Source organism: Gymnoscopelus microlampas (genome assembly GCF_963454915.1).
Source record: "Gymnoscopelus microlampas genome assembly, chromosome: 7".
Taxonomy (NCBI): Eukaryota; Metazoa; Chordata; class Actinopteri; order Myctophiformes; family Myctophidae; genus Gymnoscopelus; species Gymnoscopelus microlampas.
In genome coordinates, this window is record NC_139944.1 from 8,360,740 (window position 1) to 8,432,828 (window position 72,089).

At 41.8% G+C, this 72,089-nt stretch overlaps 4 protein-coding genes across 6 annotated transcripts; all 4 read right to left on the reverse strand.

Moving 5' to 3' along the window:
• Nucleotides 1–796: 796 nt before the first annotated feature.
• Nucleotides 797–28,428, reverse strand: rbm6 (RNA binding motif protein 6). 3 transcript variants are annotated; one of them, XM_084063542.1, is made up of 24 exons: nucleotides 28,345–28,428; nucleotides 25,901–25,969; nucleotides 24,186–25,698; nucleotides 23,970–24,059; nucleotides 23,772–23,841; nucleotides 22,399–22,472; nucleotides 19,659–19,733; nucleotides 18,850–19,168; nucleotides 17,838–17,995; nucleotides 17,652–17,752; nucleotides 17,488–17,557; nucleotides 17,199–17,373; nucleotides 16,597–16,655; nucleotides 15,613–15,736; nucleotides 15,231–15,328; nucleotides 14,587–14,830; nucleotides 12,866–13,065; nucleotides 12,087–12,233; nucleotides 11,575–11,637; nucleotides 10,487–10,711; nucleotides 4,572–4,646; nucleotides 4,361–4,470; nucleotides 3,412–3,463; nucleotides 797–2,790 (listed from the first exon to the last, which is right to left on the reverse strand). In XM_084063542.1, exons 2-24 carry the CDS (start codon nucleotides 25,945–25,947, stop codon nucleotides 2,698–2,700), a joined length of 4,182 nt encoding a protein of 1,393 aa, XP_083919668.1. In that variant the 5' UTR covers nucleotides 25,948–25,969; nucleotides 28,345–28,428; the 3' UTR covers nucleotides 797–2,697. The 3 variants fall into 3 exon arrangements, with proteins under 3 accessions (XP_083919668.1, XP_083919669.1, XP_083919667.1); XM_084063543.1 differs by having other exon boundaries at nucleotides 12,866–13,062; nucleotides 17,199–17,376; XM_084063541.1 differs by having other exon boundaries at nucleotides 17,199–17,376.
• Nucleotides 28,429–41,009: 12,581 nt separating this feature from the next.
• On the reverse strand, nucleotides 41,010–53,696 carry camkva (CaM kinase-like vesicle-associated a; the record flags this gene model as incomplete). The annotated part of the gene is made up of 10 exons (XM_084061668.1): nucleotides 53,598–53,696; nucleotides 51,012–51,143; nucleotides 48,492–48,566; nucleotides 46,388–46,526; nucleotides 45,826–45,946; nucleotides 45,166–45,241; nucleotides 44,412–44,548; nucleotides 42,144–42,222; nucleotides 41,755–41,842; nucleotides 41,010–41,246 (listed from the first exon to the last, which is right to left on the reverse strand). Exons 1-10 carry the CDS (start codon nucleotides 53,687–53,689, stop codon nucleotides 41,010–41,012), a joined length of 1,176 nt encoding a protein of 391 aa, XP_083917794.1. The 5' UTR covers nucleotides 53,690–53,696.
• Nucleotides 53,697–59,034: 5,338 nt separating this feature from the next.
• On the reverse strand, nucleotides 59,035–61,521 carry LOC311048411 (nibrin-like; the record flags this gene model as incomplete). The annotated part of the gene is made up of 1 exon (XM_084061669.1): nucleotides 59,035–61,521. One exon carries the CDS (start codon nucleotides 61,519–61,521, stop codon nucleotides 59,035–59,037), a length of 2,487 nt encoding a protein of 828 aa, XP_083917795.1.
• Nucleotides 61,522–63,224: 1,703 nt separating this feature from the next.
• LOC311048412 (beta-1,3-galactosyl-O-glycosyl-glycoprotein beta-1,6-N-acetylglucosaminyltransferase 3-like) lies at nucleotides 63,225–64,373 on the reverse strand (the record flags this gene model as incomplete). Its single annotated transcript, XM_084061670.1, has 1 exon — nucleotides 63,225–64,373. One exon carries the CDS (start codon nucleotides 64,371–64,373, stop codon nucleotides 63,225–63,227), a length of 1,149 nt encoding a protein of 382 aa, XP_083917796.1.
• Nucleotides 64,374–72,089: the final 7,716 nt, after the last annotated feature.

Genomic DNA, 72,089 nt, shown 5'->3' on the forward strand with positions numbered 1-72,089 from the left:
TCCCTGAAGCAGCGGTGCGGTTCCCAATCTTTTTTTTCCTTGGAGCCCCCCCCATCTTACATCTGACAAAAGCCGAGATCCCCCACACATGCACACACTTGTGTTTTTCTAACACGTTAACCACTTTCGCCTTAAATACTTCTCATACAAAGAAAAGTGGAAATAGCTACAATATCTACAAGCTCGTACATTGCCATTTTGGAAAATGGCTTTCCGAACTAGTTCGGGCAGTCAGGCGGACATCTGGGGGTGCAGGAGCGTCCAAAAAAAAGCTCTGAATTAAGTCAAAATGCTGTTATCTCCGTTCATAGAAAAAGTTTGACCTTGATCTTTAGATGCCCCCCGAAGGGAGCCTGCCCTAGACCCCAGTTTGGGAAACACTGCCCTGAAGGATTGCTGCCGTTTGGGATAGGAGTGTAGATCTTGTTACCGTGCTCTCAGAGAACTGTGTCAGAGACAACTCTGCTAATCCCCCTACTTACAACATAAAAACACATGTGCCAGTGTAAGGATCTCATCTGGGCCTTCAATCTGACCACACCATGCTTCAAAATCAACTCAAGTTCGCCTGAGGGGATTTTAATTACTTTTACAGTTAGAATTCAAAGAAGATTTGCAGTGTTTGAAACGTAGACAATGCATGACTCACATTGGCAAGAAGATCATCCGTTACCGACAATGTTTTTGTTTTGTTTCATCTTTGGAGACTTGTCATTACTTGCCATATAATGTAATTGATTTTGACAAATAGCCAAAAACAAACAACAAAATTGTTCATTGACAGAAAAGATACAGGTCGGCAGATTCAGTGTGTATTTCTATCACTTCTTTATTGTCATTAACTAGGAGGTCACAACATCTCATGTTTTTTTTTCAGGTATATGAACATAAAAAGGATCTTGCTGCCACCCAGTGGCGATAAGAAGAAACTGCACAGAGGGACTTCCCTGTAAAGACAGCGACTTGAGCACTCATAACACAGAGCATTGTGTTAATCCTAGCAAAAAGGGTTTGGAAAAACAAGACCATGCCATGTTATGCAAGTCCACTATGAATCGCTTCTTTGTACATAAACATGGGTACATACATATAATACCGACTCCAACCAATACGAACCTAATAGTCCACGTAAAAAAACTCCCGTGTTAAAACAAATTTAAACCAAGCAATACAAAAAAACTAAACAAAACAAAAAACGTCTTCACAACAGGTTTGGACACTTATCACAACACTGTACATCGGTCAAACATAATAGTAGGAGCAGAAAAATAAACTGTTTAGAGTTGAGGAACCATCGACACAACCGTAAAACACAGCGATGACGACGCTCTAGACCAGTGGTTCACAATACTGTTCCGTGCCAAGGATCCCCAAACAGCCATAGCCTCTGGCTGTGGCCACTATATTGCTACATGGCCTTTTAAAAACCCCCAGAAAATAGCAGATCTAAACACTGCAACATGTTGTGAGCTTTTAGACCTGCTATTTTTGCAGATTTCTTTCTAGTTCAAACCTTTTCATTTCAAGGACCCTCAATTTAGTTTGCATTAGGCCACGGACCCCCATAACTCTGAGTGTACAAATGGGACCGGGTCCATTCGTACACTCAAGAGTTACAGACCTGTAGGGGTCCATTTGGTTCGTAATCATCAAGTCATTTAGGACCCCCTGGAACCCCCTCAAGGACCCCTGGAGACGCCACTTTGAGAACCACTGCTCTAGACGAGCCCTCGCAGCTCCACTGCAGGTGAGAAACGAGGCCTTTTGGCTCATCGCATTATTCTGTTAACATCAGTTCAAAACAAGTACATGAACGGGCCAGAAGGCAGAGAGGCAGTAAACACAGTCAGGTGTGTGTGTGTGTGTGTGTGTGTGTGTGTGTGTGTGTGTGTGTGTGTGTGTGTGTGTGTGTGTGAGAGGGGTAACCGCAAGCCAACTTAGAGGCTACCCCAACCTCTAAGTTACAATTCCTTCCACTGACAGACAATAAGAGTGGATTTTTCGGCTTTACAGAGACAAAGAGGATAACCCAAGCTGTCCGTAGAGGTGCAATATTGATGAGTTTATCATTGTTTAATACAACCAGATTGGACTTTTCTGTCTGTCTCACGGACAGCGCTGTCAACAGAGGGAATAGCAACTTAAGAGGTTGGGATGGGATAGCCTCCTACGTTGCTAGCGGCTTTGTGAGGGGATTTGGAGGGGCTTTCTCACGCCAAGGCAGGTAGCTCATTCCGATTAACTCAGTGATTCTCAACCTACGGGCTAAACAACCACTGCTGGGCCGCGAGGGTATTGCAAGTGGGCCCCCGAATAAATGGCAAAAGACTATGATTTGATAACGATGATACAACATTAATATAATAAAAATATATGTAAAACAAATGACATGGCATTCTTTTTCCTTTAAAACCGTGAACCGTGAGTTTTCTTTGTGATAGAGATGGTGTTAGTTCAACTGATCCAAGCTGGAACACAATCGATTGATCGTTAAATTGAACGTGGTCTGAAAATGCACGCGGCCCACCCATCTGACCGATTAACACGGCAGCCGAAAGGGGTCAGGGTGGGTGGACCGAACATGCTTTTTGACAAGGTTGAGAACCACTGGATTAACTCTTCACAGAGACAAAGGGGCGACACTATAGCCACTGCCTCACATGGTGAAGGGGGGGTGGGGACGGGGACGGGGACAGGTCACTCCAGCTCCTTAAACCTTGCAAACATGGCTTTTCGAACTGCTTGCTTGTAAGTGGCATGGTCCCAAACGACAGGCTCTTTCTTTTTCCTCTGTGGGGGAGAGAGAGGAAATGCAGAGAGAGAGAAAGCAGCTTTTAATATATGAATCCATAAAGACTGGGAACGCATCCATGTCATTTTTTCAAGATTTCTTTGGCTATTCAAAAATAGCAGATCTACAAGCTCATAGCGCGGCACCAGGGGGGTCCATGGAACAAAACATTTTGAGATGGGGGTCCGCGGCCAAATACATATCTAAAAATGTTCTAAATCCTAACATAATGTTATATCAGTGGTGCTCCAACTTTTCCTTGTCAAGGACCTACAAAATGATATGTATTTGGCCACGGACGCCCATCTCAAAATATGTTGTTCCAGGGAATCCCCAGAAGCACAGATCGGAGTTAAAAAATGTTCGCTTTAAAACACACACACACACACACACACACACACACACACACACACACACACGTATATATTCAAAGATTTGCGCACATTTTCCACAATCTTTGAAATTATTGCAGATCTACAAGCTCCGCTATGAGCTTGTAGATCTGCTATTTTTGAATAGTCAAATAAATCTAAAATGAGACAGATCCGTTCCCGGATTGAATGGGTTAACAATACTTGGAAATGTACGGGGCATTCTGCAGTCAAACGTTTCACACCTACCTCCACAGGTTCGGCACCCAGACCAGGCCTCTCGCTGCCCTTGAAGCTATCCCTGAGTGTGGACAAAAAGAATGTTATGCAAAGATTTAATGACGATGGGCTAACTATACACTCATCGACAGTGGTTGCTGGTTAAGAGCAGAACATGTTAAAGCAATGATTTTGAACCTTTTTTAATTTCAAGGTTCCCCAGTTTAATATGCATTAGGCTTGTTGTTAGGCTTAATTGTGATACCATTTTTTTTTTTCAATCTCTGGGACCCCCAATCTAAACGTAAAAAAAAAAAAAAAGTCTGTTCATTTAACTGTGCATACAAATTGAATGGATCCATTTGTACACACTCACATATTGACATTCTTACAGATCCATAAGGGTCCCTTTGGACCTCTTGTGGTCCATAGCCCTGACGTTGAGAAACAGTGTTTTAAAGGATAGAACCAGCACACTGAGCTAGGGTTGGCATTCGGAACGAGACCCGACATTGAGGAATCGGAACCGGTTCCATCACATTTGGACTGGTTTATCACACCGTCAGAGCTGGTATGTGGACTTCATGTCTGCTATACAATTAAGGACCACCATAACTTTGAGAGCTAACTTTCTCTGCTTTCTTGTTTTTCTCTGTGTTTTTGGCGAGAACAAGCTATATTTAACAGCCAATAACTAAAGAACGGAGGGTTGCGGTGAAACGTTTTTTTTCTCCGATGGAAGCAGAGACACTGTGTCGATCGTCCTGGAGGGAAATATTCTGTGGCTCTTGAAAGGCTAGTAAAAATGCTCAAAAACTGTTGGCAAATGCTGGCAAGGGCTGATTTATTTACTCCGGCAGTCAATGAGTTAAGAGGGTATCGTTAAGGAACCGGCATTGTTCAAATCCTTAAGGATCACAACCCAAGTTGAGACTTTCATTTCATTTCATTTTGGGGGAGGGGTGGTGGGGGCACCTACTTGGAGCTTCCAGCCCAGGTGTTATGGTGATGCTGCTGTTGCTGATGATGGTGTTTCCTTTTCTTCTGCTCTGGAGGAGGATTGACGGGCCCGGCATCCTTGGCGATCAGCTACAGAAGATGTTTTACAAACGTCAGTGAATCAATGAACGTGATGCATGCCTCTCATCAAGCATTCAGGGGCGTGAGAGCGATTCTTTATCGTCACTTACTTCTTTTTCCTGGTTCTCTAAAGCCTCCAGTTCCTTCTTGGAGCGTTTGATCTTGAGGTGGATCTCCATGTTTTGCTGTAAGACGGACACAGCAGTGAGATGTGAATTCATACAGCCCATAGCCGTCTCTAGTGGGTAAAAAACCTTTTCCCAACTAGTTGTAGTTAGGGATGGGACGATGTGAAAATCATATGAAAATTACATGTCACGATTGTGGAAGGCTCTATTCACAGCAGCCATATTGTGAAGACATTCACAGGTGTTACCAATGATACTAATGAAGGCTCTGTTCCATTCTGGTCAAACAGAGTCAGGGTGCTGATATTGTGCATGTTGGCTCACTAGAAACACTCTGCTACACCAATGGGTCTACAGTTGGGGTCCAGGGACCCTCATGGGCTTCCAAATGGCCCCTTACAGGTGTGTAACTCTGAGAGTGTACAAATGGAACCAAATGGACCCGTAAGGGTCCATTTTGTTCCATTTGTACACTCTCAGAGTTATGGGGCTCGTGGAAACCACTGTGCTACACTAAATGGAACAGAGCCTTCATTAGTATCATTGGTAACACCTGGGAAGGAAGTGATAATATGGCTGCTGTGCATAGAGCCCATTTTATTGTGATAATTGAAATATGCTTAAAACTGAAAATGCTACTTTTGTTAACCACTTGAACCCTTCAAGCATCCCTATTCTGGGGGGAACGTTTGTGAGCTTGTAGATCGGCTATTTTTGGAGAGACAGCGAGATCCAAATGTGGCGTTGGCGGGCGCCGCGGCGGTTGTGGCGTTCGCCGCGAGCGCCGCGGCGGTTGTGGCGGACGCCGCGAGCGCCGCGGCGGTTGTGGCGCTCGCCGCGAGCGCCGCGGCGGTTGTGGCGCTCGCCGCGAGCGCCGCGGCGGTTGTGGCGCTCGCCAACCGCCACGAGCGCCGCGGCGGTTGTGGCGAACGCCACGACCGCCGTGAAAACCGCCCCAAGCGCCGCGAGCGCCACGTAGGGTCCGCCATCCGATCCATCGACCATATCTGCGCTCTTCTGGCGCAGCCCCCCCCCCCCACCTGCGTGCCCCCCCCGCCCAAGGGGTGGATAGTAATAATTGTATATTTTGCGCATTTGATCCAGAGCAGTTGAGATTTGATTCGGCCATATCTTTCTGAATGTAACTTGTATTTTTATAATTGTATTTTTCATATGATCTGTAAAGTTTATATTTTCATTTGCTACCAGGCATGAATTCATTATAATTTATTATATATATTTTTCCTTATTTTCTTTCTTTATTTACACGTGCGTAATAAACGAAGCATTTGAGATTTCATCCGCCCAGATCTTTCTGAATTTTACTTGAATTATTATAATTTTAATGTTTATATGATCCGTAAATTTTATATTTTCATGTGGTATCAGGCATGAATTTATTTTAATTTATTTTATTATTTTATTTCATTTATTTACATGCGCGCAATTACACACGCATCTAACTATTGGACTCAGCTCTGGGGACACGGTGCGGCTGCAGAGTTCACCTTGAAATTTGTCATTACAATTTTACTGTAGCCTAATCCACAAAAGTGTGACTGACTGTTAATTCCTTGAGTCAATACATTGTGTTTTTATCACCGGTGCCAGTATTATTATTATTATTGTTAATAGACCTTGCAACATAGAGCAACTTAAGTGCTTGCAGAACTTAATAATATAAGCACACTTATTCTCCAGGCAGACAGACAGAAACAGTCTGTCTGTCTGTCTGTCTGTCGGTATATATACGTGCATAAATTAAGCTTGGGTCATTGGTCAATGAACCTGGTGTGTCGGTCAGAAAATAACTGATCTATAAACTCACAACTCATCGCATCCTCATTCATTTCACTGGTCAAATGCAACAGACAGACAGCCAGCCAGACAGCCAGCCAGACAGACAGACAGACAGACCGATCCAGGCCGTGACACCAAAAATAGCCGATCAACAAGCTGCAGCGCGATAGATAGATAGATAGATAGATAGATAGATAGATAGATAGATAGATAATATAAATATATTATACTGTAGGCTACACGGTTATAACCAAAGATAATTATGATAGGCTATATTATTATATTAGGCTATTAACATTATGCAAGCTAATTATATTTACCATGGTTACGTCAATAAGAAGACAGACAGATCTGTCTGTCTGTCTGTCTGTCTGTCTGTCTGTCTGTCTGTCTGTCTGTCTGTCTGGACGGACGGACGGACGGACTTACGGACAGATTGATAAGTAGACTTGATTATAGCCAATATATTATTTTATTTTCATTTACACATGCGCCTTTTCATCCAAATTGTGTGTTATATTATTTACTTGTAGCATGGTTAATTAATAGTCCCTGTTTGCATAGCCCCCAAATCGGGCTCCCCAAGTTTTGCTCGCTGTGTGAACTGTTCAAAGACGCAACAACAAGCTCCATACTAGCACTCGGTGGTACTGGTGCGTCTCTGACCGTGTCTGTCTGTCTGTCTGTCTGTCTGTCTGTCTGTCTGTCTGTCTGTCTGTCTGTCTGGCTGTCTGTCTGTTGCATTTGACCAGTGAAATGAATGAGGATGCGATGAGTTGTGAGTTTATAGATCAGTTATTTTCTGACCGACACACCAGGTTCATTGACCAATGACCAGTGATGTTGCTAGGTTTTCAATGTAATGGGTCCTGGGATGCAAGGGTGGTCTTTTAGATGGGTCCCAGGGACATTTTATGGGTCCCCAATTACACGTCCCCCCCCCTATCGTTTTCTTTGATCTCCAATCTCCATATCTTCTATGGGTGTGTGACTGTGTACATTATATCCTGATGCAGTGGATCTCAACCTTTTCAGGCAGCGACCCCCCAAAATAATCATATTTTAACTGGGGACCCCCCACCCTGAGGAATTAGGAGTTGAGGCACTTAATTTAGTTTGATTCAGTTCCACAGATACATATTGTGAAAATAGCAGATCTAGATCAGTGCGACCCGTTCCTGCTTTTCAAGACCGATACCGATATATATACATATATTAAAAAATCATAAATATATTTTTTCAAATGTATATGATTCTGTAGTATTAGCACACCTTATGGTAAGAAATACTAGTAGTGGGCAACAGGTGGATTTAACATACCTTTGACCAATAGAATACATTTAATCATAGAACCTTTTAATCATTATTATTATTTTATTTTGTATTATTTATGAATGTAGAATTTATTTTTACTATTTATTGTGTAGACTGAAAACACTGGCTTACAGTGGAAGTATTGGCAAATAAATTAATAGGAATTCAAGAAATAATGAAGACAAATACTGACAATGCCTATGAACATTGGCTTGCAGTTATTGCACATAGTCAACATGCAATAATACTATTAGGCTTGTCATTGAGAAAGGAAAATAAAGTTGTCTTTTTGAGGAGAAGTGGAACCTTATAAGTCACTTTAAGTTTAGCATGAGGGAGAGGGTCTACCCTCTTCAGGGAATTAATTGTTATGATATCTCTAAGCTACAGAAAACATCCAGTTGCCTATTAAACATACACAAGACACAGACGATAGACAACCGGTTACTTACAGCTGCCATTAATTAGTGCTTTTGTTTGCCTTTGTGGTCAAATCAGGGTCAAATGCATAGGATCAACGAGCCATCGTTAACCTGCTAATGTTACACAGCTGATTGGCAACATGCATTAATCCACCACATACATCACTCTGATCTCCAAGCAAGTGGGAGAACACTCTAAAATCGGGGATTTTACTTTGGCTGGTCAATTTAAGATGACAACAGCAACAGAGATTAGTAGTAGACCTGTATGTATGATGATCAGTTATTATTCCAGACAGTGGTCTATCCAAGACGTTTTAACACGTTTAAGAGCAGGTCCTCATGCCGTCTCTCTCTCTCTCTGTGTGTGAGTAGCGTAGACTAACAGCGAGGGGCTGTGCTGCTGCTTCTGCCACACAACGCCGTTTAACCGAGTTATACTTCTCCAGTACAACGGTGTCTAACCGGAGAGTTATACTTCTCCACCAACGGTGCCTAACCGAGAGAGTCCATGTAGATCACAGCTGACAAATATTATATATTATCGGAGCTAATCGGAGCTGCGTCCCATGGACGCACTAGAGTTGTCATGAATGCGTCCTTTCGCAATATGGTGCGTCAGCGACGCAGGACGCAGGCCTACGAGCATCTCTGAATGACCCAAGCTTAATTTATGCACGTATATATACCGACAGACAGACAGACAGACAGACAGACAGACAGACAGACAGACAGACGGACTGTTTCTGTCGTCTGTCTGGAGAATAAGTGTGCTTAAGTTCTGCAAGCACTTAAGTTGCTCTATGTTGCAAGGTCTATTAACAATAATAATAATAATACTGGCACCGGTGATAAAAACACAATGTATTGACTCAAGGAATTAACAGTCAGTCACACTTTTGTGGATTAGGCTACAGTAAAATTGTAATGACAAATTTCAAGGTGAACTCTGCAGCCGCACCGTGTCCCCAGAGCTGAGTCCAATAGTTAGATGCGTGTGTAATTGCGCGCATGTAAATAAATGAAATAAAATAATAAAATAAATTAAAATAAATTCATGCCTGATACCACATGAAAATATAAAATTTACGGATCATATAAACATTAAAATTATAATAATTCAAGTAAAATTCAGAAAGATCTGGGCGGATGAAATCTCAAATGCTTCGTTCATTACGCACGTGTAAATAAAGAAAGAAAATAAGGAAAAATATATATAATAAATTATAATGAATTCATGCCTGGTAGCAAATGAAAATATAAACTTTACAGATCATATGAAAAATACAATTATAAAAATACAAGTTACATTCAGAAAGATATGGCCGAATCAAATCTCAACTGCTCTGCATCAAATGCGCAAAATATATACAATTATTACTATCCACCCGTTGGGCGGGGGGGCGTCCCGGGGGGGCGTCCCGGGGGGGGGTCCCGGGGGGGGGGGGAGGGGGGCACGCAGGTGGGGGGGACATGTGGGGGGGGGGGGCTGCGCCAGAAGAGCGCAGATATGGTCGATGGATCGGATGGCGGACCCTACGTGGCGCTCGCGGCGCTTGGGGCGGTTTTCACGGCGGTCGTGGCGTTCGCCACAACCGCCGCGGCGCTCGCGGCGAGCGCCACAACCGCCGCGGCGCCCGCCAACGCCACATTTTGGAAGATCTGGCGGACGAGGCGGTTATGGCTGAAAATCTGACGGACGCGGCGCCGGCGGCGGAGGCGGCGGTTATCGCGGAAGATCTGGCGGACGCGGCGGAGGCGGCGGTTATGGCGGAGGATCTGGCGGACGCGGCGGTTGCCACGGCGGTTGTGGCGGCCGCCACGACGGCCGCCACCCGCCGTGGCGGTCGTGACGGCGGTTGTGGCGGCCGCCACGACGGCCGCCACCCGCCGTGGCGGTCGTGGCGGACGCGGCGGCCGCCGCGGCGCACGCCACTGCCACATTTGGATCTCGCCCCTCCTGTATTTTTGGCTTATCGATTTGTCTATAGTGAAATAAGAGCGTACCAAATGCAAAGGTCCGTTACAAGTATAGAGGGTTTAAAATGGTACTGAAATTGCAGCTCAACAAAAGCCAATTCCTCCTAGTCTAGTGTATGACGGAGGACAATTTCACGATATAGTAAAATCTCTGCAATACAATTATTGTTAGCGTTTTTAATCACGATAACGATTATCGTCCCATCCATAGTTGTAGTGGCACTCCGTTTGTTTTTGTCTCTACCATATAACCGGTCATTTTTATTTACTATATGTATCCAAATTAATGTTGCATGCCCAAAACACAATTCAACTGTTAACCGCAACTATTTGTGTGACAGTTAATCGTCATGTACAATGTCATGATCGGGACAGCCCTACCTTATGCAGGTCGGAGAGCTGCTGGTGGCGGATGAGCGCGTCCTTATTGGGGAACTGCCGTCGACACAGCAGGCAGGCCATCTTCTTCCAGTCTGTCAGCTTGTCGTCCTTGTCGTCCGATTTGTTCTTGGAGGCCTTCGGCGCCTCCTGCTTCTCCTCCTCCACTTCCTCATCGCTGCCGGCGCCGTAGTCTGAAGCCAGCAGACCCAGAGAGCCCATAGGACGCTGGGGAGGAAGGCACGGCACACCTTCAACTTACGATCTCCTCATTGGAATTGATCGGTATAACCATTTAAGCCATGTTGTAAATGTTATATGCTCGTTTTGATGTTGTTTTGATTGCACTATATGTATGATGACTTATCTTGTTTTGCCCTGGTTAATTTAAGGATAAATACATACATTTTAAAAAGTGATTTAAGGGGTAAGGTTTCACTTTAACTCATTCAGTGCCATTGGCGCTTTTGACGTTTTTTTTTCCTTAATGGTGCAACGTGCCAATTCTTTTTTTTTTGAGAAAAACGTTCAGAACCCAATATATCATGATCCGAAGATTTGCTGCTCCATTCACTTCTTGGTTAACTTATTACTTAGAAAGGCTGTATCTCGGCTCCTGTGTATTTTTTTTTTACTATGTATTTTTGGTCCAGACATGCTATTTTCAAAGGCAGACAACAAATGTCAACAAGGTCGCGATGACCTCGTTGACATTTGTGAAACCACACAATATAACCCTCAGTGATTAGCAACCATCAGGGGATCAATCATACTGGAGATAAATATTCTAACATATATATTCTATAAAATTGGATTTCATGTGACCATTATACGACGTCATCTACGATGTAAGTCACCTATGGCATATCTATGACGTATAACAAAACATTAGCCACATTTTAAAGTAGCCTCTCCGACCTACATTAGCCCGATTAGACTTTCATGAATAAATAAAAGTTAAATACTTCTGCGGCCTAACGGCTGCGTGCATATAAAGTTTGGTGTTCGGGGATCGGAGAGATGGAGCTGTTCTTTTTTTTTTAGACCGCTTTTACGTGATCTCTGTTTATGTGATGCAATGTGATTGTCACCTTTCCCTTCTCATCTTTCTTAGGAGGAGCAAGGGGCTTCTTGAAGAGATCATCTCCAGCACCCTGTAGAGGGGGACACAAATAGAGGATTACGCAAATACTAAATATTGTACTTGGTGGCTGATCTTTAGGACTGACTACACTGTTATTGAATGATCTGTTCAGATTTGTGCATACGGACATCATCAATTTATCCGTGTCGGTTGCTTTGGTAACAAAGTAATGACAAAGGTGTAATACTTCATTTACAATCTTTGTACAAAGATGACGCTCCCCAAAAATAGTAGACTTACAAGCTCACAATGCGTTGTTTGTTGTGAGCTTGTAGATCGGGTATTTTTGGAGAGTGGGGGTGCCGGTGGGGGCTACTCACTGGCAGGTGAGTCGGTAGGATACAACAGCAGAGATAACACAAAAATGTGTGCGGGGAGGAATTCATTGGCATAACGACTGAATTGGGGGGGAAAAGGGTAAACGACATTTGGACATGGAAGAAGACAGCATCCCCTCACCGCCTTGGCAAAGATGGCGAACCCTGCATCAGCTGCCTTGGAGCTCTTCTTGTCTTCTTGTCCAGGCTTCAGGACGGGGGACGGGGAGCGGACGGCGTCCTTCTGACGGTTCTGGATCTTTGCCCAGCGTTCCATGTCTTTCATGATCTAAAGACAGTCAAACAATGCTCAGTCACCACCCGCTATTGAGTATACAGTATTACTGTACTGTATATTTCAATGAAGGGCCCCTATATTATCATTTATACTTTTTCACAGCACCTAAAATTATCCCACCACTTTAGACTGATTGGAGACTCCTCAAGCCGTGGTATAAACAGGATAATGCACTGTGGTCAGTATGAAAAAATAGGCAAAACCGAGTGCCGCGCTATGAGCTTGTAGATCTGCCATTTTTTGAAAAATCATGAAAATGTGTGCACATTTTTTAATATATATTTATATAACATTTGTAACTCAAATCTTTGCTTCTGGGGATTCTACAAATGTTGCTATTCATGTCAAGGACCCCCAAAATTCTATGTATTTGGCCAGGGACCCCCCATCTCAAAATATTTTATTCTAGGGACCACCCAGAAGCAAAGATTTAAAAATGTCCCTTTAAAAAAATATATATATATGTATTCAATGATTTGCACAAATTGTATCAAAAATAGCAGGTCTGTGAGCTCATAGCGTGGCACTTGGTAGATCTGCTATTTTTGAATAGCCAAAGAAATCTAAAAAAAATTACACAGATGCGTTCCCGGTCTTCATGGGTTAAGTGTTCAATGGGCTACCTTAACAGCAGCAAGACTTCTGGGCTTTTCCTCTTTGTTGTCCTTTTTGGGAGAGTCCTCGTCCTCTCTCCTCTCAGCGGTAAGCGTGGAGGCCAGGGCAGACTCTGGCGTGGGGTTGCTAGGGGCAGCAGCAGTAGAAGCAGCAGCAGCAGCAGCAGCAGCATCTGGGGCCGGCGGCTGGCCTTCAGGAGCGACGGCTGCTGTAATCGCGAACATTTCTTTCAATATTAATTGGCATAATCGCAAAATAACTGCGATTAATGATTGAATTGTTTTTGGCACTGAACGTTGGAACACATAAATCTAAATTTCCGTTTGCCTTTTAGGGTTTGTAAACACAAATTTCACTAGGCCAGGGGTCTTCAACAGGGGGTCCGGGGGACCCCTAGGGGGTCCTCAGAGTTACTACAGGGGGTCCGCCAAATCTTTGTGAGATATGATTTTTTTTTTTTTACCTTAACCACTTCAACCCTAGCATCCCTTTTCTGAGGAGAACTTTAGCCAAACATAGCAGATCTACAAGCTCACAACGCCTCGTGCTGCGAGGCGTTGTGAGCTTGTAGATCTGCTATTTTTTGGCAAAGAGGTGTATAGGTGTAGAGGGAAAAAAGAACAGTAAAAGAAAAACGAGTTTAATCTGAAACACAATTGTAGGCCTACACCATATAGAGGGGGTCCCTGCTTCATCTCTGTCTCAGCTAGGGGGTCCTTGGGCTGAAAACGTTGAAGACCCCTGCACTAGGCAGATATGACAAATAACTTAAATATACAAAATAGGCTATATTTAATAATATAGCCCACAATGCATCGGGATGCGATGCGCCGTGTGCTTGTAGATCTGCCATTTCTGAAAATATTTGGAAATCTATACATTTTTCAATAGATTAATTCATATACAGGTGAATGGAAAAAAAATATGCAAACAGAACTGTGATTATCTCGAATAATAGGCTCTATGCACAGCAGCCATATTGGAAAGAAATTGGGCCTCTTCTTACTTCCTTCACAGGTCTTACCAATGATGCTAATTAAGGCTCTGTTCCATTCTGGTCATGGGTGCTGATATTGTGCATGTTGGCTCACTAGAAACACTCCATTTTGGTTTCCAAATGGCCCCTTATGGTGGGTGTGTAACTCTGAGAGTGTACAAATGGAACCAAATGGACCCGTAAGGGTCCATTTGGGGGGGATTGGGAGTCCTTGAAAATAAGACAACCACTATGCCACAATGGTAGCCTCGCATGGCCAGACAATATCACACAACACACTGCGTGGATATTAGTCTGGTCCCTATCAACGATAGATTTTTTTCCAAGGGGCGGTTACAAAAAGATCCAAACGGACTCTATTGGTTAGACTTAAACCAATCAGAGCAGTGCTTCCTTGTACGAACCAATCAGAGCAGTGCTTCCTTGTTAATAAGCCCGCCCACATTTGAATACTGGGCCCTGGTTGGTCCCGCACAACATCTGCGGGAGAGAAATAAATTCTCTATGGAGGGGGGCCAGACCTAATCTGCCGAGGGCTAAAGTGCATGCAATTTTGCAAAGGCAGATTATTCTGGAACCAGGCTACCACAATGGAACAGAGCCTTAATTAGTATCATTGGTAACACCTGTGAAGGAAGTAAGGAAGGGGCCCAATTCATTCCCAATATGGCTGCTGTGCATAGAACCTATTGCGATCTGACGATTATTGTGTAATAACTGTGCCAAGCCTACCGGTAAGGGGAGGTAAAGTGGCGGTGGTCTGGAGTGATGGCGTGGGGTCTGTGGGCTTCTTCATCTCCAGAGGAGCGTCCGCGGCAGGGTTGGCCAGAATGGCCTGGACCTCAGCGCTCATGGCCAGCGGCTGCTGCTGGGTCGTCGTGGTCTCCGTTGTTGAGCCACCGCTTGGTACGGGGATGTAGGTCTTGGTCATTCCGTCCCAGTACAGGTACTCCTGAGTCTGGGAGTTGTAGAAATACTACACGTGCACACACACAAAACAAAAGTGAGTGAACCGAGTCGGGCTGCAACTAGCCATCGATTACTTCATCAAATAATCGAGAAGCTTGTTTTTTGATAAAAAAAAAATCCTAATTTATATTATAATCTACTTATTTGATTAGTCCAATTAGCCACTTAAGCCCTCGTTGTTTCTTCTTCATCAATTACCATCATTTTAACTTTTGTCATCATAATTAGTTTTTAATCTTTGCGTCATTGTAAATGAGGGTCACCCATAATAATTTCGCCACGGATCTTAAGTAAAGGTTGAAAGGAAATAATTAACTGTTGCACCCCTGGAGCGGAGTAATGCAGAAGAGCAAAATGGACGCTGTGTGTGAATATGGTCAGTGTAACCGGTTGTGCGATATTCTCACCCTAGAGTTGGGGTCGTAATACAGAGTGGTCTGGGGGTCGTAGAAGAAGCCGGAGGTACCGTCATAGAGGTAGCCCGACATGTCTGGAGTCTCAGAGCCTATGGAGGGACAAACAAATATGTGTATACAGTACAAATATCAAAAGCACGAATGGCTTTGCAGCAGCATAGCTCATTGTAAAAACTATGTGGAAAAACAGCAGTGCACTCTTTCATTTCCAAAAGCCGTTCTTTTTTTAAATGACAGACATATCCGTCAATGGCGGTGAATGTGTTAAGTACAAGTTCACCGAGCTGAGGTCATGTGGTCCTTTAAGTTACAAGCTGCTGTCGCACACCGAAATAGCAGAACGACAAGCTGGAGTGCCTCAGTTGTCTCGTACCATAGATGTAACCCTCCGTTCCGTGTCCCGCGGATGTCAGCCCGGCTGTTTCTCCAGACATAGGGGGCGGCATAACCTGATGGTAGGACGGGTCCACAGCGGGGCTCTCTCCGTACACAACACCCTAAAATGAATGGCAGGGGAGACGTCATGTTAAAGGGATAGTTCACCCCCAAAATGCCTTTTTTTCTATCGATTACACACCCCATGGAGACTTGAATTCATGGAGATGATTTTGTTTTTGTCGCATTCCTAAGCCAATAATTTGATGACCGGCGGAAAGATGCTAATGTCTCCAGTAGGAGACTCGAAGTTGACTCTTTGTGTCTCCTACCGGACACGGCTGGATCAATGAATAACACACACTCACACTCACACTCAATGAATTCAAGGCTTCATGGGGTGTGTACTGTGTAGTTGAAAGAAAATATGTACTTTTTTGGGTGAACCATCCCTTTAATCACAGGAATTAAAGCAAAATAAAATCTCACAACTGAAAGATTTTGTATGGCCAAGTCCTAATGTGATGTAATATGACTTGTGAATCCGTGTGAAAGGAACCCCCACACTAGCACCGTTTCCTAAACAATGTTTCCTAAACAATTAATTAACACAAAGATTTTGTTATGTTTTAGTCATTTGTTCCTGCTGTTCTACATACTGCCATACAACCAGGTGAAGAAATCACAGATTGAGGCTTTTAACCTTTGCTTTTATGAAATATCCGACACCATTTGGGTTTTATGGAAGATGCTTCTGAACATATTGCTAGTTTGACCACTTCAAATGCTCTAATCTTAAAATGATAACCAGATAATCTTAAAATATTAACCGAAACAATATTTTCGATTTTTGACCAACATGCTTCTATAGAAGACTGGAATCAGAATGAATTAAATCAGTCATGGCAACTGAGAGCTTTAATCCATGTAATCAACTATAGCAGGGCAGACACTGGTTAGTTTTTGCATTGAGAGCACCCACCTGGGTATAGCTGGGGCCTGGTAATAGAGGTGGGTTCATACTTCCAGCCATTGGATCACCTGGGGAAACACATGACTCATTAGGACATTTATCTACTAAAGGACAGGTTTACACCAATTTGTCTGAAGCCCATGCTTATTATTATTTCATCTACTAGTTACAGGGAATCGGCACTTTACATTATTTCCACTTTGAGTGGATACGTAAGTCTAGTTTTACATCGTTGTTAAAGAATCTGTGTCAGTCATAGCAATGCCAATGCAAGGTTTCCAACTTTCAGGGATTGGTTGGGAGGGCGTTATGGCTGCACCGATACTGTATTCAATATGTACCAGGTAATTTGTACCAGTTAGGATACAAAGATTGGAACATGTATAAAAATGGACAACTAAAATCACATCAAAGTGAATTGAGGTAACAATTCCAAAATGTAAAACCATTTGAAATTCATATTTCACACTTTCTAACACGTTATTACTTTATAACTAAATCAATCTCACCTTAGTAAACACTTGCATTATGACTAGGCTGGTGTAACCAGCATTCATCTGTGTATATTTTAATATGGAGGCTAAGATATTCCATGTTTGAGGAAATCTGACCTGGCATGCCAGCTGGTGGATGACCTTGCATGCCAACTGGTGGATGACCTTGCATGCCAGCTGGTGGGTGACCTTGCATGCCAGCTGGTGGAAGACCTTGCATGCCAGCTGGTGGATGAACTGCTTGCTGCAGATGTTGTGAATACTGCAGAGAGAGATCGGGAGGAATCTGTGGCTGCTGAAACCACAAAACAAAAAAAGTGTGTTGTATTTCAGAGTACTACAATGCTGTCACATCTTTTTCAGTTGATTTAATTACAAAGCAGGGGCAGAATGGCCGCAGACCTACCTCCATCATATTGGCGTCTGGTGGGTACCCCAGAAGAGACGTGAATGGTTTATCCGATTCCCTCTTGATACTTGGATAAGACAGGAAAAACATCACTCGTGAATGACTGGGGATTTACATTACTAGAAATTATTTCACAAAATTATTCTAAGCTGAATACTCACTTTTGGTTCTTTAGTGGTTTGGCAACTTCAGCGTAAACTCTGACACCGTCGATGCTGAGGGGCCGTGGTTTGGTGAGCAGCTCGACCAGACGCACCACTTGCTACAAAACAATATAAATAACAAATTAGCTTTATTTGTTAGTCCTTTTGAATAGCAGCGTTAAGAGTGTTGTTGTGATGCAATACCTCGTGGGAGTCCATGTCTACGAAGCAGAAGCATTTGGCGCCGGGTGTCTTGCCCTTGACCAGACGAACGTTCCTCTCGTCCAGATATGCGAAGGGGTCCAGGGCTTTTAGGATGGTCTCCACTGTGGTGGTGGGCTTCACGTTCTTTAGTATCATTGCTGTTAAGTAATGAAGGAAAAGGTGACTTAAGCCCACTTGCCTCAATTACAGCTCATGCCACCAAAACATAAGTGGATACCAGTCCCTATTTTGGGCATGTCGTTATAGGCAAACATCCTCAAAAATAGCCTAGGCCCATTATGCCTCATATACAGTATACAGGTCATATGCCAGTGTTGCGCAGTGAAAATAGTAGATCTACAACAGATTGATTGATTGAAAATAGCCAACCTACTGGAGCTCTGGAGTCACCAAATACATCAATAGTTATAACTTGTGGTTTAACATGTTAACTCATTCACTGCCAGAATTATTCTGGCTGCGTTTGAACACTGCCATATTTTTCATTGAAAAAAAAAAGTACTCAGGAGCCGAGATACAGAATTTTTAAGTTTTAAGTTAACAAGGAAGTGGATGGGAGTCTATATCTTCGAAAAATCATATCTCCTTGGTCTTTGGGTCAAAAAAAAAAAAAAAAAATCTAAAAAAAAAAAAAAAAAAAAAAAATATTTTTAATTTTTTAAATTTTTTAAAAAGTCGTTTTAGTCGTTCTTGGCAGGCATGGCTTATGGACAGAAGTCGTTTTAGTCGTTCTAGGCAGTATATGAGTTAACAAAACAAATGAAAAAATAGACAATCTCTACAAGCTCAACGCGTCGAGAGCTTGTGGATCAGCTATTTTTGAAAATGTTTATCTATAAATGACATACCAAAATAGGGATATTTCTTAAGTTTTCACCTATAATGACATGCCCAACACAGGGACATTATCAAATGTATTCAACAATGATGCCAGCAATATGCCCAAAATAGGGATGCCAGGTCGAAAGTGGCTTAAGTAAATGAAACTCACTCTTGCTCTCTTTGAAGATGGGGTCACCGTGGGGGGGTGGGCCGTGAGGGGGTGGGCCGTGGCGCGGCGGGTTGCGGCCGGCCCAGGACTCGGCCTGCAGCTCGGCCTCTTGCTGCTTGAGCTGCTGGTCCACCTGCTGCTGCCAGGCCTCGGGGGTCAGGTCGCAGTTCCTCTGCCACTGGGCCAGAGGCTCCAGCAGCTCTTTGGCCTGCTGGGAGGAGCCATTCACGTTGTTCTTTGAACTGTCCAAGAGCTCACCTGGACTGGGCAACAGGGCCTCTTGTACTTGGGGTATTGTAGGTCTTTTGGGAAGGGACTCCTAAATGATAAAAAGGACGAGACCTGATATTCATGACATACAGTAAAACAGTGATTCTCAAACATTTTCGTGTCAAGGGGTCCCCAAATTGATATGTATTTGGCTGCAAACCCCCATCCATCTGAAAAGATTTTGTGCCAGGGACACCCATAAAAGATTATTATTTTTTTGTTTGTTTTTTTATTATTTGTTTTAACTATTCCACTTTTTTTTTCCTTTTGCAGATTTTCACTATAATTATTTTTTTAAATAGCCAATATACAAGATTTTGTCATTTAAAAAAATACATTTTGAACATTGCCGATCTACAAGTTCACAACGCACCACAATGCGACGAGTCAAAATAGGGTTTAAGTGGTAAAATAGTTCCTCATTTTGATGGGGACCCCCTCAAGGACCCCTAAGGGTCCCTGCTGGACCCCACTTTGCGAACCACTGCAGTGAAAAGGATGAATACAAACGATGGTATGGATAAAGCTGTGTCACTCACATGCAGATCTCTCTCACTCTTGTCTAGCTGGACGTATTTCATGGAGGCCGTTTTAGCACCAACCTTGAGGGAGCCCTGAAAGTAAAAACAGGCACCGTCAGTACATCGACCGGCAGCACAACTGACTGACATCTATATAAACACGTCAAATGACTCCCAACATGCACTGTGGCAGGTACGGCCTTCTACCTCAGTGTTGAGGGTGACAAAGGATAGCCAGGTGTGTGTGTGCACTGTGCACAAAAAAGGACAGATCCCGCGCGGATCTACTACAGTAAGATCCTTGCAAGGAAATGAAATATTACGCATCTCTGATAACGAGGAAATGGTAACCAAAATGACATCTTGCCATTACGAATTAAAACTAAATTCAACCGTCGATCAGGACTGCAAACCGGAACAAGCCACGTGCAACGGTGGTAATGTTGAGAAATCTAAACTACATCTTATGCCAAAGCATAACGAGTTGATTCAAAGACGAGTAAATGTTAATATACTTGGCAGACAAAGTGACAAATTCACATTGTGTGACTAAGATTGTCAATGTCAAAGATTACCAAAAAAACTAAACAAAAAAGAAAACCTCCACAGCACTTGTTTTCATACGTCAGTTTGTTTGCAAGAAGCCACTGTGGGGGGGGGGGGAGGGGACAGATCCAGCCATCTATAAATGTATTTGGAAATTAGCACAAAAATCACCCACAAAAACGATCCCTATAACTTACCACCTAAATGGCTTTTAATCCAATATTGTAATGTTTTAAATAAAACAAAATTACACAGCTGTTGGTGGCATCTTAATATTTATGTTGAGCTATCAGTTTGCAGAGTATAGACCATCAATGGTATCATTTGCAGTGAACCTCTCTAGTCTCTACCAATGGAAACCGCAGTGCTAAATAAATCACAGCATCTGCACAGTCATCAAAACCCGAGGTCATCCCAATGAACATCTGATAGACTACTCCCCAAATAAAAATAAAAATATATATGCCCAGCGCAGAGTTCCTCCTGGCCCGTAGCCGAGTGGGTAGAGAGAGGTCGTCTGCAAATCGGAAAGTCACCGGTTCACCCACCCAGTGTGTCGAAGTGTCCCTGAGCAACATAGTTAAGCCCTAACTGCTCCTCGGGTGACATATTAATGACAGCCACTGCTCCTAATAGTTAGGGTGGGTAAATGCAGAGGACACATTTCACGTACTGTATGTGCAAAAACAACTTAATCGAAGAGCGCTTCCATTATATCAAGATGAAAACTTCAGAAGTCAGAAACTTACACAAAGCATGCCATTGAAAGCTGAAGATCTTGTGACACCATAGCCCACTTAGTCGAGATTACTACCCAGAGGGTATATATTGTTCAAGAAGAAGGTCACAGACCAATGAAAAAGGGCGTGAATAGGCCAAGAATGTTTCCAGATAAGGACTGGAGCAGAACATTGAAGACCAAACCTCTCTGAAGACTTGAGGCTTGAGGATGTGAAATGAAGATAAATAGAACCAAACTTCTATCAACCACAACCTATCGACTGAAGTACTACATAAGCAAGTGTTTGACTTCTCGTACTATCAAAATGGTTATCTCAGCTCGTAATGTAAATGAACCAAACACGTTTGCGCTTTAAACCTAAAATGCGCATGCAACAGCGAGAAGGCACCAGAGACTAAAGTATTGCAATTTGCAGGTATTCCGAAGACACAGAACTTCTTCAAAGCCTGTGGCCACAGAAAAAAACAGGGTGGCAAAATCTTCCCATGCGGCGCAGAGTTAAAAATGCTGCAATACCCTCTTGTCCTCTACAGAACAAACACCAAGTCACCAAGTCAACACATGAAAAGTGTCTGGAATTACCTTTTTGTTATAATACACCGTCAGTGAGACAAAGTGACCAACTTCTGAGCAGGAGGTGAGGATGTAATATAGTGTGTCCTTTTCTGATTAAATTATTCTGAATTCTGCTTCATTACAAAAGGTTACAGGCTAGACATAAAGGTGCAAAGGTGTCTTCCAGGGTAAAAGTAAAACATTGTATCTTTAAACCTCATCTTAGATGCTACCCAAGTAACATGAAGTACTATCCTGGATTACTGCTTAAGTAACTGAATTACTTTTGTAAATGACGGTGTGCCAACTGTTTACTTTCAAAATACTGCGGTCGTGAATGTGATAATCTCCACCCCCATGGTTAATGCAGGCCCAGTAAACATAATCTTAGGCTTGGGCGGTACAGTATACCAGGGTAATACGGAATCCCCACGGTATAATTTTCAATACCATCAAAAATACAGACACTCCTATGCCATATGTAACTTTATCTTAAGATGGCTTCTTTCAGCTACAAAGCAGCTTATTAGCCACATGATTTGATTAAACTGCCAGTCTGTCACCACCACCCGCACATCTCCGTTCAGCCCCACTGATGTGTTGGCAAGCCTCGTCTAAGAAGGCATATTAAACACAACATTGTAGATTAGACAATGTCATACATTCTACGACGACTTCTATCACTAGCAGCTCAGCATTTGTGCTTTTATTTAACACAAATACCGCCATAAACCGTATACCTGGTGAAGTATCGGGATGGTATGTAGGTATGAAAAGACAGATACCGCCCAAGCCTAATTAACCACTTCGCCCCCAAACCCCACATCTCCCTCCCGCTTCCTCTGAAAAGCCCTGTCAACCCCCGTAAATCCTGGTGGGAGAGACAGCCTTCGTAGAGTGACGAGAATGGGCCACCTTGTTCGACTCCATGAAGTGGACTGCATCATCGAGGTTTAAAAACTCCACATAGGCCGTATCGTAGCTGTAACCTGGGGACAGCATTTGAAATACAGATGGGTTTTTGTTAGTCAATGCCAGTAAGGACAGTCACCCAGTAAAAAAAAATAAACATAAAAAAAACAGTAGTTCGTGAACACATCGATGTAACAGTCAGCATTTCTGTAGTGTCAAAATGTACACCTTTTGACACGCATACCTTTTCTATAACAACGCACATGGTACATTTCATACTCATTTCTTCTCCTGCCTTCAGTATATTGACATTTGTTTTACAGGATGTGTTAAAGCTATGTCTTTAAAAGGACGATATTCCAGACCGACATAAAGGCTGCGTTAGCACAACATGCGGGCTGCATATGGAGACATTTATTACTGCCTGATATTCAAACTGAATGGCCATTTCTTTACCACTCCAGTATTCAGTCTGAAATTGCTTTCTCGTTAGCCGTTTTCTGTGTCTTTTTTTCTCCTTTTCTTTTCTTTGGGGGGAAGGGGGGGGGGTGGTTCAGTTGTGATCGACATATATGGACGCCCTGTAGCCAGCCCTAGCAGCCAGTCAGTGTACAGCATCAACCTAAGTCCCAACGGCAAAAGTACTGATTGGCTTGATGTTTCTCCAACCTGGAAGAAGCCGTAGACAAGGGACACACCAGACCTCTGAATCGCATGACACAATTTGAAAACTAGGCGGGATGAGCAAAGGTACGTATAGAATAGGGATTCAGGGGTCTGGAAACAGGTAGACTTAGGCCCCAAAAACATCTATACAATTAATTTGCAGAAGAGTAGAAAACTCAATTAATGTTAAATGAACAGATTAATCAAATACTTATGGCCTCTGGAATGTTTGATGTGGTCATAATTTCGACAAAAGGGCTTGTCTTCATATTGACGTGTGTACCATCAATCCATCAGCGACATGAACAACTTGAGTTCTAAGCACAGCACTAACAAAACCATCTCTGTTCCAGGCATGTTGTCGATGAGGTCACACTAAAACAAAAGAGAATGGGCTATACACCTCTTAAGGACCCCACAAGTGAGTCACTTGTCACAGAACATTTGTGACTGTCAACAAAAATATAACTCTCCAAGGCAGATATGTTAAGGAAATCCTCTTGGACTGTTGATAACGTCCCTAGATCGTCAGAACACAGAAAATTCTCTCTTACAGCGTGATTTCATCAAGACCCAGAAAACCAAAGGCAACAAAGAAGCTTGAGAAGAGAAGAGTGCGGAGTTTCGAATGTCGTAATAGCGAAATATATCGTAGGGTATAAGGGCGATCGATTGCCCTAAACAGTTCCGCAAAGCAACTTGTTTCTCACCTGGCACAACACTTTTTATTTTCATCCCCTGCATTGGAACGCCATCACGAACAGCAAAGGCACCAAGAATCTGGTGAAGAGAAGAAAAAAGAAAGAAAGAAAAATATAAGACTCATGCCAGCTTCAACAAAACTCCTCATTCAAATCAAGACGTTGATTTGATTAAAACAGGAATTCTTACTCATTCTTCATTCTTACCTGCTCCATTGTAGCAGTCTTTGGAATGCCAATTATGGATATTGTATTGGAAACTTTGTCCTCCACCGATGCACTCCTGTAATCTTGATCCTTTCATGGACATATGTAATCAAATAACAGTTATCAAGCATGAAAGGTTCACAAGAGGTTCCTAAGAGATGTCTTAACAACTTTCATAAAAAAAAATATATATAATAAATAAATAAAGGCACTTACCTGAGAACCAGAATCACTAAATTTCGGTGGTGGGAAAGGCTTTGATTCTTTCAGAACTTTCTCCGGTGCTTGAAATGTTTCATGCTTGTAATCAAAAGCTCTCACAGACCCCGTTCTATAATCAATGTCTCTGTAGTCCTGGTCTCTCCCTTCTGCAGCGCTGCCACTTTGGAACTCAGGTTCAGCCCCCATCTTAGGCCTAACAGGTCGCTGATCACACAGTATAGCCTTCAACCCTTTGAAGCCTTCACTTGGAGGGCCCTGAATTTTCTCATTCTTATCTTGATGGTAAGGAGGCCTTCCGTCGCAATTCGCTGCATTTTGAATCTGCTTGGGATCCAGATCTCCACGCCAAAGCTTACTGTCAGGCGCTCTGCCGAGCAAACCAGGATGACCCATTTCCGGGAATGGCAGGTCAAGGGGAGCTTTGAGGCCAGCTGATGGCAGGTCCCTGCCAGGAAACTGATCATGGGGGAAGCCTGCATCTTTCCCAGGGAACTGAGTAGGCGGCCTTTCCCTGTCACTGAATGGTGGCGGGGCTCCGAGAATACTCTCTCTGCCAAAACCTGGAGGTGCGTTTTGGTCCATCATACCTTTAAACACATCTGTCAAGGGGGGTTTCTCCTTGCGACGGTTCTTCCATTCCTCTGCGAGAGTCATCTCTTCACCACTTCTGTAGTGGTCGATTGGGGGGCTATCTGTTGAATTCAGGAATTCTCTGTCTCGGTGTGCGCCTTCGGCACCCCTGAGGTCTGGTCTGTTCGGACCACCGGCATCTGGAGGCATGCCTGACCTTCCCCTTTCCCCCGGGGCACGATCATTGTTTCCGAACCTTATGGGAGACCGGTCCCTACCTCTGAATTCAGGTCCAGGGCGATTTCTGAAGTCCATGTCGGAATCAAATCCTCCTCTTGCATTAAACGGTGGCCCCCCTCTTCTGTCAAAGTCTATCATCCTCCTATCACGTGAAGGCGTGTCCATATCACAGCCATCAATGTCATCCCTGCCCATTGGGGGCCTATCACGCATGTCCCTAAACCCGTCATTTCTTCCCATTGGTTCCAGGGGAAATCCTCTCCTCCCATCCATTGTTGATTGATTGTTGAAGCCTGGCATATCGTAGCGAATCATCTCTCTGTCTCTCATGTCCATTAACCTGTTCATTGGCTCCCTCTGTGGCATACCTCTCTCTTCTGTGTCTGCTGAGTTCCGGCCAGGTCCCATGAAGCCAGGTGCAGTCATCAGCTTGTCTCTGATTGACATTTCATATTGCCTCCTAAGACTCAAGTCTCGCTCTCCATCAGGTCTGAAGAAATCCCTGTTTTGATCTCTCCCTCGCATATCCCGCTCCATCCGTTCCATGTCACGTCCTCTCATGGGGGGACCGTCGCCCCTCCTCATGTCCATAGGTGGTAGATCTAGAGGCCGGGGACCCATGTTCATCCCATCTCTACCTCTAAAATCAGGCATGGGACCATCGCGGCCTGCAAACATCTCTCCACGCTGGTCACCACTAGAACAAACATTTATACTTTGAAGTTAAGCTTTGGCAAAGAAACACAGACCACGAAATACGCAAAATAATCAAGCATTGAACTCAAGTGTAATTACATAAGTAATCATCACAGTTACTATGAACAAATAAAGGTACTTAAGTGTTGCGTTCAGCAACGTAACATGAATCACCATCGGTAGGTACAATTCTGTCTGCTTACCGAAAGGGTGGCCCCCCTCGCGGTCCTTGTCCAGGTCCCTCCCACATTTTCCTCCAGAACGTGTCTTATCTGGTGGCAAAGAGTAATTCAGAAGCATGTCCCGGTTTTAAGGCATAAATGTCTATTTACCAAACCTGAACAGAAAGCTAAAATATGGCCTTTTGACCAAGAAATAGCCATTAACTCCATAATAGAAAAGAATACAATAATTTAAACTGAACATAAATATGTGTTGCTGAACATACAGTATGACATATGACTTGTCTTCAAATATAGATGGTAGTGTATATTGGTCTGTCATTAAATGTTTATGAATTGAGTACAAAGGACTATAATGGAAACAAGCCATAGGCTTTCTTGGGTTTAACATCCTCTTAGTAGACCTTGTATTGAACTGTACTTTCCTAACTGTGCTTTTTGTTTTTGCAAACTGCTAATACAGTATTCAATCAATCAATCATGGGCTATAATTCAGCATTACCAGGTGCACCTAGTTACATAATTAGGCTAGATTTTTCAAGCATAAAAGAAAACGCGAAAATAGTTTATCTACAACAGTGGTTCTCAAAATGGAATGCAGGACTCTCAGGGTTCCTTGAAGGGGTTCTAGATGGACCCTTATAGGTCTGTTACTCTGACAGTGTACAAATGGAACGGGTCCATTTGGTTCCATTTGTACACGGTCAGAGTTAAAGGGCGTCCTTGAATTTCAAAAGTTTGAGAAGCACTGATCTACAAGCTCACACAGCTATTTTAACCACAAGTATCATTGCAGTACGAAGCATAAAACGGATACAGGATAGTGTAGGATAGGTGCATGGGCACCAGGGACATCTGGGCACCTCGATGTAAAATTGGCTATTTTGTCCAAAAACGCAAAACAATAAAATATGATCTTCAGTAATGTTAAGTATACATGATGTGAACATGCATGGTACATCATTAGCTGTAGAATACAACTCTCGTAGACGTATTTATGATTCTGACGTTTTCAATCTACGAGAGTTGTAGGGTTCACCCCCATGGACACAAGGACTTTCAGCACTATACCCCGTAGACACTCCAAACATGGACAAATTGAAAATAAAGGTGCTTACCCCCACACCCCAAATGTTAACTCTCGCTACGGGGTAGTAGTTTAATGTAATAATCAATATATTTCAATAAAGAAGTGTTTTAATGCCGTATGTGGCCGAACGCCATTTTTTCACCCTCGTTTACTTCCTGTTTACATTGAGTGTAATTCCGGGTTTCACCAGATGGGCGCGTCACTACCGCCCATTGGGAACTTCCGACAGAATCGGCCACAGACGGCATTAAAACACTTCTTTATTGAAATATATGGATTCTACGAGGGTTATATTCTACAGCTACCTCAAAATGACTGGATAATGGATATACAGGTTTTGTAGCAATTGTAGAAATATTAGACCTTAGTTTGTAGTATGTTTAAGCATGTTCTAATCAAAACATTTTCCAAATATTTGATTTAACATTTTGGACAATGTAAAACCAATTTTACATGGGAGGTGCCCAGATGTCCCTACTAGTGCCCACCTATCCTGCAACCATTTCGGAACCCTGTATACCTTTTTTATATTTACCAAAACAAAAGAAGGCATAGGGTTCCAAAAGGGGCTTATGCCCTATAAGTGCTACAAGAAGCTATTGTTAGAGAGCTTATAAATCTATTCCTTTTGACAAGCTGCGACACCGTGGTACTACGGGTTCTAAATGAGGCTTTAACAACCCATTAAGACCTGAAGAAGCATCTGTGTCACTTTATATTTCTTTGGCTATTCAAAAATAGCAGATCTACAAGCTCATAGAGCGGCACCGAAGGAAAGGAAAACGACTTTATGTTCAAACAAGGTCTAAGGCTGAGCATAAATAAAAACTTCTGGAAACATCAGTACGCTTCACCATTCTCTGGCTTGGGTTCGCTACAGTAAGTACATCTGCTATTTTTGAAAAATCTTGGAAAAAAAATTCGATTTTTTTCCAAAAAACTGTTAGGATTTAGAAAACATTTTTTAAGAATCGCCTCAGGTCTTTAAGGGTTAAACACTGCAGGCTAACGTTAGCCTCACAGCTCACAGCCCACCCACCGGCCTATTGATCATGGGCAAAAATCCGTCCACATGCCGGGTGGATCGTGGGCAATGATCGTCCAATCCAGTCTAATTTAGTAATAATACTATAATATCAATATATATAACATGATAATGATATCATAATCTAGGCAATTGAAGAAGGGAAAAAAGGTGACGCGCTTCTCATAGCCACATTAGCACAGTAGCTATAAAGCTATGCTGGAGAAAGAGGTTTAACATTATCTTGGACTGGATTGCATTAAAGTACTAATAATCATAATCATCATCTCATATCATCTTTTTTTTAACAAGCTGGAAAACAGTGCGATGTGTATATATTGAAATACCGACCTTTAAATATTTATAGTCCACTATGGAGGATGAAGGGATTTCAGTCTTAACAGGATACGATACTGTCTGTCTGTATGTCTCCAGAGTTGCCAGGTTTTGCGAGAGAAATAAGCAAGCAACCAGGTCCATGAAAGCAAGCCCAAAATGATCGGCCATTTGAAAATAGCAGATCTACAAGATCTGCTATTTTCAACGCGTGCTTGTATATTGGCTATTTAAAAGATAAATAAATAAAAACCTTGAAGACATTTTGAAAAAATTTAAATATTTTTGAAACATTCTAACAACACAAATCTGATATGCGGGGCTTCCTGGCACAAAACATTTTCAGATGGGGGTTACAGTGGGACAAATGCATACATATTCATTTGGGGGACGGTTCCATGAATATTTGAGAACCACTGTTTAAAATAATTAAAGCATTGTGAAGCAAGCCCACATAAGCAAAGCAACTACACTTTAAAAAAAACAAGTCCAAAAACCCGCAAACACCAATAATATTTACAAGCAACTTTACAGAAAAACTAGCTCAAAGTCGCTTACAATAAGCGGACATGGCAACATTGTCTGTCTCCTAAAGTGCGGAGCAAGCGGAGCCGGAAACAAAGATGGAGGCAAAATCTGAGCTGTGTTTTTATTTTTTTTATTTTTTTATTTGCTTTATTGTACCCGATTTTACGTACAAAAGTTACAAACAGACAAAACAGACATAATCCATTGGTTAACCTGGGGTCACTATTTGGGGTAAATATAAAATCTATCTCAGAGTCCGGCAATTAAAATGACCTTGAGGATGGAACAGGACCTTTATGGAAACAAGCTTGGGTTTATCCTTTTAGCATCCTTTTGTATGAAACTGTGAACTGTCAGTACCTCTGTGCTTTTTTTGCAAACTGTATTCAATCAATCAATCAATCAATCAATCAATCAAAAGTCGGCCTCACGTCACAAATGTAACATCCTTGCATGTTCAATCCGCACCAAACTTGCCACACACTGTTCAGGGGTCTGCCATGACAATATCACACCAGAGGCCAAGTTAGGGGTCCCAAGGGGCCACGGGCACAACGTTGCTCCAATTCTCACCAAACATGGCACAAATGCTGTTCAGGGATCTGACATGACAACAGTCACACACAAAAAATAAGTAATAATTTGCAAACATATGTGGCACTAAAGCACTGTTACAGCAGTCTAACATTTCAAATAACTCGGTGACCATGCTGTGATCAGCGCAATATAGGACTGTATAACTGTATAGTAACATTATAATAAAGATGACATTTAAAATGTTACAATGCCAGAGTTTGTTAAATGCAGCATGGTAACTGTAACAGGGATACAATTTATAATCCCTTTAGGCTATTGATTTGTCGATTATTGATTATGCATTTAGTATTCATCTTGCTTCAGTTATATTAGACTGTATGCTGATTTGTCTGAATGTAATGTACCAAGAGAAGTAAATTAGTCTGATAATATGTCTTATGAGTTTAGCACACCCTCTGTGTACTTATTAAGCAGCAGGCTCACACAGCAAGGCCAAGGAGCTATTCCTCTGTAGGCAGAGAGGCAGACCTAGACAGCAAGATGGCGAGTTATAAGGTTTTATGAACGCAAGGAGAATATTTCTCGTATCAGGCGTCAGTATTCTGGCTAGGGCAGTGACTATGGCCTCGGCATATAGCAGTGGGCCTTCCATTCTCAGTCGATGAGAATGGAACACATGTTTATAGTTGGTCCAGGTAATGTCGCCGCTCTTGGACGCTGAGCGCGGAGCAGCACATTTCATAGTCAGGCAGAATTGACCTTCCATACTCAAGTGCTGAGAACACATCTTATGGTCAGATAGAAGAATGTCAGTCCTCAGAATTATCCTAACAATGTGTATGTATCCTTGTAGAATCTGTATTTAAGCTGTCCCAACATCCAGATCTGTGTCAGACTCCCGTTGCCTTCCGAGACAAACGACCACCTTTCCTTCATCCATCTCCCTCTCTGTTCTTTATTCTTATTCTCATTATTATATTACATAGGACTTATTGTTGTATTTAATAAATCTACTGAAACCATTTCAGTATTAACACTTCATTCTCTCACCGAGGAATTATTGAATTTCCACAACAGTAACTTAATAACTTTAAATCTTAGTAGCTTTTTGTTTCACTTGAGATAAAATTAAGCACAACCTGTCTACCTGACAGATCAAGACTGAAGTGGATAGGGGAAATTATTGTGGCATAGTCATGCTGAACCTACCAAAGGCCTTTGATACCGTCACTTATAACATCCTTTTAATTAAGATTAAGGCTCTGGGGTTTGACAATAATTGCAGTGGGTGATATCTTACTTGGGGAGTAGAGAACAAGTGGTGGGTGTTACTATATCTTCACCACTTCCTCTAACAAGTGGAGCCCCCCAGGGGGAGCATTCTAGGCCCTGCTTAGTTAATAGCTACTAGCACTCAAGATCAGCTCCTCGGCTGTCTCTACATCTTGGCAAAACAGAGTCGATTCTCTTTGTGTCTAAAACTAAACAAAAGACGTCTCCTGGGTTGTAATTGGTGACTTTGAAGTTTCGGCCAAGGATTCAATCAAGCACTGTAGCTGTATATTGGACAATAACCTATGCGGATATAGCATGGCACTGCAGGTCATAAATAAGGTTAATCAAAGAGTCAAATTCCTTGCTAGAACATCTTCATTCTTAAATAGAAATGCTCTGGAAATATTGGCATTGGCTCTGGTCCAATGTCATTTTGATTATGCAAGCTCTTCATGGTACACAGGTATATTTGCAGCTTCGAAAACTAAGCCACAAACTTCACACGCACGCACGCACGCACGCACGCACGCACGCACGCGCGCGCGCGCACGCGCGCGTTGGCATGTGTGCCAATATTCCGAGAATTCATGTGTTTGAGCCAACATTACGGGAATCCACTGAGTATACTGCCAGCTCGACTCAAGGGAAAGGTGAAAAATGGTACTCTTCATATGCCAATGTTGTACATGTGTGCAAGTTCAGATCGATTGGTACCCACCTGGGCAGGCGCGCGGGAAGTACTTAATAGCCAGGGGGGCTGAGCGTCGGGGGAATCCGCCTGACGCATGCACGCGCGCTGCGCGCGCGTGCATGCGTCCTGTCTGCGCGCACGCGCGATTTTTTTGCGGGTTCGGGTCGAAAAATGTGCGGGTTTGGGTGGGTTTTGGCACTTTATTTCCTTTACTTTATTTCGGTTTTAGGGTTAGGGTTAGGGTTAGGTTAGGGTTACGTTATTTAATTATTTTAATTAAATTTAAATGTAATAAAAAATGTTTTTTTTTAAATCCCTTCCCATCTCCAGGGGGGCTGCAGCCCCCGTAGCCCCCCCCCTTCCCGCGCCACTGCACCTGGGATAGAAATGAATGAGGACAGAATGTTAGACAGAGTAGTAGGTTAGTTGGATAGTTTCTCCTTCTTTGGTTGACTAAACTAAACTTGGATGCATCATTTACATAAAGCGATGGACTTTTGTTATAGTTTTAGCAGTTTTTTTTCTTATTCATGGTGATTGAGTATTTTGATTTGTAAGATTGCTTGTACGATTGCTTGTAAGATTGCTTGTAAGATACAGAGCAATCAACACATTAGCACATTAATCTAAGTAACACATTAGGTAACAAATTTTATCTCATGCACTTGAGTCTTGAACCTTGAACATAGTTCGAAATTAGCTGTACACAGACGGACAGGGACTACAGAGGGAAGGACAAGGGCGAACGTTTCAAACTTTTTCAGAACCTTCAAAAGCTCACACTGCGTGTGTGTAGTTTCACTACATTGTGAAACATTTTACACAACTTCTTTCTTATAGGGATCCCTGACACAAATTATTTTCAGATGGGGGTCCAAGGCAAAATACAAATCAATGAACTTGGCCTTCCTTGACCTGAAAATGTTTGAGAACCACTGTCAAACGATAATGAATAAAACAAGATGATTGACATGCAGACCACTACAGTACAAACTGAACACAGTGCAAGGAAAGGATTTGATCAGAAACAGAATGTGTTTCACAACTACTGTGTTCTATTCTTTATGAGTCTTTTTGTCTCTGTAGAGTCTGTGACAACTTTCACTGAGTGTGTGGAGGAATGCAATAAAGGCAGAATCTTGAGAATGTCAGGTCAGACTAAATACTCAAGTAAAGTACAGATACAAAAAAAAGGTACTTAGTGCAAGTCCAGTACTCAAGTGAATGTACTTTGTAGCTGTCTACCAATGGTCATTTTGATTGAAGGGCTGCAGTGGTCGTGTGGCCGAGGCCTAAGGGTGAGCATGAGTCCAACTCCTGATGCACAGGCGCAAATGTTCCCACATATCTAGCATGTGGCAATCTTTCCACCAAGTCATAGATAAAAGGCATTTACAGTAATAATGTTTGGATGATGTGAACGGTAACCACCACATATAAGTCCACCAAGTTTTGAATATTTGAACCATTTGAACATCATATTTGAACTTCAGGGAGGACGACCCCCCCCTCCCCTCCCACCCAACACCTTGACAAGCATTTGGAATTGTAGGAGTTGAGGCATTACATTTAGTTTGACTCGGTTCCACAGATAAATATTGTGAAAATAGCCAAACTACAACGCCTCGCAGTTGTAGATCGGCTATTTTCACAATGTTTGCCTCTTTCTTACGAAATATTTGATAATTTGGCCAATTTGGTATTAAAAAGGTCACCTTATAAATGTGTCTATATACCCTGTATGTTGGTTTGTTTACTGTTGAGTGAGAAAACAAATGTTGCACATTAAGCTAACCTTCTGGGGTCCTCCCAATATAATCATCTGGGAGACGGCCCAGTTTGGGAACCACTGGACTAATTTACTAGCAAACATTTCCATAGTTGAATTACAGAGTTGCCTCAGAAGTTGGCAGACCGCCTTTCGTGTGGTCACTGTGGTGGTCCAACTGATAAGACAGCTCTATTTAACCAGAGAGAGGGGGCTGTTTAACAGTACTGCTAACAGAAAACTGTATGTGATACACGTATACACATGTTGCTAGTATTTACGTTTACGTTGTGAGAAGCAGCAGCTGGGCTTTTTTGTTTTGTTTTTGAAAGGTCACACACTCAGAATGAAGGCTGCTCTGTCCGTGTTGCTATTCTGTCTGTCTGCTGCGCTGTCTCAAGGCATGATGGAAGACAGTCAAGAAGTCGAGAAGGAGACCCCCTGGTTTTATTTGGAGAGAGATAATGCAGGTAAAGCAAATATGGATCATACTTAGCTCTGGTCCATATAGTGTTAGGACCTCTACTTAACGCTATGCGACTGTATCAGTGGTGTGTTCTACCGTGTTACATTATATACGTCATAGTGTGACCTGCAGAACATTATCATAGCCAAGCGTAGCCCTCTACTAACCATTTCATCCATTGAAAACGCGCTAGCGTATACCCATGACCACCCGCATGTCGTGCAGGGAATGATTATCGTATACCTCTGAAAAAAACCAAGAGCACATAACTGGACTGTATGTATATTTTCCTCATGTGAACGGGAGCACGATGTCTACACTTCAGTAAAAAATAAACCATACAAGTTCAATACTCACAGAAACAAACACTATTTAAGGTGTTGAAAGCCTCCTTTCCACGGTGGGAAGACTGTCAGACCCCCACCTTTTATGTAAAATCCACTTTTTGTCCAGAAAATTAAATATTTCAACGGACAGATAAATGCTTTAGTCACTCCAGTGCACCACCTACAGATCTGGTCAATGGTATTTTTCTACTGAGCGAAAGTATATCGTTTATTTTTTACTGAAGTGAAGACATCGTGCACCCATCCGAATGAGGAAAATACATGCTGCAGTTGCATAGCGTTAACAAGAACTCCTGACGCTACCAGAGCTAGATCATTCTATACCAGGGGTTTTCAAACTTTTTTATACCACGACCCCATATTATGAGGGATTTTGTTTTGGCGAAAAATTTCCGTCGACTACCTTTTTTCACAGACGAAAACTAAATAGAAACTAAATAAAAACTAAGCTACGATGACTAAAACTATGACTAAAAGTATTGACAATTTCATCAACAAATTAAAACTAGACTAAAATGTTAGTGAGGGACTAGTGGGGAAGAGATCCAGTAGAACTAAAAGACAATTCATTTTATGTTTGGTTGCGCTCAGGTGTTGCGCTCGGAAAATAGCAGATCTACAAGCTCACAATGCGTCACGCTGTGACGCGTTGTGAGCTTGTAGATCGGCTATTTTCAGTATGCAACCAAGTGTAAAATCAGCCACTATGACTCCATCAAGGCACCGCCAAGATACATTTTAGTCTACTAAATCAACTGTAGATTTAGTCGACTGAAATCTTCTGATATTTAGTCGACTAAAACTAGACTAACAGTAAAACATTTCAGATGACTAAAATATGACTAAAACAAAATGGAATTTGATTCAAAAGATTATGACTAAAACTAAATTAAAATTTGCTGTCAAAATCAACACTAGCCGGATTAGCCGCATTTTTTTTTGTTGCAATGGCAGATTTGTCTGGAACCAGGCTAGCATCAACCAAATTCAAATTAATTCATGAACTATTTTTCATTATTGTCAAGTGATCTCTATCCCTGCTGGTTGCAGTCCTAACTTCCAGACTGGCAGCCATGGAGAAGACTCTGCAGGATATGATGCCACTAACTTCCAGACTAACAGCCATGGAGAAGACTGTGGAAGAGATGATGCCACTAACTTCCAGACTGACAGCCATGGAGAAGACTGTGGAGGAGATGATGCCACAGATTGCAGGTGAATTCACAGAAGAGCTTGTTATGAAACTATGGGGTGATGTTTAACCACATAAACCCCAGGATTTCTTTTTTTACCTAAGGTTTCCCCCAGAATATGAATGCTGGCGTTCAAGTGGTTAAACTTGAACCCCAGCATTCATATTCTGGGGGGGGAACATTAAAGGGAAAAAAAGCCGATTTACAAGCTCTACAAGCTCACAACGCAATGCAGTGAGCTTGTAGATCTGTGTGTGTGTGTGTGTGTGTGTGTGTGTGTGTGTGTGTGTGTGTGTGTGTGTGTGTGTGTGTGTGTGTGTGTGTGTGTGTGTGTGTGTGTGTGTGTGTGCGTGTGTGTGCGTGTGTGAGAGAGAACAGCTGATCTCTGGCACCACTGGACTTATCGCCATTGCAGTCCAGGCACATAGGCCAAGGAAGAACTATCCCCCCCCGTTTTTTTTTTGGGTCGCATTCGTGAGCCAATAATGCGATGACTGGCGGAGTCTATCCGGAAGGAGACTGGAGACTCAAAGAATGAGTAATGACAAAAATTACCTAATGACAAAAACAAAATAATCTGCATGAATTCAAGGCTTCATGGCGTGTGTAATTGATACAAAATAAGTTATGTTTTGGCTGGACGACTACTCCTTTAAGTGGTTAATATCAATTCCATTGCAGTGTGGTGGGGCTTTAAAGATGGCCTCTAGTTGGTTCCAAACAACATTATCTCAAAAAACAACTGTCTGGATAGCCATGTGATTTGCTATGTTCCTTCCTGCACCCCTGGGGAATGATTTAGGCAACCCTGTGGCCTTCCCACTAGTGCCACCATTTGGCAACACTTCTTCACTTACACATAAGATATGTCAAAAGTAGGGATGTACCTATATATCGGCCACATATCGGTATCTGCAAATAAAGTTGACATTCAGCAATCACAAAATCGTTCTGTTTTTGATAAGCATCAATTGTGCGCTGGCTATGTTGGTGTGTTGGTTATCTGCAGCCTACAAAGCTGTAGATTCTGAACAGTTTTTTCTTATTTTTGTTTTCCTGGCAGGCTGGCACAAAAAGGGAAAATAATGACACCAAAAACTACAACAAATATCTGTATTGGTATCGGCTATTGGATAAATTGTTATTTCGGTATCAGACAAGAATTTCCAGATCGGTGAATCCCTGGTCAAAAGTATACAGTTTATACAATTAAAAAGAAAACACCATGGGTGTATGCTTTAATGTCACAAGGTGCCATGTCACTGTCTTTTCATTCTGTACTTACAGAGAAGGCAAAAGTGGCTTTCTCTGCAAGTTTGACTACATCAGGAAACGTTGGACCCTTCAACGCAGAAACTCCGCTGATCTATACTGGAGTCCTCACTAACATCGGCCAGGGCTACAACCCTGTTACAGGTATGGGGGTATCTGTGATATCTCCACATGACATATCCAGGAACTAGGGCAGTGACAAATAGACAAAAAGGGATTTTGTTTTTGAGAAACCCCATACCGGAGGTGCTTTCTCATTTGAACTGGATAATGTGAACATTGCCCGGTGTTGGCTGTTCACACATGTACAGTAGCATAGGAGAATGTCCTGTTTTTCCTTTTTTTAACCTGGGATCCCAAATTGACAATTACTAAAGAGATGTTTATGTTTTTTGTTTAGCTTATGAGCCATTTCATGGAACTTCAATCTGTGAATATTTTCAACTCAAACCCTAATATTCAAGCAGAATTAAATAGGATTTCAGTTAACTGCTGTCTCTCTTCTGACGCAGGTCTATTCATAGCACCAGTCAAGGGAGTCTACTACTTCAGATTCACTGCGTTCAACAACCGCCAAGGACAATGGATGGCAGTAAACCTCTACCACGATGGCCAGAGAATTCTGCACAATTCAGAGATAGCTGGAGGCAATACCCTCATGTCAAACGCACTGATTCTACAGCTGGAGCAGGGGAGTGTCGTCTCCATGCGTCTCCAGGAAAACTGTGGACTTTATGATGATAGAAACAAATTGAACACTTTCAGTGGTTTTCTGCTCTTCTCCATGTAAAGGAAGAGCAGCCTTTATGTCCGCTTTGAAATTAATGTCTCAAATGCTGATATGACTACTGAAGGCCTGGTTACAGTTAAGTAAAAGACACACAGACACATGACATACTGTATGTCTGTGTACTGGTATAGTAGCCTACATTTAAAAAACCTTTTGAATAGGCGTATATTGTAATAATAATTGGAACCACTATCAAGGATGCACAAAGTATTTATGCAATGACCCAAATATTTACCTGCTGGTCATGACAAAAGCCTTGAAGATTAATTGACAATATATTTGTTCTTCTTTTTTTCACGTTTTGACCAAAAGTGAGGTCTTCTTCTTGCAAAATCATAATACAAGTATATCGTCTCTTTCGGGTGGAAACCTCATATGTCCAAAACAGTTTTCAATATTCAAAAGCATCAAAGGTAGCAGATCTACAAGCTCCAAACGCGGCGCAAAGCTTGTAGATCTGGTACTTTTGATGCTTTTGTTTGAGGCTGTAGTATGATCAAGTAGGGCGTCCATTTACAACAAGTTAGAATATGGAGATATGAGAGGTTTTTGCCCGACATGTTTTGGTGAAATGAGGACTGGCCACTGCAGAGACAGTTTAGCTCCACTAGCAAAGACTGAAAAGACTGAGAAACACCACTAGGTGTCAGTGTTGGACCATTCAATATCATATGCAGCTTTGAACACAATCACCTAGCCTCGGAAACCCAAGCCTTTTTTTTTTGTTTAACCTGGTTCTGACACTCTGTTTGATCTGGTTTTGACTCTCGGTTTGATCCCTGTCGATTAAGTTTGCCTTCTCTGATTGATCTCCCGGTTACGACTCTTGCCTGTATACTGGATTAAGTCTTGATCAAACATGTTAATTCTTAAAATATGATTATGAGTCCAATTAGTTGATGTAATGCATTTGTGTACTACAATGACTGAACTGTAATAAAGGGAAATATCTTTAAGCAGAACAAGGCTCTTTTTTTCATACATTTGACTGAGATATACCATTTTGGTTTTGGTGTCTATTCATAACTCCAGTACAGTGGTGGAAAGTAACTAAGTACATTTACTCAAGTACTGTACTTAAGTCCAATTTTGAGCAGAAGTACAATTTTGAGGTACTTTACTTTACCGGAGTATTTCCAATTTTCGATTATTTTACCTCTACTCCATTACATCTCAGAGGCAAATATTGTACTTTTACTGCACTACAATTATTTGAAAACTTTAGTTTAGTTACTAGTTACTTTGCAGATATAAATGATTACATTATAAAACATACATCAACCACTTTAGCCCTATTTTATACCTAGGCTATTTGAAAATATCAGATCTACAAGCTCACAACGAGTCGCATCGCGATACATTGTGAGCTTGTAGATCTGCTATTTTCAAACATTTTAGTACTTTTACTTTGGTACTTTAAGTAAATTTTGATACCAATACTTTTGTACTTTTACTCAAGTAATTTTTTTAATTCCAGACTGTTACTTGTAACAGAGTACTTCTACATTGCAATATTGATACTTTTACTTAAGTAAAACATTTGATTACTTTTTCCACCACTGCTCCAGTGTGCGTTAGAACAATTCCAATTCCATATAAAAGAAGCACTGAAAGAAACAATTATAAGTGGTCCGATGACTTTCATGATTTTCAAGTTGGCCCTGATCCTGAAAAGGTTCAGAGCCACTGCTGGTCTAAGTCACACACCACTACCACATACACAATGCTACAATACTTACTTTGAGATATATAGAAACAATGCAATATAATCGAATCACTATTTATTTCTGAAAACTTGGTGTATTAACGGTAACATTCAAAACTGAATACTGTGTTGACGGTTTAAATGTTTGAGTCTCCACAAATATTCTGAAAAAAAAAAAAAAGAAAACAATCACAGTTGCACTAATAGTAATATTGCTCAGTTTATTAGTTAACAAGCATTTTAACAAACCCCTTTGCTCAGCTAAACGCTACAATCAACGTAAGAAAAACAAATGTAAACAAAAAAAAACGTGGGCTATTAGGGAACAAATTACGAACAACGGCACAACAGCTAAAACTTTACTTTCCACAGAACGTACAAAATAGTTCTCTACGTTTTCATTTGGAACGAATAAAGTGCAAAGAAAGACAAAACACAAGCAAACGTTTTTGAGCATCATCTCGTAATAACTTACATTATAGCAACTTGTGAAACTGCGACCAACAGAGCTACAGAAAGAGACAACATAAAAAATAAATAAATAAATATGAAGAAATAGCAGACCATTAAGCTACTTTAATAAAACTTTGCTTCCCATATTTTGCTGTTGGGTGGAGACCTTGTATGTCCAAAACCGTTCCTTTTTTTGTTATAATAATAAAAAAGAAACATTTTAAAAAAGGGAAAATAGACGATCTACAGGGTCACGACGCGTCGCATTGTTGTGAGCTTGTAGATCTGCTATTTTCACTGCTTTTGTGAGACACTCACCGTAGGGCATTCATTTACGAAAAAACCTTAAAAGGTTGAGATGTGGAGATGCGAGGTTTCTGCCCGACAGCAACGATATCACACGTCAGGAGATTAGCTCTTCAGCTAACGTTTAAAAGGAAGTACAGTAAGTACATACAGTAAGACAATCACACAATCACACAGTTCGTCAGAGGGTGAATCAAATATACAAACATGGCTCTTTGGCTTTGTTCAGACTGCAGGCAAATCCCATCGGTTTATGAAATCTGATCTTTAGGACAGACTGTCCACACTGTTAATAAGTGATCAGATGGCATTTGTGTCGTTGTCGACCTATCTACATTGGTTGTGGTAACTATACGTAACGCCATACTGTATGTGTGAGTAATGCTTTACTTATACTCTGTTTACAAATCTGATTTGAAAGCATTTTAAACTAGGAATGTGGTTCAAATAATCATGATTAGAAGTCAGTCCCCCCCACCTTTTCTTAAATTGTTTGCTGTTCAGACCAATTTGATTTCAATCTGAATAGACTTACATGGGATTTGTGCTGCAAGTGTGAACATAGCAGTGCTCCATTAAGGATGTGGGTTAGGAGACAGCTGAACAGAATACAGACTTTATCAACATGCCATTACATTATGTATCCGGGATGGCACAGGTCCTTTTTCCACTGCTGTTTAAAAACACTTCTGGGGTCATTTTAATGTCTACTCTGGCTTCTGTGTAAACCCAGACAGTTCTTACGTTTTTCTTGATTCATTATTTAGAAATTTAAGACGTGCTCCTATATTTCAGACATGTAAAATATACATATGCCCCTCCTACAATATATAAACCAACTTCAAATGTTAACCATGTTAGACTCATTGAAAACACGTCTCTGCTTCTGGTGACCGATATTGTCCTTCTAATGCTTTAGTGGACCGTCACACACACACACACACACATACACACACGCACACGCACACACGCACACACACAAACATTTATATTTCATTTCATTACTTATTTTCATAAAAATAAGTAATTGAACAATGACAGTCCCCTCACGCATTAGAAGGACAATATCGGTCACCAGAAGAGTTTTTTCAATTAATTTAACATGTTTCAAGTCCAACGCGGTTTACATGGAGTTTGAATTTTCATTGGCTTATATCTGTAGGGTGCGTGTCTGACCAAATTAAAATCAAATATTGAATCTAACAACTTAAAAAACTGTCTCGGGTGCACGCAAAAGCCAGAGGAGCTAGACGTTAAAATGACGTGTTTAAAAGTGAAATACTCTTTCAATCAGTCTCATGTCCCTGTGTTTGCGATGATGTTTGGAGATTGTCCCCGTGGCAGTGGGTCTATGGCTGGCCAGCATTGCTGGGCATGGAGGCTGCAGGGCTGATGGCAGTGCATGTGTTGACAGGAGCCTGGGTGCCGGCAGGTCCCAGGGCCCCTGGGCGTCCAGCTGGGGGCGCAGGAGTGTTGCCAGGTGGTACAGGACCCCCCGAAGGCCCCACGACAGGACTAGGGCCCCCCGACTCACTCTGTTCAGGGGCCCGAAGTCTCTGCATGAGGGTGGTCACCCTTACCGCTTTCTGTGAGCCGTAAACAACCGAGGGCTAGTTAGTTATAACATCTAGGGTAGTGTTTCCAAAATACCCTTTTTTATTTTCGTGTCCTACATTTTGTTTATTATTAATATAATTTCAAAAGATTTACAAAAAATCTATATTTTGTCTAAATAATTTCATGAATAAAAAATAAAAATAAATAAATAAAAAGAATTTCCATAAATAAATGTTTTTAACTTTTAAGAAGTAGTGAAAATAGCAGATCTACAAGCTCACACGTGATGTGAGCTTTTAGATCTTCTATTTTCACGAGAGTGGATCCCGGGGAGACACATTCCTCTTTTGGATCTCAAGCTATAAAGTTTGGGAAACACTGATCTAGGGGTGCAACTACTGTACACTCCACTGCAAATAAATGTAGTGGTGTAAAACGAATATTATTTGCCTCTGAGATGGAGTGGATTAGGATACTCAAGTAAAAGTAAAAGCACCTCAAAATGGTACTAAGATACAGTATTTGAGTAAAAGTTACCTTCCACTTGGCTTTAGCGAAGTTCTTCTCTATCTGCGCACACACTCCATCCTTGATGTTCTTATTTGAGGCTGCGTTCCCCGAAATCCTGAGGCAAAGGACAACCATTGGTGGAAGAAGTATTAATAATCTAATTCTGCAAAGTAACATGTAACCAAAGCTGTCAAATAATTGTATTGAAGTAAAACGTACAATATTTGACTGAGACTGAGACCATCAAAATTGTTCAACTAAGTAAAAGCCCTACCATTGTATTTAAGGACAGCGCTTGAGTACATTTACTAAATAACTTTCCACCACTGAGGACCAGAGAGCTGTCATCTCTCATTCCATAGAAGGGCAGAGCCAATAAACAATGTTTCCAGTATTTCTAAGAGAGAATGTTTTACCATTCATGGTTTATAGCCTCCTGCGCTGTTAGTCGTTGATCTTGGTCCACTTCCATCAATGATGCTACGAGTGTTTTGGCTGTAAAAAACAAACAGACATGAAACCAAATCTAGAATTATTCCATGTGTAAATACGAAAATTCAAACCGTTGAATCACATCACATTAGCCTTACATGCTCTTATGACATTGGTACTCATTTCATGTAGGCTACAGCAGTTTCATTTCAAGGACCCCGCAGTTTGATATATGCATTATGGCCACAGACTCCCATTTGATATAATTTCTTATCTCTGGAACCCAAATCTGTAAAATCCTCTATAAATGGAACCAAGTGGACACTTACTGGTCCATATGGTTCCATTTATACACTGTCAGAGTTACAGACCCATTAACGGTCCATTTGGTTCCTAATTACCAGTCATTTATAGTCAAAGAGAAGACAAACCTTTATAGAGAGATTGAAAGAGAATATTATATTCTCCTGTAGCGGGGGGGGACGCGCGACAGGACGCGCAATAACCCCACGTTTGCTATTACTTTCGCCTGCGCACTTCACCGGGTATGGACTAGTATTGTATAACATGTAGTTGCAGATTACACTTTTTCATAGATTTCATAATTGCTACATTACGGGGGTGACAGTGGCTCAGGGGTAGGGTGGACGGGTAGAGTGAATTGGAAACCGCAAGGTTCCCAGTTCGATCCCGGACTGGGGGGCTCCCCCAGAGTTAGTGTCGAAGTGTCCTTGAGCAAGACGCTGAACCCCTAATTGCTCCCGATGAGCAGGTGCAGGAGGAGGAGCAGGAGGAGGAGCAGGCCTTGCATGATTTCCTCCTCCATCGGTGTGTGAATGGGTGAATGTAATGCACAATCTATGTAAAGCGCTTTGGATGAAAGCACTATATAAATGCACCGTTTACCATTTACATAGCTTCATAGACTTGTTTGACAGCACTGTCAATGTTGTGTTGAATATGTATTTTCAGACAGATAACCACGTAAACCCTCAATACTTAGAAAACGTGTACTTTGTCTGCTCTTTTTTCCCCCTACACCAAACGTCTTTGCCGAAAATAGCTGGTCTACAAGCTCACATGAGCTTGTAGATCTGCTATTTTTGGCTAATGTTCCCCTCAGAATAGGGATGCTAGGGCTCAAGTGGTTAATGTACCCCAAAAAAGTTCCTATCACACAAAGATTTGGTGACCCCCCTGTAATAACTCTGAGGACCCCCTAGAGGTCCCGGACCCCTGATGAAGACCCATGTTTTAAGTTGTTTTAGAAATGGCGTCCGCCAGCAGTGTCCTGCCTAAAGAGGACTTTCCTGTGTTCTATCTGTCTGGATGTGTTCACTGATCCAGTCAGCACTACATGTGGACACAACGACTGCAAAACCTGTATCACACATTACTGGGACACTAATGATGTGAGTCAGTGTCCACTGTGTACAACAATCTTCTATAAGAGACCATGAGTATCTGTCAATAAGTTTGTTCCTGCGATGGTTCATCGGTTCAGGAGTCGAAAGTTGAAAGAAGAATTATGAAAGAAAAAGACAGAGGCTGAAAGTCAGCAGATGATCCAGGATAGACAATTGAAGATTCAGGAAGTCAAACACTCTGTAGAGCTCAGCAGGAGAGATGCAGACACAGAGATAGCAGACGGTCTTCAGACAGGTCTTCACACACTGTATGCACTGTGAAAAACGTAGGTTGGGGAGCTCCAAATAAACAATAAGTACAATACATAAATAGCAGCAAGAAGAACAGCCCTAAAGGCAATTAACAAGAGCTTAAAAACAAGTTAAAAACCCAGATCAGCATACAAGGCCATGAAAAAAAAGTGATGTGTTCATCACTTTTTTCTTATGTGTCAGTCTTATAGCCTGGGGGAAGAAGCTGTTCCTCAATCTGCTTGTGTGCCAGCAACATTTGTTGTACAATCAATATACTGTATGTCACTCTTGGCTCTTATACTTTATTTCAAATTTAACTGCAATTTGTGGGAAGCTTACATGAAATAATTTCACCCACTGGTTGATGTAAACTCATTTGACCAGGTGTAAACACGTTTAAAACCAGTAGAAACGTGTGATGTGAAGTTGAGCGTGGAACATTTTCATGTCGATTCGTTGAAGACATTTAAAAAGCAAGACGGTTATTGGTTTTAAATGTCTGTTTTGATATATTTTAGGTTATCTGTGACCCAATGATTGTGTTCTGCTTAAAAAATACATTAGCCTGATGAGGCCCTAGCGATCTCATACCTGAGTCAGAAATGTCATCCCAGTATGGTGAATCAAATTCATAGTCTCCTGACAAAATCTTCAAGAAAAGGTTTTTATCGTGATTATCATAGTTGTCCTCATCCGCGTCGTCATAGAACGGAGGGTTCCCCGACAAACTGTTGAGTTTGGAAAAGAAAGACACCATTTTAACCTCTCTTTTAAAGCGTGCCAATGCCTACGTAATTTTGACGGTTGACGGTTATATCAAAATTAACTTTTGTTATATAGATTTTTTGTTTTGTTTTATAATTTCATGCAGTTGTGAATAGGGTGCAACAGTACATCAATATACAGTACATCATATTAAAAAAAGAAGAATTGATTATAACAAATCATTTATTTTGATGAAATAATAGATTTTGGGTGAAAAAAACCCTGCTTTTTTGTTTTGTTATTATAGGTGACCAAAAGTTTAAGAAATAGCAGAAATAGCTGATCTACAAGCTCAAGGATAAAACTGGTAACACGTACTATGCATCCCATGTCTATAATGCACTATAAACCCATTAAAACACTGTATAAGCATAGTTATAAGAACTAAAACAATCATAATTAAGGGGTAAGTGGTTAATCAAACTAATCAATTTAAACAATATTTAGAATCCCTTTTTTGGGGATTTTTGCCTTGATTTGTTGATAAAAAAGCATGCTTCTTGATTAATCAAAAAAAGTAATCCATAAAAACAATCGATAAGAATAATGGATAGTATCAGCCCTAGTTGTGAACACTTACAGTATGTACATGATGACTCCAATGGCCCAGCAGTCAACTGGCCTTCCATATCTTCGCCTCCCAATCACCTCAGGAGCTGACAAAACACAAAATCACAATATTGTTGCTGTTGGGTGGAAAGGAATGTACAAAACTGTTACTTTTCGGAATTCAAATAAAATCCAAAAAAGCAGATCTACAAGCTCAAAATGCAACACGTTTTGAACTTATAGATCTCTATTTTAGTGGGGCAAAGTAGGGCATTAATTTACGAAAAAACGTGAAAAAAATAGGTTTCTGCCCAACAGCAACGATATATAAAAAGTATCATGTTAAACATCAACGTGTTACTGTATATTTCAGCAATGAGCTCTAATAGGTAGTGTAAGTTGTTTGGTTAAAACAAAACGCTTTTTGTGAAAAGGTTAAAGCTCTTTATTTCAATAGTAATCATTGCTTAGAGTGTTTGTTCAGTAACAGGGGTCTCCCCGTCTCTCCAGCTCTGCTCACTTCTTTCTATCATCACTTCCAATTTCACTTGTTTATCCAGTGTTCTGTATGAGTTCTCTCTCCTGATTGGATGAAATTGGCATCCTGACTTGAAAATGTGTTTGCTGTTTATTAAAGAGCTGGACAGATGGGGAGATCCTTGTTACTGAACAAAAACTCTATAATCCTTACCAAGATACTCTGGTGTGCCACAGGGGTCCTTAATGAGTCCATTTTCCAGTTTGGCTAGTTGGAAGTCACTGATAACAATTTTGGAGTGCTTCAAACGATTAAAGTACACCAAATTCTCCAGCTGCACCAGACAGACAGAAATAAATATGTAATTATTGTAATGGAAAGGAATTACATGAAGGTATTTTTTTGCCATGATTATCAAATGCAATTGTACCTTACTGTGGTGTAAGAACTGAAGTACTTTGTACTTTTAGGGGTATTTTATTCTAAAACACTCTGGCTTTTGTGTGCACCCCAGGCTTTTTTAAAGTTATTTAATATAATATTTAGATATTCATTTGATCAGAGTAGCCTAAACCAAAATTGTGTTTAAGTACAGTACTTGAGTAAATGTACTCATTTACTTTCAATACTTTCCACCAATGGTGCACTTTATTTAATCTATTTAGGCTATTTATTTATGTATTTGATTATGTGAAGCATAATGTGGCATGCAAAGTGCTACTTTTCACCGCTAGGTGTCAGCGATGGGCAGCTTATGTATGTAATGAACCAGTACCTTCAGGTTTCTGTGGACGATTTTCAGTGAGTGCAGGTAGGCCACAGCCTCCAGCACCTGTCTCAGTACATTGCTGGTGTCCTGCTCTGAGTAGTAGCCTTGATCTAGGATCCAGTCAAACACCTCCCTGCCTGTAGCCCTGAGGAGAGTACAGTACTATTAGTATTCTTTTTACTCAAGTAAAACTAGCAATACCACAATATAAAAATATACTCTGTTACACATAAAAGGCCTGTATTAAAATGTTACGTGAGTAAAAGCACAAAACGTATTGCCATTCAAATATACTCAAGGTACCAAAGTGAAAGTACACTTTTTTTCTACATAAAAAAAAGTAAACACTTTTATGAAAGTAATCGATCTACCAGCTCATACGTGTTGTGAGCTTGTAGATTGGCTATTTTAGAATAGCCGAAGTATAAAACAAGGCTTGAGTAGGACTAACTAGTAACTAAAGATGTTAAATAATTGTAGTGGACAATATTTGCCTCTGAGATGTAGTGGAAGTATAACGTATCAACAAATGTAAATACTCAAGTAAAGCCAAAGTACCTCAAAATTGTACTTAAGTACAGTACTTGTCTTGAGTAAATGTACTTTCCACCATTGCCTAGGGAGATTATTCATCTAGATTAAATGTGATTCTGGGAGGATAAAATAACTGACTTTATGCACTGGTTCTCAATGTGAGTGACCCCAGGGGTCCTTGAGGGCATTCCAGGAGGTCAGCAGAAATGATTGATAGTTAATCCTCACCATTATTACAAGTAAATACAACTGGAAATGATAAAAATTATGTCTATTCATCACAGTCTCACTGTTATCTCTATACAGTATATAGACAGTAAAGGAATGCTGGACCAAATTACAGACCATATCAAACCAACTCACGTTTAACAAAAAACATTTCTTTGATTTGGGTCCCAGAGATATATATTTTTTAACACAAATTGGGATCTAATACGTAGTGGTATAAAGTCACTAAGTACATTTACTCAAGTACTGTACTTAAGTACAATGTTGAGGTACTTTAACTATACTGGCGTATTTCCAATTGTCTATACTTTTACTTCTATTCCACTACATCTCATTATAACATTATAAAACATATACATTAACCACTTTAGCGCTATTATACCTAGGCTATTTGAAAAATAGCTCACAACGCGTCGCATCGTACTTTTGGTACTTTAAGTACATTTTGTACTTTTACTCAAGTAAATTTTGAATTCCGGACTTTTACTTGTAATAGAGTACTTCCACATTGCAGTTTTGATACTTTTACTTAAGTAAAATATTTGAGTACTTTTCCACCACTGAATGCGTATCACATTATGGATCCTTCAAATGAAAAAGGGTGAGACACAGACATAATGAATAGGGTGTGAATGAATGCGGAGATCCAGAATGTAACATTTAAAAAAATAGCTGATTTATAAGCTCACAGCGCTATTCGATCAGCTATTTTTTAATAGTTGAAAAATAAAACAGGGCTTAAGTGTTTAAGCTGTTCCTATAATGTTTGCTGCGGAGCCCCTGGAAAGCTACTGTACAATTTATGTAAATTGCCAGGGAAAATGGAAATGATGCTGCCATCAAACTATGAAAGGCTGGTAGTTAGCTAAACCACGAAAGCCACAGCACGAGTGTATTTTCCCAAGAGGATATAGTCTGTTATGAATATGGCTTTTGTTGTTTTTGTTTCCTGTTTTTCTTAGTATACTGAGCATATATTTTCTTTTCTTTACTGTGTGCGTGCGTGCGTGCGTGCGTGTCGGTCGCACGGCTATGAATGTTCCTTTTTGGAATAGAAAGACGTGTACTCCAAATTGCTGCAATTTCCCCCTATTTTTTATGGTCAAATATTCCCTGCAGAATGACACTCAATGTTTTTTTTAGGAATTCACCTTCACATTACACTTATATGTGTTGTATATATTTTTCAATTGATTTGTATGTGAAATAAACAAACAAACCAAGCCCCTTAAGGAACCCTGGGGGTCCCCAGAACCCCCTCTGAGAACCCCTGCCTTTAATTAATCAATGAATGAATCGATGAAAAGGCCACCCGTTGGCTCACAAATCGCCTCGACATGACACTCACAGCTCCAGGAAGAGGAAGTACTCTTTCTTGGTCTCAAAGACATCGATCAGCTGGAGGATGTTATGATGTTTCACCCTATGAAAGGAGAAGAGAAGAGAAGAGAAGAGAAGAGAAGAGAAGAGAAGAGAAGAGAAGAGAAGAGAAGAGAAGAGAAGAGAAGAGAAGAGAAGAGAAGAGAAGAGAAGAGAAGAGAAGGCAGGAGGCAGAGAAATGGAAATGGAAATGTGTTTAGTTTGAGCAGTAAAGCCTGATTTATACTTTGTTGTACAAGGGTGCCGATGGTCAAAAATCGCAGATCTATAAGCTCACAGCGCGTCACATCACGTCACATCACAGTACATACTGGGCTTGACCCTCTATTTTCCTCTCATACGACGTAGGATATAAATCAGGCTTAAATATATTCAAGCAACATGACAGGCTTCAAGCATAACAATGCAACATCAGCTTGGAAATGTCATCACTGTCGGGCAGCAACCTTTCATCTTCATATTTCATATTTTTATGTTTTCTTTCATAAATTAATGCCTCATCAAAAGTAGCGAAGATATGAAGATCACTTTAAAATCTTCGCCTATCATGACATCCCCAAAACAGGGACACTAGGTTGAAAGTGTCTGTCTGTGGATTTTATAAAGTAGATTTTAAATCCAGTCCTTTGTTGTGCTTATGAGAGCAATGGTCACCGAGTTATGGCCGTTTGAAGTGTTAAACACAGCTTTAGCTGCCCATATGTGTGCAATTTCGATTTTTTTAAGTGACTATTCACATGGCAGACCCCTGAACAATGATGGTGACATGTTTGGTGCGGCTTGGAGCAACGATGTGCCTATGGCCTCTGGGGGCCCCATATGTGGCCCCTGGTGTGACTATTGTCATGGCAGTCCCATGAGCAGTGTTTGTGCCAAGTTTGGTGGGAATTGGAGCAACCGTGCAGCTGTGGCCCCAGAGGCCCCTAACATGGCCCTAGGGGCCACACATGGGCCCTGTTGTGGCTATTATGATGGCAGACCCCCTGACCAGTGTTTGTGCCAAGTTCGGTGTGGATCGGAGGAACAGTGCGCCTCGCAAGCAGTGTTGCCAGATTCTGTGAGAGAAACAAGCAACCAGGTCTAGGAAAACCAGCCCAAAAGAAGCGGCTATGGGCCAAATGAGTACTTTAACATGTACATCAGCTTTTTGAAAATAGCAGATCTACAAGCTCAAAAAATCTTGCGGGGAAATTATACTGAGCAGATCTGGCAACCCTGCTCGCAAGTCCGGATGTTACGTTTGTGACGTCCACCGTCGGCCACTCACCCACCCTCTAGGCCAGGGGTCTTCAACAGGGAGTCCGGGACCCCTAGGGGGTCCTTCGAGTTACTACAGGGGGGCCGCCAAATGTTTGTGTGATTGGAGCTTTTTTTTTTACATTCACCACTTGAACCCTAGCATCCCTATTCTGAGGGGAACATTAACCGAAAATAGCCGATCTACAAGCTTGTAGATCGGCTGTTTTCAGCAAAGAGGTTTTCCAAAGTTTTCCAAGTAGTGAGAGTTCAAGTGGTTAACTGCCTGAAAAAACACATTAACATGAATCCTACCCCTGTGTGCCTGAAGCTACACATTGACAGTGCTGTCAAACAAGTCTATGAAATCTTTGAAAAAGTTTGGGTCCCTGCTTCATCTCTCTCTCTTAGCTAGGGGGTCTTGGCCTGAAAAAAACATTGAAGACCCCTGCTCTAGGCAATTTTAATAGAGGATATGTAACCAATGTATTAACAAGAGCTTTGAGACTAAATAACTACGGTGGATCCATTGGAACACAGGACAAGGTTTACACCCGACAGTGACGAAACACAAGTTGAAACCACTCAAAACCTGCCATTGTTGCCATGATTCAAGCCATCTGAGGGCGACATCATCCTAAAATGTAATTAAAAGATAATGACATTATTATGCTTAATGAGTGACATAGTTTTATCTAAATTAATTTAGCCCCTTGAGTATTTTCATTGTTATGAAAAATGTCTGTCAGTTACTGACCCAATGGTCCTCCATATCAACACAGAACACCCTAGGAACGCATTGGTAAGTAGCATCCTCTGTCCCCCGCCCCCATCCCTCCTGCTTCTGTAAATAGACCTTTTGTTGCTACTGGAGCTTATACCATTATGTATTGTTTCGTATTGTATGTATTGTATTGTCTATGTCTTACTGATGAATTGAGTAAAATGGTCCACAATGGAAACAAGCGCCTGGGGCTTTTTGTGTTATCCTTTTAGCATAGCGTTTGACTGTACTGTTAACAATATTGGTGCTAAAGTATCCAATCAATCAATCAATCTTTTTTGATAAATTCTATCTCAGCCATGACAAAAGGCCAGGAGGCGGAGATTATATTTTCGCCCCAGTCCGTGTGTCTGTGTGTCTGTGAGCAGCTAATCTCGGACACCGCTGGGCCGACCGGCGTGAGACGTTGCCCCTTCAACCGACCAGCATCGCAAATACAGCAATAAGAGCATTAAAAACGTCACTCACATTTTCAAGATCAGGATCTCATTCTTGGCGGCTTTCCTCACTTTTCTCCCATCCTTTTTGATGAACTTTTTACAGGTGAACATCTTCAGGGTATTCCTGTCCTTTGCTCGGAATATCTCGCAAAACTCCTCTCTGACAAGACAGACCAAAAGATGTACGTTAGCATCATATCGGTTTAACCACTTTAAAGAGGTGGTGCCATGGTTTTGCACTTTTTCTGTTTTTCATGTGTCTATGAGGTTGATAGAACTTCATTAAGGCCCCCGCTGGTGGTTTTATGGTGTTTCATGTCTTCTCTGACTATTTGGAGTTTTTTCCTGGAGGCTGAAACCTTGAGTCAAACGTGCCAATCCAAAAACAGGGGCATAGTGACATCACAGAGCCCCCAAAAAACATACCCTCCCCCTCATTATCATAACAAAACAGGTGTGGGCATGAGGAGGAGGAGGGACTAGGACAGGTGGGTGGTGCTAAGGTGGTGGAGGATGTGCTAAGGTGAGAACCAGGCATACTTAATGAACTGGAGGCGTGTCCACATAAAAACTTTTTTTTTACAATTTCTGTACACTTTTTTTTTGTGAAAAAGATCCTTACATAATAATAATACCTTATGATCAGGTTTTAGGGTTGAAAAATATCATGGCACTCCATCTTTAAGCAAGACCCATTTTCAACCTCATCTTCATATATAATTTATCCTCACTAATGCTCATTATAACATGGTATAATGTATGTCTAAACACACCTCTCAGAAATGGGTTATGGGCAGTTCAGAAACCTGCCTACCAATGACATCATCAGTGGGGATTTCAAGCTAATATATTTCTCTTCCTAGGAAGTTAGTGTGATGAAATAGAAGCCATTATGTTCTTGCATCAACAAAGTAATAACAAAAAGCTTGAAATCTTGTTTAAAGGTTTCATGACGTTCAGTTTTACCACACATTAAAAGTCTTTGTCATGGTCCTTCAAATTTTAACAAAAAATTCCACTCCAGTGATCCATGGCAGGTGTTTTTCTCTCACATTTCTAAAGCCTTTTCAACTGCAATGAAAAAAATAAATCTTTGCCTGCGGGTGTCGCTGTTGAGAGATTTTGCCTGTCAATCATCGCCTCTGCTCCGCCACCCCAAAGGAAAGGATAGGGGAGGGGAGGGGCTAGGAGGAGAGTGGGCGGGATAAATGGGCTGTGACTTCACTGTCGAAGGGCCAAGCTCAGATTACTTTTCAGCCTAATTATTCAGAAAACCCCAGACCACAGAAAATCCACTGAATGTTCAAAGTTCAGATTTTTGGGGTTTAATTGAGGTCATAAGACCCCCCAAAAAACATAAAAAATAAAAAGTGAAAATGAATGTCATAGAACCTTTAACTACCTTTGAGACACAGAGCTGGTAGACAGAAATGGCCAAGGGTGTAGTGCAGTGGTTCTAAAAAAAAGTGGGGTACGGGGACCCCCAGGGGTCCTGGGGGGGGGGGGGGGGGGGGTTCCAGGGGTTCCAGGGGGTCCCCAGCTAAATTAGTTAGTACAGCAACACATTCATTTTAACCACTTTATCTGTACGTGTTTGCTATTCAAAAATAGCAGATGTGCTATCTGCTATTTGTCCAGAACTGGCGATCGGACCGATATGCCCATATATAGGCATATATGGATATCCAGTTGTCCAGAACTAACGATCCAACCGATATGCCCATATATGGCCATATAGTGATGACATCAGGGATCTCCATATATGGGCATATATATATTTTGTGTGGACACAGACAGACGAGTACAACGGGTACTCTGACAAAGCCCCCAACACTATGACTCAGACATATCAGTCAGATCGGTGGTGCGACGTGTGTGAGGGCCGCGTAGAGGCCCAAACCTCTAGTTAACCAAAAAACAGCCGCTCACAAGCTCGACGTGTCGCGGCGTGAGCTTGTAGATCAGCTATTTTTGCCGAAGCGATTTGGTGTAGAGGGAAGAGCGCGGTATAGATACGCTTCCCCACTTCTAAAAGTAGCACTGCACCCCTGGAAATGGCACCGTCCCACAGTGAGCACTAGTGAGGACCCGTATACAGAGATTACTGTATGCTGAAAAGGGCAAACTGTTCCCCCTGGGCCCGTGTCCACAGAAACTGTTTTTTGAGCTGCCAGTGACTGTCTGCCATGCAGTTCTATGGTAAAGATGTGCTGGAACGCTCCTCTGACCCAGCGCCGCGCGATTCAACACTTTTGTTGGCGTCCAGCTTTTTTGGGCAGTGAGCCCTGGACTCCTCAAACAGACCATATAGTTCAGCTTTTGGAGAGGAGCTTTTGCAGATCAAGGTTACTTTTGATCCTCCTGGCTGTGTCTGACAAAACGGTCATTTAATTGTTACAATGTCCCAGACTCTTCTCCCTCCTGTCTCCCAAACTGTGGAACAAACTCCCCATTGCAGTTAGAACGTCAGATTCACTCCCAATGTTGACAATATGAAAATACTCTAGTAACATAAAAAAATAAGAAATACCTACAAATTTGACTTAAGCACAGTACTTGAGTAAATGTACTTAGTTACTTTACACCACTGCCTGCTGTGCAGGTATATACTCACGATTTAACAATCTGTCCCAGGTCATATTTGTCAGCGACTTCTGAAGGAGTGTTGTAGTCCTTCTCCCCAACTGTTAGACAGCCAAACGGCATGGTAGCACCTCCCCCAGCCTGGGAACACTCCGCTCAACACAACCTGTTAACAACACAACAACACAACCTGTTAACAAAACAACACAACAGCACAACCTGTTAACAACACAATCAGCGAAAAAATCTCGCCTGCCCTAAATGTAACTCCTGGGAACGCCACTGTTTCCATGTTGAAAATTGTTCATACATTTTCCGAAAATAGCTTACAATGCAAGCTTGTAGATCAGCGATTTAATTTTTGTTTATATTTTTGTTAAAGTATTGTCACAGCTTGGCTCTAGGCCATGACAAACATTGGGACGGAGACCAGGATGAAGTTCTAACTCAAATACATAATCAGTTCTTTATCATTAGTTCTTGTTTAATACATATTATGTATTAAACAAGAACTAATGATAAAGAACTGAGGAGGTATAAACAAAACATGATAAGGATCCTATGGAGTGTGGAGTCAGTAATCAGTAGTGTAGATGTGGATGTGTGAAGTGTGGTGCATGGATGGAAAGAAAGAACATAATCGTAGTAATAAGGGCATGGAAAATAGGGGTTGGAGCTAGTGGACACAGGTCTGCTTCTGTCAGCTTCTCCCAGAGACTGGCCAGGGCAGGGGTTTTATAGCCTCCTGGAGGCACCGGGCCCAGGTGCTCTCCAATGACTAATCAGCCCCACCCTGCTTCCCTATAGGGCAAGAGTTAATGCACAGCCTCACACCCACAACCACCCTGACTAATATATGGGGCATCACAGTATACAATTAAATATGTCAGTAGTTTCTTTGTATATTTAAGCTATTTGTCATATCTGCCCTGTGCAATTTTTTTATTACGAAGCCTATAAAGGCAAACAGAAATTTGCCTTTAGAAAGTTTATTCATAATGTTCCAATGTTCAATGCCATCAACACAATTCAATCGTTAATCGCACTTGTGTGACAATTAATCGTCAACTTAAATTTTGTAATCGTGTGACAGTAGTGTTTTTTTTCCCCAGCTACCAAATATACACTGTATGGTTAAATCAGCAATATAATATATATCAGAGCAGAAAACACAGTGGTGGAAAAAGTACTAAAATTCTTTACTTACAGCAAGTAAAAGTACCAATACTGCATTATAGCAATACTCAATTGCAAGTAAAAGTCCAGAATTAAACTTTTTTTTGTTTTACTTGAGTAAAAGTACAAAAGTATTGGCATCAAAATGTACTTAAAGTACCAAAAGTAAAAGTACTATAATATTTGAAAATAGCAGATCTGCAAGCTCGTCTATTTTCAAATAGCCTATGTATACAATAGGGCTAAAGTGGTTAATGCATGTTTCATAATATCATACTGGAATCTGAAAAGTGACTGGTAACTAAAGTTTTCAAATAATTGTAGTGGAGTAAAAGCACAATATTTGCCTCTGAGATGTAGTGGAGTAGAAGTAAAAGTATTGGAAATACTCAAGTAAAGCACAGATACCTCAAAATTGTACTTAAGTACAGTACTTCAGTAAATGTTCTTAGATAGTTACTTTACACCACTGAGAAGAACACACAAACACAAAATCTCTCCAGTATCGAGTGGACTGTGCATGACTGTTGCAGGCCATGCTCTTTCCACGCTGGAATGAGTCAACAACCGTGTTTTGCAGCAAGTGTTATTTCTCTGTCTGCTTTTTCCCCCTACAGTGCCTGTCTGTAAACAAAAACTCTGTGAAGAGAAGGACCTGATGTGCTGTAGCCCTAACCTCTCTCTTTCTCTCTGCTTCAGCAACAACAACAACAACAGCAGCTGTGGAGTTGCAGACTTTTTTGCATCTCAAGAGAGCTCTATAGATTACAGAAATCACTGAAACCATGATGATTAAATCAACGATTCTCCTGACATTTTTAAATAGGCGTTTTAATGGATGATTGCACAAACATTATTGTCTTGTCCAATGGTTTTTACCCAGTTGAATGAGTTTGGCAGCTATCAAGTCATCATGAAGATTTGTATTTTGCTGTTATTTTGTACTTGAACTCCTATCAGCTCACATGCATTTTTAACAAATGCATCTCTGACATTAACAGGCTAACTGTACAAGTAACTGCAATTGACATCACATACTTAATTATATTGCATTAGATGGCATTAAATGAGTGCAACAGATAAAGTTAATCGATTTAATCAATGAAATATTTATCAAAGACATTTGAATAAATACTGTAAATAGTAAATCTACACATTCACAAGGCATTGTGATGCGATGTTGTGAGCTATTTTCAAAAACATTTTTACTATACTCACCAGTATTGGTGAGGTGCTGCTGACCTTGGTAAGTAGCCTAAATATGAGAATAAAGACAAAGGCCGCACACTCGTAGCCACGATGCAGGATTTATTTGGAAACCAAGGTTTCGACCAGGCAAGGTCTTCTTCGGGGAATGACAACGTTGTACAACAAAGTATGAAATAGGGCCTACATGGTTTGTCAGACTTAGCAATTTAGTGTTGATTTGTTATACAGTATATAATTGGTGTTGGGTGGAAACGTAAAGTACAAATCTGTTACTTTTGAGGATTCAAATAAAAAAATAGCACCAAAAAAAATCAACTACTGTAGCTTGTAGATTGGCTATTTTTGCTACTTTTGTGCAACATTGTAGTGTGATGAAGTAGGTCTAATGAAGGGCATGTGATCCCGAAACGTTACAGCACTTTGGGGTGCAATAAATTCCTTTTTTGTTTGAATGGAGCCCTTCAGTGAATGAATGTTTCTTCATTTTGTTTAGTCCGTTCGCTCAGCGCCTGCCCAACACAGGGTGTGGATGAACATGTCTTAGCTTTCTTTTTGTATGACGAGGTAGGCATTACTTAAAGACAAAAACCTTAAAAGCTAAAATATGGAGATAAGAGGTTTCTGCCTGACAGCGACGATATAGATTAAAAAAGACACACATGGTCCTTAATTATTCCATTAATAGAAAAGGTTATCGATAGAATAATCACTATTAAATAAGGGATAGCCCTATTAAAACATACGTACATGTTCCAATTAAGGAGGTTAGAAATTGCCCAGGACAACATTACATTTAGTGAACAACTGTTCCATCTCTGGATGCCAAATATTGGCGGTGAAATGCAATGTTTGCGTGGCAAATGGGCTTAATATTTGGCAAATCTTGCATTAGAAATGGCAACTGGAACAGAGTGGGAGTAGAGTGAATGTGACTGAGCTGATGGGAGCATCAGTCATGTCCCCATCATGACCACGTTTGGATCATTTCTGCAGGCTGTGTGTAGTAGCATCACGTAATATGTGGTCGCTGTCGGATGGAAACCTTGTATGTCCAAAACCCAGTGGTGGAACAAGTACTCAAATGTCTTACTTAAGTAAAAGTATCAATACTGCAATATAGAAATACTTTGTTACAAGTATAAGTCAAAATTTACTTGAGGAAAAGTACAAAAGTATTGGTATCAAAATGTACTTAAAGTACCAAAAGTAGAAAGTACTCATTATGCAGAATGTCCAGTTTCACAAGTCTTCAAATGTATACAAATCTGCGACGCATTGTGAGCTTGTTGATCGGCTATTTTCAAATGGCTAAAATGTATAGAGCTGAAGTTGTTAATGTATGTTTTGTGATAATCTAAATCTGCAAAGTAACTAGTAATTAAAGCTGTAAAATAATTGTAGTGGAGTAAAAGTACAATATTTGTCCCTGAGATGTAGTGGAGTAGAAGTAAAAGTATTGAAAATTGGAAATACTCCATTAAAGTAAAAATACCTGTAATATAACTGTTCAGGAAATCGAAAAAAATAATAACCTGTATTCCAATGGATCCAATGTAGCTCATCTTTCACAAGGACAAATACCAAAAAACATGAAAAGATGAAATATGGAGATACAAGGCTTCTGCCCGGCAGGGAGGATCTGTAGTCAAAGCTGTACAAAGAGCAGTGCTTTAAATATGCTAAATGGAGGTGCAATGAACTGAACGGTAAGTAGACGGATAGAGTGGGAGGAGGGAGGACACAATGTTTCAGTTTGTTAGGCTCCAATCCAGACAGAGCACATTTCAGTGTGTTGTGTGTGCGTGCGTGCGTGCGTGCACGGCCGCACGCACACACACGCACACACGGCCGCACGCACACACACGCACACACGCACACACGCACACACGCACGCACACAGATACCGTAGATACCTTTCCTCAACAGAGATGTTTTGGACATGCCAAGGTTTCCACCACCTGACAGCAGCGATGTGCGACATGTACATGTAATTAGCCACATGACTCTGTTAATAAAGCAGGATCGGCAAATAATGAGAGGAGTGCATGCAGAGAGCAGAGGTTACGTGTCTCAGGCTGCGAATCATTCCTTCAGCATGAGTGGAGAGTACTTCACACAAGGACACCACAGGACGCAGTATAGCACACAGAGGGACTCATTACTTCCTTTATCATGTCCACAGAGATGGTTTAATAAGGTGTTGCTCATATCATTAGTCACAATGCAACATATTGTGAGATTGTAGACCCTGCTGTTTTAGCCTTTTTGAGGAAACATAAATTCATCCATTAAGACAAATGGGGGAAAGAAACTGTGAAGAATTTTGACCAATTTGTCCAAAATGGGGACGCCAGGGTTAATCTGGTTAACTATATAACATTTGTTATGGTAAGGTAGAGTAAGTGATATGTTTTTGTTAAGATAAGTGTTAAACAGCTCTATATTGTGATAGTAAGTAATCATTGCTACAGTGTTTGTTCAGTAACAGGGGTCTCCATGTCTCTCCAACTCTATAATAAACAGAAAATGCATTTTCAGGTCGGGATACCGATTTTATCCAATCAGCAACCCACCTGTATTTTCTGTTAATTAAAGAGCTGGAGAGATGGGGAGACACCTGTTATTGAACAAATACTCTATAGCAATGATTACTATGACAATATAGTGCTTTAACCTTTTTTCACTTACCCTACTATATAGAATATATTTCTGGCAGTAGGCCTATATGAACAAGACAGATTTTTTTTCATCTGCCTCTGGTAAACATTATTTCAGGTAATTTTTAACACAAGTGATCAAACATAACCCACAGTGTTTCTCAACTGAACTATTGAAACAGAACTGTGTGCAGCAAGTATTATCAAACTACTCCAGAGAGAGAGAGAGAGAGAAAGAGAGAGAGAGAACTTGCTGATGTGAAAAGAACCTTGGTAAGGATATAGAGTGCGTGTGTGCATGCGTGAGAGATCCTTTTTCTCTCTCTGTGAATCAATGGTTCAGCAAGGCCATTCTAGAAACATCTCTAAACATTGTTGTATAAAGTCTCTGACGGTAAAACTGACTCCCTCAGGTTGCCATGCGTTTCATTTCCTCCCGGCAACTTTGCTGGGGTTGTACCTGAACAGATCATCTCCTAGAGTCTCCTCATTGCTGTTCCGCTGTTCCTCCTCAGCAACATCTCTAAGCCATTCGACCAGCTCTGCATTGCTGCTCCTGTTGTAAGCCAACAGATCTGAGGCTCCTCTGATGCTGGGTCTGCCTTCGGCTCCGGGCACTGGAACCTTGCGGAAGCATTTGAAATGTATGGTGGAGCCGTTGCCCTGGAAGTACCGCGGTTTGGCTCTGGGGGGCGCCGTTACTGTGAGAGATCTAAACTCGATCAACAACGCAGCTTGAGGAAGATCCTCGTCCGCCCCCGACACAGGGGTCTCCAGTTTGACCTTGGTGGGCTTCATTGGGGTCTCGGAAGCCTTCTGCAGGCCAAGAACACCGTCGCCTTCTTCTGAATGCACAACGACAGACATCTCCTCGTCTTTGGCACTTTGCCAGTACTCGCGTCGGCTGGACTTCTGATTGGACGCCTCATCGTCCGCAGGCTGTGGCTGCTGTCTCCTATTGGACGAAGACCGCTCCTCCGTTTCAAGGCTCTGGTTTCTATTGGACACTGAGAATTCCTCCACTTCCATGCTCGGCAGCTGATTGGCTACACCACTCACTTCCGGGTCGAGCCGCAGCCTCTTGCTAGAAAGAACCCCGCCACTTAAAGCCTCTCTCTGATTGGTGGAGAGGCGTTCCCGCTGCTTAGCGTCTACAGACGGATCAGGCCGGGTTTTGTTGTTGCGTTCTGCTGGTTGCACCTGCTGGTCATCGAAATCGCCCATGTCCTCAGACATCATGGACTCCAGTTCTTCCTGCTCCATCTCTTTCCTCTTCCTGCCCTGGTCAGGGTAGGAGACGGTGGGAGCCTGACCAGGGGAAAGCTCTGACCCCGAAGCCTGGAAACCACTGGAGTTGGGGATGCTGTCTGGCTGGGTGTCGGGGGATGTGTGTCTTGAGCCAGAGAGTGGAGGCATGGCCTGCTTTGACTCCAACCCAACAGGAGAGGAGTCATCGTCCCGGGGCCTTTTCTTATTGAGTGGCTGAAAGAAGCTGGCGAGAGAGGACTGTTTCTGTGGAGACGTCACTGCAGAGGGCTTCTGTATCCGAGGGAACTGCTTTTGAGACAACATGGTCCCAAAGCTGGTTGCCTTAGACAGGACTGGATGCACAGTACGGTCAGCCGCACCTGCTGTCACAACACCTTGGTGTGGTCGTGTATCCGTCTGCTTCCTGTGTGAGGCTGTGTTCTGTGTGGAACTGATGGATGAACTGATGGTCTCAGCCACCGTAATCACCGAGCTGCCTCTGTCACCCTGCTTCTTCTCTGGAGTCTCTCCTACTGCCGTCACCCCTGTTACCTCATGTTGATCCACACTGATGCCTTGGGAGGGCTCTGTGTTTGCGGCGTATGCTGTGATGTTCAGAGATACTCCTGGTAACACCGTCTCCTCCACTGCGTTCTGGGAATGTGTGGCACCTGGAATTCTGGACATCGCACTTTGCCCGGTGTCCGACACCCCCAATGTGTCTGTCATGGCACTGCTTGGATTGCAGTATTTGTCACAAGAGATGTAGATGGCAGCCAAGCCGATCTCAGACTCTGGGATCAACCGCAGGCCTTTCTCTTGTAGAATCCTCCTCACAGAGTCAGCCCAGTCCATGGTGGAGGAAGGCAGCACGGAGGTCCTGGTGACCACATCGACCACGCAGCTCTGTGGCGACTGCAGCAGCAGGCGGGGAAGACCGCCCTCTTCCAACAGCTGGCTCCGCCCACCTCCAAAACCCACCGCAGCGCTCAGACGTTCTAGCTGTTTGTCGCTGAGGAAGACAAAGGTTTTCCCCTCAAAGAGCCGTTTGCGTTCTGGCCTGGCCGTGAGATCCACCTCCTCTCCGTTCAGACGGTGCTCGTCCAACTCCGGGACAAAACCGTTAGCCTCAGGGACGGGACGTCTCTGCCGCACCGCTCCGCTCAGCTCGCTGATGAACTCCTGTTTGACGATCGGTCGGCAGCACAGGAGAGCACTTATCGTCTTGATGGTGACCTTGACCGTGGGCGTAACCAGGTGGGTACAGTCCTGCGTCCAGCTGTCGACCAGCTTACCTCCCAGGGGAAGCAGGGCCCGGGAGAGCCTCGCCATGCCCTCGTCATCCACACACAACGAACACACCACCAGCCGTAGCCTGTCCACGCTGAACTTGCTTTGGAAAACCCCAAAAGCAACATGGTCCCCTGCTCTCAGGCTCAGGGGCGTGTTCTCTGACAGACGCCGGTTGTTGACAAACGTCCCGTACTTAGAGCTGTCCTTCAACGTTAGGGTCTGGTCGGTAGCAGTGAGGTGGGCGTGAGCCCTGCTGATGGACTGGTCACTAGACAGCAGGATGTCACAGTTCTTGCGTCCCACAACATACTCTTTACCAGGGAGGAGGTAGTGGCTCTCACCCCCGGCTTCCAGGTGCTTCAAGATCCACATTCTGTCAAGAACTACAACATTCACCACATAGATATATCAATATTTATGTTCTATGGTCCACAACTCATGCAGGCTTCTGTCACTGCAAACTACAGCAACTTCAGCGCAATTCCATGAAGTAAGTATGCACCTCTGCTTTTGTTTTAGGCCTACATCTATATTGACAACAGAAATCACATACAAAGTCGTTAATGATGTGACCACCAGTCAACACATGGTGTCTCCAAAGTACCACACAGAAAACCATAGACAGTGTGTATGACCTTTAAACAGTTTAATTAGATTACAAAACTTGCTGAAGTCGATGTGATATTCAGCAAGTATCAAAAGCAGATTCGTAATGCATTACAGTGTGATAGCCAGTCACTGGTGATTGAAAAATATGTTTTAGTTTTTATAATTTGTAAGATCAGCCCAAACGAATTTAATACACCTCTCAAAGAAATGTTTTAGTGTTTAAACTTAAGTTTGACAGAATGCCAATTATATGTTATTATAACAAAAAAAACTGCCTGTGACAGTCATCTATGACGTCAGTCATCTATGACATCGTACAGGGCCGGACTGGGACCAAAATTCAGCCCTGGCATTTTGGTCCGGGGGGGGGGGGGGGGGGGCATTTCACTGCTTCAGCCCAGCCCTGCACATGAACTCGGTGCATTTTGATCTCCGATCTTTGCTTCTTGGGGTCCCTGGAACAACATATTTTGAGATGGGGGTCCGCGGTCAAATACATATAATTTTGGGGGTCGTTGACATGGAAAGGTTGGGGCACCACTGATATAGCGACATACTTCTTTTTAAAAAAAAAAACTGTTTGTAGAATGTATATTCAAAGATTTGCACAAATGTTCAAGATTTTTCAAAAATAGCCAAAGAAATCTTAAAATGACACACAGATGCGTTCCCGGTCCTGATCGGCTGAAACTGGCAACCCACCTGAAAATGGATTTTCTTTTTTTAAAGAGCTGGAGAGACGGGGAGACTCCTGTTACTGAACAAACATTCTATTGCAATGATTACTATCACAATATAGAGCTTTAACCTTTTAACAAAATATGTTTTGTTTTAACCAAATAATATCACTTTCACCACTCTTTAACTCTTTTTTTCATTACTCCTCGTTAATGTTTTTTTTCCATTTTAACGGGTCCGTGGATCATTCCAAAGTTGCGTTAGGGCGCCACTCAATGTGTTAACCTCCCGTCCACTCCATTATATGATCTTGAGAAAAAGCTCCCTATCTTTTTAACGTGGTTAAAACGAGCCATTTTCGACGCACGATCACTCTGCAATGGCGGATCGCGTGAGAAATGTTATTGTTCCAGGCATTAGTCGGGACCCACGAACATCGCGCACGCAGCCTTTGTTTACATCCGGATCCTCGTGGAGCCGTCTACAGCTCTGAAAGACTAAATGGTAAGAACGCCTGCACTGGATGTACCCTGTTTTAAAAAACCTCTGGGACTAAATGTGTTAAAAATGCATATCATGGTGTGTTAACTTAGTCAACTGTTTTAGAGTGACTTAAACTCTATGTATTAGAATAGGGCTATGGGCGTGAACTAATCACTGGGCTACACCAGTTCTGTGGGAAGCTGCTGGAGATGATTGGCCGGTCAAGGAAAGGGGCGGGCACACGTTGATGCAACAATGCATCATTTATGCAAAAGCCACTCATTTCAGCCACTCATAATTTCAGACTATATTTCATGCAATGCTTTCATACGGAGAATTGACTCGATACATCTTATAGCAATGTCGTCAACTTCCGGATCAAACTTGTTCGCCATGAGGTGATGCTGTTGAAATATCCACTGGAGATCACCAGCCCCATACACACACAGATCTCTTCTAACCGTCGAAGTGCATGCATGGTACGGGGCCACCTTTCCAGCCGCATGGCCACTCCAAAGCACCAGGCGAGCGATGGCTTGCATGTCAGACCGGTGGTACCTACTGTGCCCAGGCTCTGACCCAGGCACGGAGCTCATCCTGTTCAGACTGGCCCACAGATGTTCATCTGGGCTATACGTGTCGCGGTTCCACTCCATAAACCTCTGAATCTCTTCGTTCTCCAGCACGTGTTTCACAAAGCCTCTAGTGACCACAAAGTAAGCATTGCCAGAGAACATGGGGATTGGCGGGGGGGTTTTCCTGATTCCTGTGATTTCCACCCAGGTATTGCTGGTATACACAGTATCGGGGACTTTGTGATGGTACTGCCAGCGGTGCTTCTTGTTGTCTGGCACATCCTGAGACTCCAAATTGTTCTTTCCATTGAGCATCTTCAGCGCCTGAACCATTTCTGCGTTGGTCTTGATGGGGAGGTCTGAGCCACAAGTGTTGAGCAGGTACCTCCACTGGACGGGGGACGTCATTAGGTCTTTCATGCAGTTTAAATCCGCTTGCACTCTTGACCAGGATGCGTAAACCACCCTTTCTAGTGTACTGGCTATGAAGACGTTAGGGAAACAGGAAACGATTGCCCTCACAGCGTTATGGAATCCCTCTGGGGACTTTGCGTCCACGTGCACACAGTAGACGTTCTGAGGGTTGTAAACGGCTCGCAGGAGTCTCTCAAACATCTCGACATCTGCGTGAATCACCATGGAGTAGGCAATGGGAAAGTCACTCTCCTCCGCGCTGAGCGGAACTGTGATGAACCCTCTGTCTTCTATGTAAGCTTTACAGTCCTTTGTCATGCTAAGGTAGGACTCCTCTGAGAGTCTCTTCTTAGGATCCAGGAGCTGAGCAATCTCATCTTTTTTGCCCACCATGTCTCCGTGGATGATGCCAGAGCAGACCGGGAGGTCATCAAAGTATTCTTTTGGTACTCTGTGGCCAGTCATTGAGGGCCACTCAGAGGCAGAATGGTTGTTCTTGCAGAAGGTGAAAGAGTAGTGTACTCTACATGTATGCATGTAGTAAACAAACAAGCCCAGTCCCAGTAAAGTCGTCAGTCCCAGTAAAGTACTTCTACTAAACAACCGCCCTGGAAAGAAGGCTTTTGGGTACATCTTTCTCTGGTCTCCTGGTTTGGTTTCGGTCTACAGCTACTATATGAGTCAGTCCAGGCTGGAGCTGTGCTCTGAAAATAGCCGAAAAGATGTTTGCCCGCTAATAGGCTGGAAGGCTAAATGTCAGTTAATAGGACAGCTATCCGGTTCCAGATATCCTTGATTGACAGACACCAGGCCAAGCGTCGCCTTATATGAAATTGCTGTGAGATGTCTACATCTGATCACTGTGTCACTATGTCGAAATGGACTATAACTATAACGAAATGGACCGAGTATGCCCATGTATGGACGAAATGGGGACGGACAAAGCCTCATGTAGGCCGACCCCTTGGGTCTGGCAAAAAAGTGAAAATAGCTGATCTACAAGTATCACCACGCTTTGTGAGCTTGTAGATCAGCTATTCTAGAATTTAATCTAAGTTGTTCAAATTTGATTAGAATTAATTTTGCTCTCCCCCCCAAAAAATATGGGTCAAAAGTTTGGGAATCGACATCTGCTACAGAGGAGCTGTCCAGAGACATCATACTGGCAACGTGGGAAGGCAGTCATGCTGCCAAGCAGAAGGATGTGGCTTATGTCGCTGTCCTGAACCTGTCACACGATAGCTCAACCTCCCAGTCACCAGAGCTGCTCCCAACCATCCCCCATGATGAGCTCATTAAATCTCAACGAGATGATCCAGCCATCAGTCAAGTCATCAGGCTGAAAGAGACCTCCAACACCTAAATACAGTGGTGGCAACACTAGGATAGTCCCACTGTGTGTAGAGTTACTTTGAAAACTTGGATTCAACCAAGAAATAATTGTCCATTCTTGTCCATGCTGGTTCATATGAGAAACATTCTTTTTACAAAAATATCATCTTCAAAATAAAAACGAAAATAAATACACAAACAACATAAATGTGACCATACATTTTGTGTGCGTCACACAACCATGAGAAGAACCACTGTTCCAACCTCATAAGCCACATCACCCTATCGTCCCTATTCTGGGGCCGACCATTCGGTGAAAGAATGACGATCCACAAGCTTGCAACACGTCCCGTTGCAACGTGTTATGAGCGTGTAGATCTCGGTTTTGTTCCGGGCATGTTACAATATATGACGGATTTACTCTTTTAATGTTTTTTGATAAATGAATGCCCTATTTCACCATTCAGGATTGTCGAACAAAAGTAGTGAAAATAGCAGATCTACAAGCTCACGATGCGAGCCGTTTGTAGATCGGCTAATTTCACAATTTTTAAAACATTTTTAAAATAATAATAAGAAAGTAACGGTTTTGGGCATACATGGTTTACAGCAACAATATATTTTTAGATGCCCAGAATAGGGACGCTATAGGGTTCATACAGTTAAACAATACTCTACGCAATAAATAAATAAATGAAAACCACCGTAGCTTCAACCCTGAAGGCAGAGTTGTTAAATAATGCCCTTTATTAGTCACAATGGATGACAACGCTAAGCAAATGCCTGCTGGCATGCATGGGGCTGATCTCCACTCGTATACAGTACAGTAATAACATTTTACTGCGGATTACTGGGTTTTACTGTGAGCTGCAGACGGAGAGAGACGTCCCGCTGGGGCCGTGCATGATATCATTGCATAATGAGTCTTGGTTTTTACATCTAATTACAACACGTTAACACGTTACTGTATGTCAGCACATCATGATAGTCGTGTGGATCCATGGGGAAAAAACGTGTTTACGTAAATATATCGTCGTTGTCAGGTGGAAACCTTGTATGTCCAAAACCGGAATGGAAAATAGAGTCTGTGTTCTAATCAATCCAGTGGTGGAAAAAGGACTCAAATATTTTACTTAGGTAAAAGTATCAATACTGTTATGTAGAAGTGCTCTGTTTCAAGTAAAAGTCCAGAATTAAACATTTATTTGAGTAAAAGTACAAAAGTATTGGTATCATAACGTACCAAAAGTAAAAGTACACAAATGTTTGAAAATAGCAGATCTACAAGCTCACAACGCGTTGAGCTTGTAGATCGGCTATTTTCAAATAGCCTAGGTATAAAACAGGGCTAAAGTGGTTAATGTATGTTTTTTAATTTAATAATTTATATCGGCGTAGTAGAAGTAGAAGTAAAAGTATAGACACTTAGAAATACTCCAGTAAAGTAAAAGTACCTCAAAATTGTACTTAAGTACAGTACTTGAGTAAATGTACTTATAGTTGCTTTACACCACTGAATCAATCCAGTGTCGTTATAGTCACAATATTTATAAAATCCAATGACAGACTTAACCGTTTTCACTTTCAAACATTTCAACAAGCTCAGCTATTTTCGCTTTAGTGCGACTGTAGTATGACTAAGTAAACATAAAAATATGGAATATGGAGATACAGGGTTTCTGCCCGACAGCAACGATATTGTACATTTGTTAAATGTATCAAATATATTTGTAAATAATATTTCATAAGTATGTCAAATGTAAGAAAATGTATGAACTAATAGGCTATTTTCGCTGTGCGACTACTAAGTATAAAGTAGGGGATGAAAGAGCTCTCTATTGGAATGGCCAGCCAGAGCGATCATTACTGCAGTTTGTGTTACTTATGTTATTTTAAATTAATAATTCAGCATTGTGTCTTCTCCAGATGCATGCACATGGAATATATGTCCCGTATAAATATGTATATAGGACCACAAGTGTTGCATATGCAACACATCTGGAGTATATCTGAAGACACTATACTTGCACTGCATGTTATTTAGAACTATTCACTATTTCTCCAGTATGAGAGAGGATTTGGAGATGTACAGTAATGTATGGAGTTATGTGTAATATTAAATAATATGCTCCTTCACCCTCTTTTTATGCATTACGTTATGGGGTGGATCTGTAGGAGTAGTAGCAAAAAGTGCGAAATGTCGGAAAATCTTGTTAAGCAGATATATACTTGCCTATATGGTAAGTTGCGAGATGATCCAAGGAATCCAGGAAAAACAATTTTGATTGTACTACCTACGGTTCAGGAGTTAGAGGCCAAAAGGTGAATCGGCCTGTTATTTTAGTGGATATTGATAAAGACAATTATTGGGCGAGGTTTTGACATTTCTGATGGGCCCCTAGGCTAAAATCCATCAGTAGGTCATAAAGAAGCCTCATGCAATATTTGGTGCTTTTATCCACTCCGTAACGGTAAAACAGCATTAAGCCACTGGACTACCAAGGATGAACTGATTAGAAATAGGCAGTCAAGGGCCAAAGGTCAAGGTCACAGTGCCCTCACACAACAATTCCTTGAAAGTCTTCATTTACAACAAATACTACAGTGGTTCCCAACCTTTTTAGCTACCCAAACTTACAAAAATACATTATGAATTAACCACTTATGCTCTATTTATGCGACAGCTTGTAGATCTGCTATTTTCAATATTTCGTTTTTTTAATTTTTTTTCAATTTCTGAAAAAAATAAAAATAATAATCTTTAAAAAAATATAAAAAAAAAGATTGTAGGGCACGTTTAAATCTTTCTTTATTTACTCACGACCTATGAAAATGGGTCCACAATCCAAAAATGGGTCCCGAGGCATTAAACCGCGATGCAGTATTTCTTGTTTTTCCTAGGAGCTACTGCACATGCTGTGAAGCTCACCATCACTCTAGTAAGACATGGAGTAGGGGAAATATTTTTATTCCACCGGGCCTGACTTTCTTCCTGCTGAGCCCTTCTTTCCTCTGGTACAGAGGCTGCCAGAATGATACCCAGACTCCCTGTTGCTGTTACAGTACCTGTCATTCATCTGGGATTTCTACACAACTGTAGAATTTTGGAGAGCTAGAGATACAGTATATAATGCAGGCTCAAATTTACATTGACTGGAGGAAAAAAATATTCAATGAATGATGATCCTTTCTCAGCCATGTGGTGCCATGTCAGCACTTGAATGTTGGTGCTTAAGCATTCAAATAGAAATATTGTACTTTTTTTTTACTCCACTACATTTTTATGAGGGGACTCTTGCGACCGAAACTTAAGCCCTATTTCAAATATAGTTAAAATAGTCGATCTGCTATTCTCACTATTTTTGAAACTTTCTGAAAATGTTGAACATTTCTAACATTTTCTGAAAATGTTCTTCGTAATTTGTACTTTCATACTTTGTCCACCACCGCATGCCAGTATGTATATTCATTCAGAATAGACATGGAAAAAAGCAAAACAAAACATACACTTATCATCTAAAGTAACAAATTCATTGGTTGATTAAGACCAAACCGACCGATTAAATGATTATTTGACTGATGGGACAGCTCTAGTTCTAATAAACTGTCCACAGACAGTTTATTAGAGGGGGGCTCTGACCTGGCGATGTGAGACAGTTCGGGAGAGGCCAATGTTCCTGATCCAGTTATACATAAGATGCAGAGTCAATGGTGCTCACTTACCAAAAGACAAATCTAATCATGTGGATCTTGGGATCCATGTGGGAACGACGTGGCTCCAATGTGAATCTTCACGTGGCCAGCCTCACGTCAGTCATCTATGACATATACGACATATGACTCATATCTATGACATATGCATCATAACCCCTTGACTTCCATTATAAAATGTAGGTTAAATATTAAAACTGTTATGCGACTGCAGACATATACTTGGCACTGATCAGGCCGGTGGTTTGCGAGATTAGCTGACACACGGACGACAGACCATGTCATGGACAGCTACTCCTGCAGAGCCAAGGCGTTAAAAAAATAACACTTTGTACACTTGTATAGAGGCAAGCCATCTAGTAGGGAGTCTGATTGTGTGTCTATCCTAGCCATGGTTCACATGATGCTCGTCTGTCACAAGAGTCATGGCGGAACTTCAACCTGGTTTTGGCACTTTCTCCATTTACAACCCGTACATCATCCTATAATTCTACAAAGCTCTGTGCGTCTGTGTGTGCGTCTGTGCCCAAAATCTCTTCTGCCCGGTTCTCCTCAGTGGCTGGAGCAATTGATCTGCATTTGCACACAGCCATTGACCATTACCATGTGCACGGAACACCAAAGCCCGTTTTTCGCTTTACCCAAATGTCAGCTGTTTATTAGCGTTTTTGTGTTCGCTGGCTCCCGGGTTGCCAAATCATGTGCGTGAAACAAGCGCCAGTGTTGCCACATCCGTGAAACAAGCAGACCATGCGCATATCCCCCGACGGGTATGGTCTAGTCTACATGAACGTTCAGATTTCAAATATAAAGTGCTTACCCCACGGCCATGGATGTAACAAGATGACCGATATGACGGTCATGTTTCAGGGCTATGTCTATCCATGTGTTTGTATGTCTGGGACTAATCTCACAAACTGGAAACTGCTAGACCGATCAGCGCACATATGTCTTATGCACGCACGCTGTCAGGCAAAGGAAGTGCCTCAATAATTTTTACATGTTTTAAATATTTTTTTATTTTACAATAGAGTACAATACAATTGGGTCATATCGGGCTGAAACCCTGCCCACATTTGGAGTCATACATCATAAATGACTGCATGTCACGCCATAGACTAAGATCCACATGGAAGCCACACCCTTATTAGACTGTGTCTTTTTAGCAGGTGTGTCAGAAATGAACGTATTCAGGTCACTTATCAAAATGCCCCCCCCCCCCCCCCCTCAAAGTGGTCTATTCAACACAAGATAAAAAGGCTGCCCTAGCTCCTTCACGGCAGGAAGGAGCGGAGGGAGTCTGCTGATTCAGAATTATTTTCTCTTTCGCCTTTGAACAATCTGAATGACGTGCTGCTTCCCTATTAATGGGAATTTTATCACATTCTGAAAGACTGACTTCATCACGAGTTTAGCTGTGACATTGAGGGAGGTTTCCTGTGGATGTGGGGGATGTCGGGACTGACAAACAGTAGAGAGATGTTAAATCTGTGTTGTTTTACAATGGTTTCCATCAGTAAGCTTAATGTACACTGTGTTACGGGTCCATTTGATTACATTTGTAAACTCTCTATACTCTCAAGAGTGGGTAATTGCTCACGGGTGGGCCGTAAGGATATTGCAAGTGTGCCCCTATATAATTGGAAAACAGTACGATTTTAATGATAACATAACATTAATATCAAAATAATGTATGTAAAAAAAGGCGTTTCAAATCTTGAAAAAATATTTTTAATTGTGACACCGATAAACTTAAAGTATACTACTGTACTTGATCAGGCCGGAACACTATTGATTGATTTATCATTAAAATAAACATGCTCTGAAAAATGCACACGGCCCACCCATCCAACCAAAATGGTCAAATGGGTGGGCCGTGAACACTTCCCTGATCCAGAAAAGGCTGGGAATCTCTGTAGTAAATCGAGCTTGCATTTAAATACACCATCCTCTGTGTATACTGTAGGTTAGGTTGACAGACCTAGCTGACATGTCTTCATCTCATGCAGATTGTCACACATGCACACACAGGGCTGAGGGTTCTTTCCTGAGACTATATGCATGGTCTGCCACCTTTCAGATTTACCTCTCATTCTATATGCCATTACTTTTCAGTTTCATCAACGCATTCTCATCACCCGTGCCGGCACATGGGTGATGAGGTGGGCAGTGGTGGAAAAAGTATTCACATGTTTTACTTAAGTAAAAGTGTCAATGCTGCAATGTAGAAATACTCTATTACAAGTAAAAGTCTGGAATTCTAAATCTAAAAAAAAGTACAGAAGTATTGGTATCAAAATATACGTAAAGTATCAAAAGTACTGTACTCATTATGCAGAAATCTTCCATGTCATGTTTTCAAAATTTATACAACCATTTTCATATCATTTTCATATTTGAAAATATCAGATCTACAAGCTCACAATGCTTAGCATCGCGACGCATTGTGAGCTTGTCGATCGACTATTGTCAAATAGTCGAAGTCTATATGGGGTGAAGTGGTTAATGTATGTTTTGTAATGATATTTTAAATCAAAGTACAATATATGATATTTAATACAAAGTAACTAGTAACTAAAGTTGTCCAAAAATTGCAGTGGAGTAAAAGTACTATATTTGCCTCATTGTACTGAAGTACAGTACTTGAGTACATGTACTTAGTTACTTTCCACCACTGGAAACAGACTACACAACTCTCTGCTCAGCCACTCGCTCACCCAACTGCTGGCTCGGGGGGGGGGGTGTATCACGCGGCTCAAGTCTGCTTCAGAAGGTGCGCCGTTTATAGTGGCGTCGTCAAACCTCTCATAAGTTGGGTTTGAGAACAGCACTTTCACATTCAATGCAGGGCGGGTTTATCGGGACAGGAGCCCCGTCACGTCATTTTACAACAGACCCGATGATGTGAGAATATGTTGGTTTCATGTACAATTGACTGTCAACTTGTAGCCGTGACATAAATTACATTACAGTGCTAACTTCCTCATGCAAAAGCCTTGCAAAGTGACCATGGGCAGCAGAAACCTGTCGCATTTCAAACTTTGATTGACTAGCGATACAAGCACAGCTGACACGTAGCATTAACAATCAGAGAGAGTGAGAGAGAGGGACAAGACAGACAGACAGACAGACAGACAG

Coding starts and splice junctions, on each gene's coding strand:
- rbm6 (XM_084063541.1), bottom strand. CDS start 25,947: ATGTGGGAGGGACCTGGACAAGGACCGCGAGGGGGGCCACCCTTTCG. Junction 17,996..18,849: donor CATCTTCAAAGAGAGCAAGA/GTGAGTTTCATT, acceptor ATTACTTAACAG/CAATGATACTAAAGAACGTG. Junction 11,638..12,086: donor TCGCCATCTTTGCCAAGGCG/GTGAGGGGATGC, acceptor CCCCCTCTACAG/GGTGCTGGAGATGATCTCTT.